At 48.2% G+C, this 72089-nt stretch overlaps 1 protein-coding gene across 1 annotated transcript; it reads right to left on the bottom strand.

Annotated features, from left to right (window-relative positions):
* Nucleotides 1–399: 399 nt before the first annotated feature.
* Nucleotides 400–35752, bottom strand: TNFRSF21 (TNF receptor superfamily member 21; the record flags this gene model as incomplete). The annotated part of the gene is made up of 7 exons (XM_080341656.1): nucleotides 400–629; nucleotides 2007–2226; nucleotides 5010–5063; nucleotides 11333–11598; nucleotides 27086–27583; nucleotides 29327–29981; nucleotides 35699–35752. The coding sequence occupies 7 exons, from the start codon at nucleotides 35750–35752 to the stop codon at nucleotides 400–402; spliced, it is 1977 nt and encodes a 658-aa protein (XP_080197782.1).
* Nucleotides 35753–72089: the final 36337 nt, after the last annotated feature.

The following is a 72089-nucleotide window of genomic DNA, read 5'->3' on the forward strand; positions in this document are numbered from 1 at the left end:
GCGGTGGGAGCCGGTCACTCCGAGCGATAGCTTTGACAGAAGAAGTGCGTTACAGAGCAATCCCCGATTTGATGTGTTAAATTACACCAGATTCGTGGTCTTTTAGTTCGTTAACTGCATTTTGTTTTTAAAGTGCATCGACTGATCTGATTGGAATGAGAACAAGGAGCAGAGAGGCTCGGGGAAGGGGGCAGAGGGTGCAAAGACTTGGACTTAGCGATAGTTAAGGTGGAGGGGTGCAGCGCTGGTAAACTGCACCCCCTCCAGAAACCAGGGACACCTCAACAAAAATACTGGCCATATATTCTACAACAAAACCTGCCTGCATATTGTCGGTCGTCTTAACGAGTGCCAAGCTAGCTCTAGCAGATATTTGGAGAGCGTGCGGTGACCCAGTGCCTACAGTAAGTCGGGAAGGTGGCTATAGACAGAGTCCAGGAGGGTCTGGCTGGCTTCCTGGCTCTTGACTCCGGCAATCTCAAATAGCCTGTCCAGCTTGTCTTCGGCCTGTGGGATCTCCTCTATCACGTGGAGCTCCTCGGGGTTGAGGATGTGCAGCATGTCATCAAAGATGGGCTGCAGGTCGCAAGGGTCCAAGCGCACCTGGCGCAGGACGGTGTCCTTCTTTTCTGTGGGAGGGAAGGAGAAGGTGGTCAAGAAACCCCTCCAGAAACCTCTGCTAACCAGGGCTTGTTCTCCTCGGTCCATACTCAGGTGTCACCTCTGAGGAGGGACACACCACCAGGAGAACTGAGGGAAAAAGGTGGAGGGTGATAGGGAAGGGATGAGACGGGGAAAGGATTAGACGGGCAAGCCATCAGTGCTGAGGCACCTAAATCCAGGATCCCGCTAGAGCAAACACAGCATTTATAAATGCCAAATGGTCAATACTGAAAAGTGAAGAGGAAGAGGAGCCAAAAAAGCTGAATTCTGCTCTTTTGTGTTGTTTTCATTGGATCTGCTTCATTTCTGCACTCAAGTATAAATTCGGTAGGTTGACCGAGCTCAGTGTTTCACCATCTTCAGAAGTTAAGTAGGATTAAATGCAGCAAATTAAAAGCAGTAAATTAAACCTCCTCAAAAAAGAGGGGGTGACTAATGGTGATTGACATGTCAAGCCACATGCTGCAGCAAGCAGGACCAAGGGTGGAAAAAATTCAGTCTTGAAATGACGTTTTTCTGGTTTCATCTCGTGCAATAACCCACAGGCCAACACAATAGCCAAAAATCATAAGAAAACCCTCTCCAACATCCAGGGATGCTACAACTTCACTGGCAGCACTTCAAAGACTTAAAAGCCTTTAAAGGTGTTTTCCCTTCTCAAATCCATATCACCTCTGCTAACAGGATGTTCTGGTGTGGAATCAGGATGTGGTATACATATGCCAGAGAGCCAATTTTCCCAGTTATTTACTTAAATGATATAGAATCATAGACTCATTAAGGTTGGAAAAGACCTTTAAGATCATCAAGTCCAACCGTTAATCTAACACTGCCAAATCCACCTCTAAACCATGGCCCTAAGAACCTCATCTACATGTCTTTTAAACCCCTTCAGCGATGGTGACTCCATCACTTCCCTGGGCAGCCTGTTCCAAGGCCTGGCAACCCTTTCTGTGAAGAAATGTTTCCTAATATCCAATCTGAACCTTCCCTGGTGCAACTTGAGGCCATTTCCTCTCATCCTATCACTTGCTACTTGGGAGAAGAGACCAACCCCCTTCCATGCTACAACCTCTTTTCAAGCAGTTGTAGACAGTGATCAGGTCTCCCCTCAGCCTCCTTTACTCCAGGCTGAACAGCCCCAGTTTCCTCAGCCGCTCCCCATCAGACTTGTGCTCCAGACCCCTCACCAGCTTCGTTGCCCTTCTCTGAATGGCTTTCACAGCCCTTCTCTGTTGGGCTGAGCCACATGTGAGCTCTGCCACACGTGCTGACCACATGGGACATGCCATGGCATCCCTTTGGTCCTCCTGCTTCCCACCCCCAAGAGCTGGTTTTGGTACCTTTGGTAATAAAAGAGCCCGTCCGGCTGAGCGCGGAGGAGCCGCTGGAGGTCGAGTCGCACCGCAGGAGCGGCTCCGCTTCGTCGACGAAGAAGCATTTCTTCTCCGAAGGAGAGGGCTCCACGGTGAGGACAGCCGCCTCGGGGGGCTTGGGGCTGGGGCTGGGCGCGGGGCTGAGCGGGCTGGGGCTCACGGGCAGCGCCAGTCTGTCAACCTCCACCTTTGGGGGAAAGAAAGAGAGGGAAAATTAACTTGGAGGGATGCTATGCAGTGGGCTCACACTCAAAACCATCTACATCATAGCTTTCAACACAGCCCAGCCTGTCCTTGGCAAGTGGTCCACGAATTCAGGTGGACCTCTCCTCCTCCTCCCTGGGGACATACTGACCCAGAATGAGCACTGGAGGTGACCTGGAGTGGACATCAGCACTGGGATTTGGCACCCTAGATCTCAACAGGCAGGAGGGGTAACTTGACCTGCACTCTTGGTACAAGCAACCACAGCAGAGCATTTTAACCTGGTTTTCCTTTTCACTCTATATTTGCTTTGTGTGGAAAGGTTGCGGTAACAGTGTGGCTACATGGGTGGCTTCTATGAGAAGGTGCCAGAAGCATCTCTCATGTCCAACAGAACAAATGCCAGATGGCACCGAGACAGACCCACTGCTGGCCAAAGCTGAGCCAGGGGTAGCACCTCCAGGATAACATAGTTAAGAAGAGGGGAAAATAAACAAAAACCTCTGGGACACAGCAATTGCAGCCAGAGTCAGGAGTGAGAATATGTGAAACAACTCTGCAGACACGAAGGCCAGTGAAGAAGGAGGGCAGGAGGTTGCTCCCGGCACCAGAGCACCTGCAGCCCATGGTGCAGCCCATGGTGAGACCGGCTGTCCCCCTGCAGCCCATGGAGGTCCATAGTGGACCAGAGATCCAACTGCAGCCTGTGGAGGACCCCACATCAGGGCAGGTGGGTGCCCAAAGGAGGCTGTGGCCCCATGGAGAGCCCACACTGGAGCAGGATCCTGGCAGGGCCTGTGGCCCCATGGAGAGAAGAGCTCGAGCTAAAACAGATTTGCTGGCAGGAGTTGTGACCCCATGGGGACCCACACTGGAGCAGTTCATGAAGAACTGCAGCCCATGGGAAGGACCCACACTACAGAAGCTCGTGAAGAACTGTCTCCCGCGGGAGGGAGCCCAAGGGGCAGACTGGAGCAGGGGAAGAGCATGAGAGGTTCTCCCCCTGAAGAAGGAGGAGCAGCAGAGACAATTGACCCCAACCCCCATTCCCCATCCCCCTGTGCCACTGAGGGGAAGGAGGTAGAGAAATCGGGAGTGAAGTTAACCTTGGGAAGAAGGGAGGGGCGGGGGGGAAGGTGATTTTAAGATTTGGTTTTATTTCTCATTATCCTACTGTGATTTGCTTGGGCAGCATCCCCACATCCCAGCCTGGCAGCTTGGGCAGGTCACCAAGTCCCCCCCAGGCAGGTTGCTCAGAGGACCTTTTAATACAGGGCTGTCAAACTCACGTTCACCAGGGGCCACATCAGCCTTGCAGATGCCTTCAAAAGCTGAATGTAATTTTAGGACTGTATAAATATAGGAGTAGTTACATTTATGCGGTCCTAAAATTACATTCAGCCCTTTGAAGGCAACCATGAGGCTGATGTGGCCCCTGGTGAACGTGAGTTTGACACTCCTGATCCAATATTTAACTTCTTCCCAAACCCTGCAACCCTACTTGACCTGTCAAAGCAGATTTGCAAGCCCTTGTCCACGTGGAACCCACTTTCCCAACCCTCTTCTCAACGCTGTTTTCTCCTCCCACAGAAGAAAGACCCGGCAATTCCTGCTCACACGCTTTTGTGCCCGCTACCCAGGGATTAAAATGCAAAACTCAGATTAAAACTCAGATTAAAGGCTGCAGGACAGGGAGCTGCTGAGCCACCTCTGCACTGGCATGGATGTGCCTGCACATTCCTCATCCATGTCGAGGAATTCACCACCCACAAATCACATGTCTGCTGAGAAGCCCATTAGTTCATATTAAATTAACATTTAAGCCTGTTTGTGGCAGAATGAAAGGGTTTCTTTCCCCCCACATTGAAAATAAACAGGGAAGGATTTGTTCTAGCTCAGCATGTTATGCAACAGGCATGTTAAAAATAAAAGTCAGCTTTAATTTTTAATTAAAAGAATCTGTCTTCTCTGAAAGTCCCTTTCCAATACAGCTCATCGACGAGAATGAGCCTATTGCCATTAACGGGGGAAAAGCAAGGGAAGAACCAGAACAGTGTCTGGCCACTTTCCAAATTGCAACTCGCCCTGATTTTCCCTTTAAAAATAACAAACAGGCTTTCGGGGTTTGTTTTCCCTCATGCAATTTGTCTATTACATATCCAGTCACAAACCTAACTCCCGATTTCCAAAAAGGGACCCAATAACTGAGGATCAATGACCGGGAGGGGCAGGGAACAGCCGGCTGCCCGGGTTCTGCCTTCCCAGCAGAGAGGAAAAACCCTTCCCAGAAGCGTGCAAGTCATTTGGAGTTTAATTAAACAGCTGCTAAAGCTGTTTAAGGGAAAAAAAAAAAAGACAATCACCCGAGGTTATTTGACTGTAGGCGTCCCGGGAGCCTTAAGCTTCCCAAATAGCTCAACGGTTGCAAGGCTTACGAGACAAAGTCAACAGGATGCTCGGATTTGTGTTAATATTTAAACCGCGGGAAGAAAGCGAGTGGGAATGAAGGTTTTAAAAGGCCGAGGAAAAGCAAAAGGTTGCTGCGAGGTGAAGCCTGTGGAATAGGTGTAAAAATACACTATTCATAGCCAATGACTCATTCGGTTGAAACCACCTTGGCCGTTCCTATTTTTGAGAATGGTGGCGCTCAGGCGAAACCAAGCTCTGGCTGGAAAAAAAAAATAAATATAATAATAAAAAACAACCCCAAGCAAAACAAACCACTCTGCAGCCCTTTTGCCTTTTCAGAGCCGCCGCATTTCTCACCTTTGTGTCGTCCTTGCAGGGGTCCTGCGCTTGCCACTGCGGCTGCATCTGCACCTGCACAGACAGACACACAGCAGACTGTTAGACACACGGTCCAGCATGAAAACCCAATGGCTTTGACACATCAACAACCTCCTGCAACTAGTTAGTCGTACCAGGGCGCCCCACCAATTTATTTTTGAGCGCTGCAGCAAGAGGTTTGCAATGCCAAAGAAAAATATTGCTAAAAGCTCCTGTGTACTCGGAGCCCTTTAGGATGTGGCTCAAGTGCCAACATCCTTTTGGATCCTAATGCATCTGGGAGGATGCTCTAGGTAGCTCAGGGGGTCTGAAGGTTCTTTCTAAAAGAAAGAAAAGGGATGGATGCAGAACCTGACACAGACTTGGGACTTTGTTTTCTTTTCACAGCTGCTCCAAACAGCTCTGTTTGAACTGGCTGGTCCAACTTTCTGCCTATGTTTTACTGTACGGCAATAAAAGCTCAACGTGGACAAACAGACAGGGCAGTTGTTGTGCTAATGTAAGGAAGGAGAAGCCGCAGGCATTAAAAACACCCCTCCCTTGGGTGACGCTTCCCTGAAATTCCTGCTGCAGCAACCAAGCGGTGAGAAAAGCCGGTGGCAGGTTTGCTGCTGCATCAGCTCAGCTTTGTGCAGCCATGTTTGGGTTGGGTTTGCTTGCCCCAACACAAACAAGACTCAAAACTATTGCTCGTTTAAAAATAAATATAAATACAAAACTAGGAAAATTTGTCAGGGAGTTGGGTTTAGAGAAGCAACCTCCGCAGAGGCTGGATCCACACCCTCTTGGGATTGGGGATAAATTTAGCACCAAGGCCACTGTTTCCCAGATTCCCTGCCAAAAAGATGACACCCAGCTGACAGCAGCCTGATTCTCAGGTTTGGTGCGTCTCCATAGGGGATGCAGTGGGAGAAACCCTGGAAAATGAGGCAGGGTGGGCTGGGTGATGCTGTGGATGCAGGTGGTGTTGGGGGGCGATGCTCTTGCTATGGTGCCCCACGTACAGGGAGGATCTACCTGGATGAGCAGCTTCATGGCACACATGACAGTTGGAGGTCCACCCTCAAGGCAGACCAGACCTCGGAAGACAAAACACCGTTGGCCAGGCCACAAGGTCTCACTGAGGTGGCAGATGCTGCAGAGCAGAAGGCAACCCCTTTGGCCAAGATGGGAAGAGCATGAGGGTGCTCAGCACCCTGCAGCAGGAAAGCGCAAATGTCCTTCCCATGTCCTTCACTTCACTGAATCATAGAATGTCCTGAGTTGGAAGGACCCACAAGGATCATGGAGTCCAACACCTGTCCCTGCACAGGACAACCTCACAGTTCACTCCATGTGTCTGAGGACGTTGTCCAGTCTCTTCTTGAACACTGTCAGGCTTGGGGCCGTGACACCTCCCTGGGGAGCATGTTCCAGTGTCCAGCACCCTCTGGGTGAAGAACCTTTTCCTCATGTCCAACCTGAACCTCCCTGGCACATCTTCCTGCCATTCCCTCAGGTTCTGTCACTGGTCACTAAAGAGCTCAGTGCCTGCCCCTCCTCCTCCCCTTGTGAGGAAGCTGTAGTTGCCATGAGCTCTCCCCTCAGTCTCCTCTTCTCCAGGCCAGGTTTCATAAGACTGCTTAATACCATCTCTGTGGTGGAGCTGGTGTTCCTCAAGACAAGGCAGCCCTGGAGAAGAGCTACTCAAGTCAAGCCTCACCCAGGACAGACAAAGTGAGGACTGGAGAGGGTTTAGACACCAAGACCAAACCACAGCAATCCACAGAGGAAGCAGCTCTTCCCCACCAGCCCCAGCCATTTGTGGGCCAAGTGCTTCTCTGAGCAGGAGAAGATATGTTCATGAGAGCTCCTTGTGACTTCTCCTGTTTATGGATTTGGACATCCACTTTTTTCAACTCAAACCATGATGAAGAATTGACAAAGCCATGATGAAGAGTTTTTAAACTTAACTCCAGGTTAGTCAGTACCAACTTCAGCATCCTCTCACCCCATCATCTTCTAGTTTCACCATGTGCTCTCAAGTCCAACATACATCAAACACACAGAGCAAAGGAGATGTGGCTACCACAACAAGGAAACCTCATTAATAACCACTTCTACTACAAAGTTTACATTTTTGTGTTCATGTTATTTATATTACTTTATAAATTAATAATTCTTTGTTTATTGCACATTGTCCAGGCTGGCTCAAACCCAGCCTCTGGTTTGCCAAAAATCATCCTGTGGTTTAGAATAAACCGAGTCAAAAACAGCAATGCTCACTCCAGCAAAACCCAACCAGCCATAGCCCTGCCCTGAGGCTTCGACCACTTGATCCTACAGCTTTGTGCCTCAAATAAAACCAGTTTCAAGTCCAGAAGGGAAAACTGAATATAATTTTGGTTTTGTACATGGCTCCCTGGGCATCTCCCAGACATTGGACCGCTGCCAATCCCCCAACTGGGAAATCCAGCCAACAGCTTCACCCTCACTCCACCACCGACACCTGATGTTAATGCAGTGCAAAACTAATTGCTAATAACTGGGGCCAGCCCAGTTCTGCTTTGCCAAAAGAGGAGACAAAGGGGATAGGCAGAAGCTGTTTGGGCCTGAATTTGAGGAATGCTGCTCGAGGTTCTTGCCCCTTCCCTCCCACTCCCCAGGGTTTTGACCTGCAAAAGAGGAAGAACAGGAGCCAAAGGCACTGCCATGGCCTGGACACGAGGCTGCTTTCACATCCTCTTCTTCTCCAGCACCCCCTAAAAACCCCGGGGCTTAACCTCACACCAGACCCAGCCCTGACATATCTGCTGATTCACAGGATTATCCGTGATGTGCAATTAGCCACGGACCTAAAACTCATCGGGCTCAGGCCTGCAGCTCCCCCACCTCCATTTTTCAACATCTCCCTTATTATTAGATTATTTTTTAAGCTTTGCTGAGGCTGTGCTGCTGAACACCCTGAGCAAGGCTCTTTGCTTCCCCTCCATCCATTCCCTGAAATATTACAGCCAAGCCCAGATGAGCCATAAATAAAAATATAACAGCTTCAAGCATTGCTCACAGTAGGACATTCATGGTAGCAAACATGGCCAGCTGTCCCAGCAACACCCCCGGCAAGCACAGACACCCCTGGCTATCTGCAAAATGCTGTTACGCACCCCCAAAAAAATCCAGTTACCCAGCACCTGCGTTGTACCGAACTTTTCCACTTTCAACCCCAAAATGGAAAATTACAATTTACTGCAATAGCAGTGGAAAACCTCTCCCTTTCCCCCTTCCACCCTTTAATTTTGCTGTTGTCAGCACCATTAATTTGGGGTGTGCCCGTGCTCACTAAACATTGCCCGGGCTTGCGTGCCTGTTCCTGGCAAGCCTGCAAGGGGCGAGATTTTGCAAACCTTGAGCCTGACAAGTGTATGTGGTTGGGGCAGCCTTTAGCAGGAGCCTACAAGTTAAGTGCACCCCAAAAAAACCTTCTCACAGCTGCTGCACTCACCATATTTTCTGGATCAGCTGAAAAAAACAAACACCAAAAAACCCACCAAAAGAAGCCTAGCAAAGTGATTCACAGGGCTAATCTCGTTTTAACCTAAATTCATTCAGCGCAACGCAAAACCAGTATAATCTTCCCCAGCTAAAAAAGGCAGTGAGACTTGAGCAGAGTCCCTCCCCACCCGATAGAAAATGTTCCTGCCATGTACAGAAACGCTCCAGGGACTCTCATTAATTCCCTTATTCCTATTGGGGGATGTAAATATTTGAATTTCAGAGCCCGAAAGGCTGCTGAGGGAATAGGGTATCACAGGAGGGAGCAGCTTTGCCTCTGTAGGTTTCAAAGGCTGAAGCCAGATGCCAGATAAAGGATTTGGGATGAGGATGTGATAGCAGTGGGATGGGATGGCAAAGGGAGGTGGGCTGGGTTTAGGGTACCAATTTGCTGTCCAAGAGATACGTCATCCAGTAACACAATTTTTACCTATGAGTTGGGGGTGTTGGTGCTTTCTCAGGATACAGGACCATGGGGAGAGATGGGGAAGCAACCATTTGCACACAGGGATGCCAAGTAGGGGCCAAAGGCATCACAGATGGCACGACCACCCACACATCCTTCCCAGGCTCATCTAAGACACATGGCACATATGGGATGCTTGCTGCTGGGCTGGGTCACCCCAAGAGCTTCACTCTGCTAGGTGCCAGGAGGATGTATCCATGTGCATTGCTTAGGAGAGTCCTCACTCCCTTCACAGAATCAGAGACTAGTTTCGGTTGGAAGGGACCTACAAAGCTCATTTAGTCCAACCCCTGCCATGAGCAGGGACATCTTCACCCAGATCAGGTTGCTCAGAGCCCCATCCAGCCTGGCCTGGGATGTCTCCAGGGATAGGGCATCTACCACCTCTCTGGGCAACCTGGGCCAGGCTCTCACCACCCTCATTGTACACATTTCTTCCACATGTCTAACCTGAATCTCCCATCTTCTAGTTTAAAACCATCACCCCTTGTCCTATCCCAACAGGCCTTGCTAAGAAGTCTGTCCCTGTCTTTCTTATTGGTCCCTTTTAAGTACTGAAAGGCCATCATAAGGTCTCCCCAGAGCCTTCTCCAGGCTGAACAACCCCAACTCTCTCAGCCTCTTCTCATAGAAGAGATGTTTCATTCACAAAACAAAAAAGCTCTATTTTTCATTGCTGTTTTATCTATTCTTTTTTTCCCAAGCCTGCTTCTGCAAGGCCACTTGCTGGACAGGTGCAGCCCAGCATCCCCATGTGCCACCAATGGGGCAACCCGCTCCTTCCACCAAACCAGTTTGGTGCAGAGAGAAAATGCCTCGATTTGTCTGCATTTTGGACAGAACAATTACCAAGAGTGAAACCTGAATTAGCTCTAATTAAAGGCTTTCCAACCAGCAGATTTGGCCCCTGTTGCCCAAACCACTTCTCACAGCTTTCTACATCCCTCCCATGGCCACTCCATCACTGCCTGCAGCCGCAGAGTGGGAGCCGATCCAGTGAGAGGAGGCAGACAGGTTACAGCAGGTAAAACCTGGCAGAAACGCAGTGTGCTGCTGTGCTGAATCTGCACCCTGGGGTGATTTTGAGTTTTGACATCCCACGTGTCGCTTCAGTGCAGCAACTGGTCCAGGACCTTCAGGGTAGAAGAACAGCCAACACCTAAGGCTGATCATGAGGGATACTCATGCAAAAAAGTCTGATCAGATGCATGGGGGAGGAGGATATGCCAGCTCAGGTAAATTTGTTAAGAAAAAACAACATATCCTTTGCTGAGATGAGCCCTGTTTCTCATACGGACCCACCTGAGTCAACTGCTCAAAAGACCAGCAACCCAATTTTACCAGTTTCTAGGCAAACAAGTGAAAGCTGTACAGGACCATCACCTTTACAAGCACTTGCAGAAGACCACCAAATTATCAGAGCCAAAAACCCAAAAGCACAGTGACAGCTAAGGCAGTGGTGGCCAAAGCAAACGTGACTGAGGAACCTTCCAATTATTTACAGTCAGCTGAGATCCTGCTGCAGGATATTCTGCAGTAATTTATTTATTCTCCCTAAATATGGGACAGCTTGTTTTAAGGCCAGAGCTGCCACGGAACGGCAAAAACCCTAGAGGACAGTATACAGAGACTCCCCCATGCCACCCATCACCCACTTGGAGGAAGCAATTCATTGCTCCACAACAGCAACATTTAGGGCTCAAAGATGCTTGGCCCTTCTCACAAAATTCTGGGCACTTAGTTTTAGCATTTAAGAGGAAGCTGAAAGGTGAAGGCTTTTTCCTTCATGTCCCCAACACGATGGCTCAAGTACCAGCTCTTAGTGACAACCTTCAAAGACACATGGAAACCACAACACGTGGGACTACCAACCTTGTCAAAACTTTGATGAAATTTTGAGCAAAATTTGGCAAAGCTTTGCTCAAAAGTAACATAACACTTAAATGTAAGCCCCTGAGAAGTTCTATGGGGTGGGGAGGGGGAGAAATTTTAAAATGAGGGTGGAGAAACACTGGCCTAGGTTGCTCAGAGAGGTGGTGGATGCCCCATCCCTGGAGACATCCCAGGCCAGGCTGGATGGGGCTCTGAGCAACCTGATCTGGGTGAAGATGTCCCTGCTTATTGCAGGGGGTTGGAGTGGATGAGCTTTGAAGGTCCCTTCCAAACCAATCTATTCTATGATTCTATGGAGTCCATCTACTTGGCTTTTAGCTAGGCTTGATCCCACACACCCCCATCCTCACCATGGCCAGACAAGATGTGCACCACATCATACAAGAGCACCCAAAGCCCAGCCCATTGTTACCGGCGTGGTGTCCTCCATCAGGCCTCGGATCTTCTCCACCACGTCGTTGCGGCGGTGCTGGCGGAGGGCGCTGATGAGCTGGGCCAGACTGGCCTCGGGCCCGCGGATGGTCCAGTGCTGCAAGGCGGCGTAGGCGCGCTCGTGGTCGGCCGCGTAGCCATTGGAGAAAGCCGCCACCTCCCGCTCGCTGGCGTTGCAGAGGAACTGGTAGATGTCCTTCCACTGGCTCCCCACCTGGGCTGCCACCAGCTTCAGGATGTCGATGCCTGTGGGGCAGAATTGCTACAGGTGAGGGATGGGGGTTTGCAGCCTCCCAGCATTGCAATTCTAAGTTTTAGCAAAGCTTTTCCCATCCCCAAATAGCCAAGCTTTTCTTCTCTTTAGGTGGTTTTTGTTTGGAGATTTTTGAGGCATCTCGTCAATGTTTATAAATATCTCAAGGGTCAAGAGAACAGATTCCTTTCAGTGGTGCCCAGAAACAGGATGAGCAGCACTGGCCACAGACTGAAGCACAGGAGGTTCCATCTGAATATGAGAGAAACTGCTTTTCTTTGAGGTGCCAGAGCCCTGGAACAGGCTGCCCAGAGAGGTTGTGGAGTCTCCTTCTCAGGAGACATGCAAATCCACCTGGACACATTCCTGTGTAATCTGCTCTGGTGAACCTGCTTTAGCAGGTGGGTTGGACTGGATGATATCCATAGGTCCCTTCTAACCCCAACCATTTGTGAAAGGCCTTTTATGGAGCTCTGCAGACAAGCTGCACACGTAACGTGCTCAATACCTCCTATGCAAGTAAGGGGTGACAGACCCATGGGTTGCTCCAATTGAGGCACACCCACCCTAAAATTAACCATGTTAATTTAACTGCAAAAATTCCTGTACTTTCCAGCACAGGAAAAACCCTGGTACTTGGCCACCACATGGCTGCAGGAGCAGGGAAGATAACAACACACTTGCCTGTACATCTGCATCGCAGCCATCACTTTGGATTAAGAGGTGAGTCACCAAGGCACCTCTATAAAGACGAACATTTCCATAGCAGAGCATCTACAGCAGTTATGATTGCATGTAGCGCCATTTCCAGCTTAGACTCGTGGGATGACTCAGTTACAGGACAGGAGACCCTTCCCCAAGCAAGTGTTGAGTGAATGGAAAATCTGCTATGGGATCTGAAAAGCAAAAATGCAGAGCCTCCCCCAGAAAAGCCCTCAAGACACGTTGGTTCAAGACAGAGAGGGTTTCCTCCCTTTAGCTTTGGCAGCCTTGCAAACAGCACCTCATCATTGCATCTCCTCACAGGTCAGGAGTTAAACCTCCCAATAAAGCCATAGTAGCTAATCAACCCTGTTTAATCAAGCCGAGCAACACCTTGTTTCAAAGTACCACATGAAGGGTTGGTGTAGGTGACCTGCAATGAGAAACTCACTTTTTCCAGAGGTAACCACACCTGGGGTTTCCTCATGGACCAACACACATCTATTGCTACAGAGACAGTCTCTCCATCCCTCCGCAGGCATGACAGCGGTGACAGCAAAACCAGCTGCTTACGGAGGATTATCATAGCCAGAGTCTTTCCTGCTGGCCTAAAATGTCACAATTTCTAACACAATTTAGATCAAACCTCCCAACTGCACCTTCATGTCACAGCCCTGATATAGCCAAATAGATAGATATAATAGGTATATATATAAAAATATATAAACTATACAGCCTGACAGAGGAATATTGATATATCTTTTTATAGATATATTTAAACTATACAGCCTGATATAGAAATTTTGATATGTGTGTATATATGTATATACATACATACTTTTATATCTCTCTCTGTATAATATAGATATTTTATAACTGCTTGTATATACGCTTATATACTCTTACACATATTAAAAAAAACTATGCAGACTGATACAGATTTTTTTTACTTGAACATTTCTGACTAATAAAACAAGCTTATCAAGACCTGCTATATATAGACTTTAGTTAACGCTTCTGAGCCAGATCATGTAGCCATGACCCCACAGTGCTCAGAGCATCTGCAGCCGGTGTTTGACCAGCTCTACAGCTGAAACACTGAAATATAACCCGCATTTTGCATATCCCTACCCTCCCCGCACCGTAACCACCAAACCTCCCTCTACCCAACTGATTTACAGCAACGTAAATCTCTAATTATGGATATAGGAGAGCCAGGGTTTCTCCTAGCATAAAAGCTCAGTCCAGCATGCTGAGCCACCCAAAAACCAAACCAAGTGCAAGATTTGGTTTTAGTTGCAGAGAGACTCAGAAGAGGAATTTGAAAAGAAAAAAGGCCTTTTTCATTATTCAAAATAAGCCCAAGACAAAGACGATGTTCCCCAGCATTTAGCAACAAGAAAAGGCTGCGAATATGCTATTGAGATTTATGATGGAGCTAATTATCTGAGGCACATAAATACATATTATCATCCATCATGCTTCAACATGCTAGCAGGAATTAAGCCTGGCCTTGTTAACTCCTCCCGTTTCTCAAAGACAAATTCCTCTCCCTTGATGTCCTTACACTGGGGCTGGCTGTCAGTCCTGCACAGGAAGGACAGACAGCCCAGGTAACGCTGGCACCTTTAGGTATCACACCCCTCTGTTGGTAAGAAGCCCAAAAGCCAACTCAGGTTTGAAGTCAAATCCTTTAAACCAGCAAATTAAACCAGTTTTGGCAGAAAAAATAGTAAACCACTGGGTTTACGCAGCCAGTGCTTAATTTTATAATTTTATCACTTGATCCAGGAAAAAAATATTAATCCCTGAGTTTGAGGGTACTAATAGCTCTGCAAGGTTTGTGCACCAAGGTAACAATGGCAGTGCAAAGCAGGTCTGCTGCTGCCTGTTATATATATATATATATATATATATCTCGATATATATAGATATAATGATATAGATATATCTCAGTGCATTAGTTGTCATCCCAGTGTGTAAGTCATTATGTCAGAACTTTTTCTACTCCCATATTCAGGGATTATTTTTTTCCTGGGTTGAGTGATATGTAGATAAGGTTGCCCATTTATATCTATACATGTATATAGATCACAGAACTGGAATATTGTGTCCAGTTCTGGGCCCCTCAGTTCCAGAAGGACAGGGAACTGCTGGAGAGAGTCCAGTGCAGGGCAACAAAGATGATGAAGAGAGTGGAGCATCTCCCTTATGAGGAAAGGCTGAGGGAGCTGGGGCTCTTTAGCTTGGAGAAGAGGAGACTGAGGGGTGACCTTATTAATGTTTACAAATATATGAAGGGTGAGTGTCAGGAGGATGGAGCCAGGCTCTTCTCGGTGACAACCAACAGTAGGACAAGGGGTAATGGGTACAAACTGGAACACAAAAGGTTCCACTTAAATTTGAGAAGAAACTTCTTCTCAGTGAGGGTGACAGACACTGAACAGGCTGCCCAGGGGGGTTGTGGAGTCTCCTACTCTGGAGACATTCAAAACCACCTGGACACCTTCCTGTGTAACCTCATCTGGGTGTTCCTGCTCCATGAGGGGATTGGACTGGATGAGTTTTTGAAGTCCCTTCCAATTCCGGACATTCTGTGATTCTGTGATTTAAATAAATAAAATGCTGCCCATTTTATACATGAAATGAGCAGAGCCAGGTCCCCCCAGCAGTGCTGTCCTGCAGTAGGACAAAGCATTACAGCCAGGTGGAAGCTTTGCCCACATCCACTCCCACACATATCAGCCATATAGTGGCATTAAAACAATCTGCTGGTTTATGACCTCTGCGTGGCACATCTAGTCCTCCCAGAAAAGGAAAAGCCCATGCACTACCTGCTCCCATCTACTTATTTAATGCTGATAAATCCCAGTATTTACAGCTGCTGTACTAGTGAGAAAAGTTTTCAGCTGGTCACAACTTGATTTGCACCAGTTTTATGCAGTGGCACAACATTTATGTCCTAATGTTCTCGCACAAGATTTATGACAAAACACTCATGCTCCTATTGACATTTTCAAGTTCAGTATATTTAATCTCACTGTTCAATAAAGTGGCCCCATAAACATGTTTATATCCCTTAGCAATAATATCGCACGGCATGAGAATGCACCAGGCAGCAGAGGACTTAATGGTGTGTAATAATCTTTGGAGAACAAATGTTCCATTAAAAACAAATTTGGAAATGTCTACCTTAATACTATAAGAACCTTAAACTCATTTTCTTGCAACTGTTAAATGAATTTAAGCCCCATATGTTTGCTTCATCCACCACAATATTGTGCAAACAAAACCCCAAAGAGATATGGAAGAGACACAGATGTGAGCGCAGATTTGGCTCCAGTCAGTTAGAAAACCATTGCTCCCTCTGTTCTTGAAAAATGAGATTATAACCATTACATGACAAGCTGCGGCTGCACACTGCCAACTATTACTGCTCAAGCCATTTACAGTAACTTAATTCACTTGTTCAAAAATAAAATAAAATGTTAATGCTTATAATAAGCTTAGAGTCCTATTATTTCTATATTTCCATAAGCCCTACAGGTTACTCTGTAGAGCGCTAATAGTGCCAGAGCATCCTGTTGGGATGGAAAGGTCCTCACCAGGGTGCATGGAGCAAAATAAACACTTCCACCTTGGGTACCAGGTCCTCCTCACCCACCAAACCAGGTGGACCTTCTCCCACCACGCTCATCCGCACACCAAGGCTGGAGACAACACTCAAAGCCCTCCAGGTCACAGTAATCCAAACTGAAACAGCTAAACTTGGCAGGGATGGTGCTTTAACCCACCTGTTTTCATGTTTCACACGTGAGGCTGGTCACAGCCACGTCAGTGCAATGCTAAAGCTGCTCTAAGCTTGCAAATACCAGAGAACAGCCTGAGTCCCCCTCCTTTTTTTGAGACAGGCCATGGGAACAGCCTGGGAGAGCTGCCACCACCCTGCTGCTAATGCAGGAGGCACCACCACCCCCTTCACCACCACCAGCAGGAACCATCACCATTTATCACCCAGCATCGCTTGCCTGAAAGGACACTGGAATTAAAGAGGAGCCCTTGCTGTGAAGCCTCCTGAGATGAGTCCAGCAGAGCTGTGTGTGCAGTGGCCATCCCAGAGAGGGCAACGGCAGCATCTGAAGGATGCAGGACGTCCATCTTGTCTTGGGTACCTAGACAAGAGGCATTTCAACTGGAATTGTCTAAACATTGCGATGAACCAACTCCATGTATTTCAAAGTCGCCTGGTTTGTTCAATCTGGAGAAGAGGAGACTGAGGGGAGTCCTCATGGCGGCTACAGCTTCCTCACAAGGGGAAGAGGAGGGACAGGGCTGAGCTCTTCTCTCTGGTGACCAGTGACAGAACCTGAGGGAATGGCAGGAAGATGTGCCAGGGGAGGTTCAGGTTGGACATGAGGAAAAGGTTCTTCACCCAGAGGGTGCTGGACACTGGAACAGGCTCCCCAGGGAGGTGTCCCAGCCCCAAGCCTGACAGTGTTCAAGAAGAGACTGGACAACGTCCTCAGACACACGGTGTGAACTGTGGGGTTGTCCTGTGCAAGGACAGGAGTTGGACTCCATGATCCTTGTGGGTCCTTCCAACTCAGGACATTCTATGATTCCAGGCAGGCCTACAGCCAACAGAGCTAATGTAGACAGTTCTGCTCACACAAGCAAGATGGACAGACGCCTCCAGGGCAGCGCAAGCGAGCAGCAATGCCGAATATGTGTTCAGCTCATCTACAAAGATGCTGAGATGAAAGAAGGACCTTCGTGGAGAGGCAGGGCAGGTCTATAAAGAGGTCTCTCACCTCCAACCATGCTGCTTGCCCCAGTCTTCCTCACAAATGTTATTTCAGTGCCTTCCAGTTGCTTATTTTGAATCTGATTCAAGGTTTTCCACACCTGTTTCCAACTCCTTTGGATGTCTCCTGCCTCACTGCATGCGCACAGTTCGACATAGACAGAGCAGTCACCCCTTCCACTCATGAACGTCGCTGAGATGGCCATCACACAAGTGCATGGGACTCAACCATGCTTTAATGGTTTGTTCAGGATAAGCCTCACTCCTCTCTGACATTACTTATTAACATCTTCAAGTGAACTTGAGAAGAGTGGAATAGCTACCCTACCAGAAAGCTACACCCAAGCACCTGACAGCAGATATGGTAAAGTTTAACCACAGGCCAGCCACAGAGGAGCTTTGGTTCCTTCCTCCCCCACCCTCTCACAAACAAAAACCACCACTATTCTCATTTTCAGAGCTCAAGCCAAAAGTAATTTGTTATTTTGCAGAAAACTGGTCACTGAGAAGCTGCCGCCTTCAAGGAGAAAGCTCATGCTCAAGTCTACAGAGCCCTTCCAAGCCACATGTCCTGTGGTCCCACTCATAACAAAGTTCAACATCAGTTCAAGTGCTAGGCTGTCTTATACAGCTGGGAAGGAAAGGTCAGGAGATACCCCACAACCTGTGTCACACGTGTGGTCTCATCTAGTGAGCAGCCCATATGCCCAGGCCTCCAGAGCCAGCTTCATGAATTTCCAGATAGGTTGGATTTCAGGAAATCCACACTCCATCCCTTCATTCACAGGGATGAGTCCCACCAGTCCACCCATGACACCTGCAGGAACTGACTTCCACCATCCCAGTACCAACCTGGAGCTTCCACCACCTGCCTAGTAACACAAGTATTCCAGAGGTGGGCAATATTAATTGCTACACCCACCCAACACAGACCAATGGCTTGTTCATCAACACAATCCAGACCTCCCATAAACTTCCACTTAAATTTGAGAAAAAACTTCTTCTCACTAAGGGTGACAGACACTGGAACAGGCTGCCCAGGGAGGTTGTGGAGTCTCCTTCTCTGGAGACATTCAAACCTGCCTGGGTTCCTATGCGACCTCACCTGGGCGCTCCTGCTCCAGCAGGGGGATTGGACTGGATGATCTTTTGAGGTCCCTTCCAATCCCAAACATACTGTGATACTGTGATAATATAGACATTGAAATTCAACTTTTCTCTGCAAAAAGACAGGATTTGCCATCACCGAGTCCTCACCCTACATGGGAAGAGCTGCCATTTCATCACTTTCTCCATCTGCCCATTTCAGAGCACATGGTACCATGCGAAATGACAAATCCTGACCGTAACAAACTGGCTGGATTTCGGCATTTGCACAGAGACAGAGAAGATGAAACATCATGGGTGGAGATCAAAGGGCACACACAAGTCAGACAGGAGAACCACAGTGATGCAGCCCAACCCTCGCTTTTTCAGATAAAGCTCCAAATCACTGCGAACCGAGCTGTGTGCCTGAGCTCATCCCACCCACCTCCTCCAAATATCACCCTGACTCATGCAAAACAGCCACAGCCTATTTTTACCTCCCAGCGCACACCAAGTGCCTGCATGAGCAACTGAGCCAGGATGCAGCACATCCCAGCTCCACTTGACAGGACACCACGGCTCAGCCAAACCAGCATGTAGAAACCCCAAATCCCCAACACAAATACCCTTCCAAAATGTGAAAGTTTCACCGTTCTCCCCACAAAAAAGGGGAGGTTGTTTAAAACTCAACACAAACCTCCAACCCTATGCCCACCCCTAAATATAGTTTACGCCCTAAATGAGGAGGTTTGGAAGATGCTCAAGGTCCTGCACTTGGGTTGGGGCAACCCCCAGTACCAATCCAGGCTGGGGATGAAGGGATTGAGAGCAGCCCTGTGAGAAGGACTTGGGGGTGCTGGGGGATGAAAGATTGGACATGAGCCGGCAATGGGCACCTGCAGCCCAGAAGGACAATTGTATCTTGGGCTGCATCACAAGCAGCATGTCCAGCAGGTGAAGGGAGGTGATTCTGCCCCTCTGCTCTGCTCTGGTGAGACCCCACCTGCCGTTCTGTGTCCACCTCTGGAGCCCTCAGCACAGGACACACATGGACCTGTTGGAGAGGGGTCGGAGGAGCCACAGAAATGATCTGAAGCTGGAACAGCTCTGCTGGGAGGACAGGCTGAGAGAGTTGGGGTGTTCAGCCTGGAGAAGAGAAGGCTCCAGGGAGACCTTACAGCAGCCTTTTGGTACCTAAAAAGATCTTTAAGAAAGATGGAGAGGGACTTTTAATAAGGACATGTAGTGATATGACAACAAGTAATGGATTTAAACTGAAAGAGGGTAGATTTCGATTAGATATAAGGAAGAAATTCTTCCCCATGAGGGTGGTGAGGCACTGAACAGGCTGCCCAGAGAAGCTGTGGATGCCTCATCCTTGGAAGCGTTCGAGGATGGGTAGGATGGGCCTTCGAGGAACCTGGTCCAGCAGAAGGCGTCCCTGCCCATGCTAGGGGTGGTGAAACTAGATGGTATTTAAGGTCTCCTTCAACCCAGACCATTCTATGATATAAATATCCAGACACCCACAGATGCCAACCTAAGGATTGAATTCGCGTCCTGTATTTTTTTTCCCCAGACGAAGCCTTGGCAAGCAAGGAAAAAAGAAAAATCTGCCTTGTTATTTGAGAAGTTATGTGTGAAAGCCTTACCAATGTGAGAAATCACAGCCCCCTCCCCAGTGCAGAAACCGGCACTGGGTTTTTTTTGGCAAAAGCACCTGGGCTCAGTGTGTTTTTCTGCAAGGACAACCCTCCTCTCCCCACCGAGCTGCCCTGCCTCCAACACTCACATCTACACCTTAACAGGCAAGGCATAAATTCTGATCCCTTATTCAATTAATTCAGGGGCCTCCTGGGAATTTTGACCATGAAATATTTTTTTTTTCCCTGTTTTTTTCCCATTTTTTTAAGCAGATTTGGGAGCAAACGCACCAGCTCCCCAGAGCAGCTCTGCAGAGCCATGCACACATTGTGGATAGACGGTAGCAACACAATCAAGCACTGGTCTTCAGGCCGGCTAACGCAGCAAGGCTGAGGAGCAAGATATGATAAACCTGCACATGATTAAGTTTCCTCCTCTCTCCACAGAACAGCAGCCTCCCTCATTTGTGTTTTCCAAGGCTCCCTTGTACCATTAAGCCTCGGTCAGCTCCTACATACACCCTTTGGAAACCATGCTGCTTCCCAAAAGGTCAAGGATGAGTTTGCGGCCAATCTGAGCAAGTTTTTAAGACAAGTGGCTTAAGGAACATGTTTTTTCAAATAGTCCTGAGACATCACCCCAAAGCTCCCACAGCAGAGCTCTGCGCTGCAGATGAAGGGTTGCTTCATCCCACCCTGAAGTAGAGCATCATGTTCATGTTGGAGCAAATATAGCTTAAAACACAGAGCTCCCATGCAGCCAAATAAGCTCCAGTGAGGGGGCATCCCTGTTTTAATGCTCAGCTGTGCCACAGCATCCATATTTCTCATGGTGCCCAGCACACCCCTTCCTCTTCCAATTTAAAAAGCTCCTTTTCTGCCTAGGTCTCACTTTGCAGAGGTGGACAGGCTGATGTTAGAGGACCAACAGTCATATGCCTGTAGATAATTAAGCTGCAGATACCAGAAAAGAAACTTCTGTGAAATAAAAAAAAAAACCACCAACCCGCAAACAAAACCCAACACATTCTGCCTCTCTGTTTTGGCAGGTAGACAAGACATTAATCCCTCATCTCACGCTCGGCCTGCCAGAGTCATATTAGGGTTTGCACACAAGCACAAGGCTGCTCCTCGCCAAGCATAACCGCAATTACCAAATTATGTGAGCAGCAATGGGCACACCTGCCCGCCTGAGACGCCCTCAGCCATCGCTGCCCTACCTGTGGTCTGGGCACAAAACCTTGAGGTCACAGGTTGAGACTGGTGATGCTTTTAACCCCACCACTCCTCCCCATGCTCTGCAGATTTGCAGAAGAGACAGAATCCGCAAGGGTGTGTTTCCACAGTAGCTCCCCCATCCTCACCCTGCCTCCTGGTGTGATGCTCCTGCCACCAAGCTGTGACCTGCTCAGGAGCTGATCAAAGGGAAAGAACACCTCTGCAAAACAAAACCACTACACTAGGTGCCTTTCATCTCATTTACCCATATGAGCACCAAGGAGGGGTCCTGAAGTAGCATCCAGCGCCAGGGAGCCACCCAGTAGACCTGCAAGTGCCATCCCTGTAGCTGGGTTTCCCTATTTATGATAGCAGCTGATTATGAAACAATTTAAGGCTTAAGAATATCCACTGCTGGGTTGTTTCCCTGCACTCGCTTCCCTTCATTAGGGGATGGATCTACAAGAGAGATTACAGTTATGCGTGGGCTTGTTTAGTCAACGCGCTGTCTCTTTAAAAGAAGAGAATCAAGTAATTTTACTCTGATAAGCATCTTCCAACACTAACCATAAATGAGTATCTGATTCCACATGAGGACAAGCCTTCAGTGACCCAAGATGTCCTGATGCGAACTGTCAATGCGCCCGCTGCTCGTATTCACAGGGGATACCCTGGAGCTGCAGCGCAGGGCCAGGCTCTCCAGGGCACAGGGCTTTCCAGCAAAGCTCTTGTCCCTCTTCCAACACCCTCACTGACCTCTTTTGGAGAAGACCAAGCTCAGGCTTAGCCCTGGTTCTACAGCAACTGAGCTACTCACACAAATCCCCAACAAAGATGGTCCCAGCTCCCAGTGTGATGACAACTGAGCATCCCAACAGCTGAGCAACCAAGACCCCAAATCCCAACACTCCCCCCACCTTTTCAGCTTCATCCCTCAACTCCCCACTCTGCTTTCGATCCTGAACCATTTTCAGTACATGCTCATCCACTTGCAGTCAAGCCTTGGCTCCATCTTGGCTGCAAAGAACAGTTTATTTCTCCAATTATTCAACCAGAGGCTTTCTGGCTTCGTTCTCACCACCCACTGCAGTAATGTGCAATTACCAGACTTGAGGAAAAATCAAAGGGAAGCAGCATCTCATGCCAGGCCAGTACTGCCAAGATCTGTTCTTCGGTCTTTTAACTCCAAAAAAATCACCAAACTCTCTTCTTGCCTCTTAGAACATCATTCAGGCAGCTTCTTCCATACACAAGAGGTTTTACCCCCAAACAAAACATTTAACAGCCTTTGCCTTTCATCTTCTACTACTCAATGGGTGAAAGTCAAAGGCAACACTACCACCAATGTCTGCAAGATTATTTCAAGTCCATCTTCACGTTTGGCATAGATTGATGTCCAATTTAGCATTCCCGAGACATTCGGAGAGAGGCTTCAATTCTCTATTTTTATTACAAGCTCAACTCCTTGCCTTTGGCAACAGATGAAGAAAGGAATTGGGTATTTGCTAAAATGAAGGGATTGTTTAGAAGAAAGTGCTTCCAGTGTGTAGGCTGCTCTTGATCTTCTAAAGAAAGCCGTCATACAAGGTTAAAACCACAGAGCTCTATCAGCCCAGTACCCACGTCGTTCAGGCACCACACTGATTATTTTTTCTCTGGAAATCTTTGGCAAACTGCTTTTCCCCTTTGGATTCCCATCTGCAGGGCTACCACGTAAGAGCCAGCTGAAGCAGCAAGAGGTCCATCTTCCCCAACCGTAACTGGTGTTTGCTCTACCCACGTAGGTGAGATCTTGGGGCTCTTTCTTGGGAGAGCCCCTGTCATTGGGACGGACACAAGGACAGACATGGAGGTAGGCTGGCTGCTAACTCAGACCATTAGTCATCAGAAGCTCTTCCCAGACCTCTGAACCATTTAATCCTGGGAGAATCATCGGCATTTGCCGCCTTGGCTGGAACACGTCCACGTTAAGGACATGGGTCTTGTTTTAACACCGGCCTCCCAAGCTACTGCTATTTTTAAGTTTGGGCTGTTATTTAAGGCATGCATTATAACCAGAGGGAGCACAAGGCAGAGACACCAGCTCATGGGAAGATGAGGACAAGCAAAACGCCCCAGGACAACAAATGCTGCCCAAGACTGCACACATATCTCAACTATTTAAGCAACTCAGTAAGTAAGTGCCACCAGGAACTGGCCAACAATTTGAGCAGCCGCTTCCACCCTAAAATCCTCCTCTTTTGGGACACAGCCCAATCACAGTGAGACGTCTTTGCTCCAGCGCTGAGCAGGGCTGATGTCACCCTGACCATGTGTCACCCAGAACTGCTGGCCTTGCAGCCATCACTAATAAAATCCTCCAAACAAGCAAAGCCTTGGGTGCCCATCCAGCACGACGGGAGGTGCAAAAGGTGCCAAAGCCATGGCAGCTGCCCAAGCACAGCTCCTCAGAGCAGAGGCTGCATCAGCTACGTCAGACCTGGACTTCCCTTTCAAAGGTTAAAGCTGTTTACTGAAAGGATTAGGAGGGAGGAGATGGTAAACTAGGAGGAAACGGGGGGAGATTGTGCGCAACAGCCACGTACACAGGCTTCACCCAGCAATAAACACACCTCAATCCTTTGTTGGCGTGACCGCCAACGTATAGGTGGGAAGGTTATATGGATGTTGGCACATGGTCAGCACCAGACCCCAGGACTTCAGTCCCAGATGATTTCTTGCCCTCCACACCCCTAATGCAATCACAAACCAGGCTGGCACCTGAAGACTTGGGGAGAAGCTGTGGTCCTCACATCTATGGAGGCTTTGCTCTGGCTGCTTACCATAAAGGGATCTGCATGGGAGGGGCAAGATTTCCTCTCTGTGACAGCCTGAAGTTTGCCCCTGGCTATTTTCACCCTTATCTGACAGGCTGCCTCAGGATGAAGCCTGATTTGGGTACAAGCGCTGCTGGAGCAGCAGAAGGCTGAGCCACGACACTGCAGCTCTGCAAGCCCATCTTAGCACAGGGGTGTCAAACTCACATTCACCGAGGGCTGCATCAGCTTCACGGTTGCCTTCAAAGAGCCAAACGTAATTTTAGGACTGTATCAATGTAACTACTATGTTGATACAGTCCTAAAATTACGTTTGGCTCTTCGAAGGCAACTGTGAAGCTGATGCGGCCCCCGGTGAAAATAAGTCTGACACCCGTCTTAGCATAACACACAGCTATTAAAAAAGTCACTACATTTTCTCTCATTTCAAGTAAACAGAGTCTTAAGAGTCAGTTTCTTCAATAGGAAAACCAAAGAGGGATTTACACACCACCACAGAGGAGAACAATTTCCATATCTGACACAGCAGAGTACCATCACCAGGAAAGAACTAATGAGCCATGCCCTTCCAGCTAAACCCAACGAGACTTACGCAACACCAGTGCTGCAGTAAAAAGCAAGACAAAGCATTAATTGGTTTGCGCTTGTCTGTCTGCCTTCATTGCACAAAGTTCAGCTGAGGATATTCAGAGGCGGGAGGAAGTCATGGAGCCACCCAGGCCAACACCGAACCAGCGTGACCACTGCAAGAATGATTGGGAGGGATGTGCCAAACCACCCAGCCAGGAGTACCAAGGAACAGGGCTGAGAGAGCTCGGGTTGGGAGAAGAGAAGGCTCTGGGGAGACCTTACTGTGACACTTCAGTACTTAAAAGGGGCTGATAAGAAAAGATAGGGACAGATGTTTTAGAAGGGCCAGTTACAATAGGACAAGGGGTGATGGTTTTAAACTAAAGGAGGGGAGATTCAGGCCACACATGAAGAAATTTTTTACGTTGGGGTGGTGAAACCCTGGCCCAGTTTGCCCAGAGAGGTGGTGGATGCCCCATCCCTGGAGACATCCCAGGCCAGGCTGGATGGGACTCTGAGCAACCTGATCCGGGTGAAATGCCCCTGCTCATGGCATGGGTTGGACTAGATGACTTTTGAAGGTCCCTTCCAGCCCAAACTCTTCTGATTCTATGATTCTAATTTGTCTCCAGACCTAAGGGGCTTGATCAGATACTGGGCCAGTTTATCAGCCAAATGTGGTTTTGCTATTAGGTCCAGCTTACTTCCCAAGACAAAGGGAAAACTTGGCCAATATCTTGTGAATCTGATGCACTAGTTCAATCCATCTATTAAAGGACAAAGACTTGTACAACTCATCTTGGGAAGCACAACATGACCCATGAACGATGCTGACCCCAGAGAATGAAAATACCTGGGAGGTGGGGTTGTACATAAGTGGGTCAGCATAGCCTCATTGCTCACCATGTATCACCTGCAGTTTCTTTAGCCTGAATCATTCTTGGTGACCAAACACACAGCGCTGCTCACAAAGGCAGCTCTCATGTGGCCTCCAGAAGAAGGGTCAGATGGGCCCTTCAGCAGAGGGTCTGAAATACCAGGTTAGAAACCAAAGCAGCTTGGTCTGGTCCCTGCACTTGAGTACTCCCCAACCTGTTCGAATTCAGCCTCTGCTCTGAGATAAACATTTGCTGCTACAAAAAATAGTTAAGTGAGAAATTCAATCAACTGGTAATTAAGGTCACGTGGAAAAAAGTTACTACAAGTTAGTAACAAACAGCTGGTTTTGGCCAATGAGCCATGGCCAAAGCCATGCAGTATTTCTGGCAGCACCCACAAATAAGGATGTTTAATAAGGTTCTACAACCTGGTTGTAGATCACTCACCATTGCCCCAAGGACCATACTTTGGGTACCACTGATTTTAGGGACAATGGAGTGCAGTGGTTACTGGAAAAAAGTTATTGCAAAGGGCAAAAAAAGCACAAGAAACCACACCCCAAGAATTCAAAAGAGTTAAAAGGAAACCAGTAAGTAGAACAAACATAAGAGAAGGCACAAAACTAATTCCAACAAGATCTTACTGGTTCTATAAATGCACTAAACGAAGGCAAACAAAGTGTAGGTTTATTAATCAGCAGGAAGGAGAAGAGAGTACATGACAGAAGACGCCCTACTCAAAGCTGCCTTTCCTTTGTACTTAAGCGCTCAAGGATGACTTGCATCAAGCACTGATCTCTCTTAAACCTTCCAATCTTTTTTCAATCCATTCTTTGTATGTCCCTGCCTTGTTAAATGTGCTTTTCTAAAGGTTAAGTGTGAAGGGAAGTTTAACCCAAAATAAGGCCTTGTCAGGGCTGTCTGCATAAGAGAAGAGGGGTCAGAACTGTAACTGCAGCTTTGCAGAGGAAGAACCACACATCCTACTAGGGAGATCATGGCAGCCTGGTGTTTCAATGCCACCATTAATTTATCATTGACTTTTACAAATTTCAATATAATAACCAAAATGGGTCATCTTTACAGTCTCATCAAAAAGCTGGCAGCGAGACATCCACCAAAAGAAGAGAAAACAATACAAACTGGAGCCTCCAGAAAGACCTCACGACACTGATGGAGTGGTATGCCTCTATGACATGGTCTTTAAGGACAACCTTCCAGGCTCCACCATGGACAATGGTCTTGGAAACAGAAACCAGTGGTTGGGATTTAGGACTAAGAACCTGAAATTGAGGTGCTGCCCAGAGGTGGGGGATGACTCAACCTTCCAGGAACAGATGAGGTGAGGGAAAAAGGACAACATGAAAGACAAACAGACCCACATCTGAGTCACCAAGAAAACAGACAGAGAGTTAAATAGAAGAAAAGTGGAAAAGGGAGGAAAAAACAAAAGAAGCCTTTGCTCAAGAGCCTTCCACCAAGGAGGGGTGGGAAAGAAATGGAGAGGAACTGGGGCAAGCAGGTGACCAGCCCTCCATTAACCCCTCCTTTGGGAACAGCGACACACCACGGGAACAGGGATGGCGAAAAGCCAAGCATGAATACACATCTGAGGAACCAGTGTGTGGCTTTTGTCATTGCTACAAGACTCAGAAAGTCAGAAGAGCAACCAGTCACTGGACGTTGGAGCAGCCTTTCCAAAGCATTGTGTGGGATGTTGGAGAAGATGCTAACACCCACAACCCCCAGTCTGTACCACTCACCGTGCCCGTTGCAATAATAGATCCACTTCTCTCTGTTCTGTGTGGGGGTGGTGGACTTTTTCATAATAGCTTTCTCCACAATGGCACTGGGATCTTGCCTGGGTCCCTTCTTCAGAGTCCGTGAGCTCTTCCTGACGCTGCAGACGACGATAACCACCAGGACCAGCAGCAGGAAGAGGACGATCATCCACGGCAAGTGTTCGTTGATGTCAAAGTGCTGGTGGACGTTCTGCTGACCTCGCCGGGGGGGCCTGTATGGCATGCTGGACTTCTCACCCCCCGACATCTCCAGCGCTGACTGCTTCTCCAGCGCTCGGCTGGTTTGCTTGTGCCGGTAGCTCTGTGCCTGGCTGGTGATGCCAGAACCAGCGAGGGTCCTGCCGGCACCGTCCGTCTCGTTGGCAGAGGTTTCGTTGTCGTAGCCCGTTGGCTCCGTCGTGCCACTGGATGTGCGTGGCACAGGAGAGGGGACAAAGTCGGGAACTGAAGAGTTCAGACCTGCAAGAGGAGAGGAGAGTTCAGTGTCACAGCACCGGAGACGCGATACGGCATCATGTCACGGTCTGAGACTTGTCTGAGCATCTGCTTGGCCAGCAGACAGAAACCCAATGCCAGCCAGCGAGAAAGGGAAGAGGTGAAGTTGGGGTTTGGCTCTGGGAACAGATGGGTACAGTTACAGAGGTAGGTTCAAAGTAAAACTGACCCTTGTTGGTTAAGGCTAGTGGCAGCTCTTTAAAAAAAAAATGAGTTATTAAAGGCATGTTGTCAATCTGTGTTTGTCCCACATTCAGTATCTCTTGGAAAACCTACAACTTTGAGGGAGTTGATTCTTCTTTCTTCAGTTTATGAATGATAGTTTTACTCCAGTTGTGGAATCCAGTATTTGGGCTAGAAATAAGTAACAATTTGAAGGCTTAGTATCTCTCTAGTGGGTTTTGTCAAGGGAGCACAAACATTTTTATCAGCACCACGAGCAGCTGCAGATGCATCAACTACAAAACCGGCTTCTAAAGCAACAGGAAAAAAACAACAACTTCCTCCTAAGATCTACTTTCCATATTTATTGAGTTTTCTTATCAACCAACAGCTCTCCGGTCCCAGCCAGTTGCATGACCAAAGCCTGGTGAGAAAAGGAAGGGGCTATTGTGACAAGAACTAGAGCTTACTTTGGAAACTTGGCTTTTGAAGAGCATATCTCATACCAGTTGAGCCAGAAAGTGAGTGTAAACATCTGTAACCTGATTTTGCTTCTGCCTTGTTTATCCAAAACACTCTGACTGGAATACAAACAGATAAAATGCTTTAACTTTTACCTAATTGTCTACAGTTGATTTCAAAGGTCAGGGAACACCCTCCCGTCCTCTCCCAATGACACATAAATGTCATATCAAGCTTTGAGACCTAACAAAGGAGAAGCACTGGGTGTCTACCACTGTCAGCACTTCCCTGCTATTGTATTTACCAACTCAGGTGTAAAGGCCAACAAAAGTTGCATTTTTTTATTAAAACGCCCCATTTGAGACACTGTAAGGAGGCAGCTTCTCAGAAAGTGCTGAGCACCACCTCAAATGGGGTCCCACAGCACCACTGCCACCAGCTGTGGCTATAGCATCTCCATAAAGACTGTGACGATCATTTCCAATTAAACAAGAGAATGAGAAGCTCAGCCTGGTACTCCCCACGGGTCACAACTAATGGAAATCTCACAGGTTAAAGAAAATAATTTACAGCACAGCCCAGGCTCCTGGAAGAGCTGTTTTGGCAACAGTTCCCATTCAAACCAATATGCTGGCACACCACAGGGTGAAACTGAGCAGGGAAAGCACGGGCAGGAGAGCAGAGAATCCCTCAGAGAAACAGCCTGATGAAGCGAAGCTCCTCTCCTGTTGGGGTTTTCTGGCTGCGCGCTGCTCAGGTTTGCCCCAAACACACAAAGACTTGTGCCAGCACAACATACAGATAGGAAAAGTGGCTGAGGAACGTGATGTCCTTTCAGTTCAAACAGCAGGACAGGCAGGAGTCAAATCACAATCGCAGTCTCAGTGAAAATGGTATTAAGCATGGTTTAACACCACTGAGGGCAACCTGATGCACTCTGGAGCTGCCTTCTGGCCACAAAGCAAAAGCATCATCCATGCTTTAGACCAGACTGCCCTTTAACAGACTAAACCCAACCTTGACTGAGGCAGGAACACAACCTCATGACCAAAAACATGCCTGTGTTTTAGTGGTGGACATTACCTTTGGGAAGCTGAGAGGTTGGTGGAACTTCATAGGGCTCTTCATCTGCTTCGGTGCTTGACGAAGTCAAAGACGTGTTGGGAAGAGACGCTGGAGAACCACAGACATTGTCACTCTCCTTTGTCCCCGGCTTGATGACCACCATGTTTTTCGCAAAGCAGTCCGTGTATGTTTTGCACTTCATCACACTAGAAGGCACATCAGAAAAGGTACCACGAGGGCACGGCTTGCACCTCACGTCTTCCGTCTCAGTTCCTTTCTTGCGGACGCCCCAGCCAACCGGGCACACCGTGTAAGGGACACAGGTATCGTTCGTCTGAAACGTACCCGACAGGCAAGTGCACTCACGGTCGGTCAAGGCAGTACAACGAGTTTTCTCGATCATTGGCAGTTCGCAGGGTTTTCTACAAGGGTGGCACCGCTCTATGCCGTTCTCATGCTTAGTAAAAGTCCCATCTGGACAAGGGCTGCACTCTCTTAAGGTACTCTTCGTACAGTGTTTAGACACGTAGGTTCCTGCGGGACATTTGTCGCAGATCAGCTCTTTGTTGGTGGCACGGTCGAGGTGGCGGTACTTGCCGGGGGGGAGGCTGATGGCGTTCTGCTCAGATGTCAGCTTCGACTGACCGTCAGCAGTGCCCAGGAGCACAAACAGCTGGAAGACAGACAGGAGGTTGTTAATCAACAACAGCACACGACCAGAGCCCTTTCCGCCAGCGATCCCTTGTGGGATCACGAAACACATCCCAGAGCTGTGGGACCACGAAGATGTTTCCGCAGCCAAGGGGAGGGACCTCAGCGAGGTCGGGTGGAAAAGAACTTGTGCAGATGGCAGCACGCTCTCCCTGACACACTGCCACCTACGACTATAATTCCTTAAATTTGACACCACGCTTCTCAGTGAGACTAAGCATCATTTACACTGCAATCCTGCCAGGGCGGTAAATACTGCTAATTGTGTTTCAGCAGTACGTGCTACCTGGCCACCCCTGGACAATTCAGAGCAGCTTTGCGTTTCAAGGCTGAGAGGTTCCAGCACAAGCCAAGAAGACAAAAAAAACCACATGCAGGTGGCAGCTCTGACCTGCAAAGCTTTCATCTTCTGTTATTTGTTAATCTACACTTGTTCAAATAGTTACCTTTCCAAATAACGCACAACTGGATGAAATTCAGGCTATCGGGTGTTACCGGATTATTTCTCAGCCCCTCTGCCCTTCCGGAATTTATACAGCCCCATGTAAGCCTAGGGTTTGGCGAGACCGCAGGGGATGTTCTTCTTCGAGCGTCCAACCGCATCTGAACCATCTTCAAACCAGATGTTAGCAACAGGAAAGAAAACCCGACGCTATTTTTAAGCTGTTTGAGGAGCTCTGCTGTAACTTAGTTCCTCATTGCATCAGACACAGGTAAAAGGTTTTGAGACACCGAACTGCACCCAGCTGGGCTTGGCTGCATGATGGGTACAAATCTATTTACCTGTCTCAAATCCCAGGGATTTATTCCCTTAATTCCTTTGCATTGAGGCTGCTCCACCTCCAAGAGATGCCTCATCTACCAAACAGGACTTCTGCTTCCTCTAGAAGACCACGGATTCAACATCAGTTATGCCAGCAAAGATAAGACACCAAGAACAAAAGGCATCTCAAAAGAAAGGCTGACGCAACCTCATACAACATACAAAGCAATAGAAAAAACATCTTCAAACAGCCACAGGCTGGGTTAAGAGGAAGAGAGAGGAACGAGCCAATGTTACTTTGAATTTCCAAAGACGCTTTTCTACACTGAAGGTAAAAAGACCAGAGACCTTAACGCTTTTTAACAGCACAGCCAGGCACATAAATCACTTGTCTATGTTATACAAACCCTTATTTTTGCTCTGCTACCTATTCTGGGCTGTCAGCCAGCAAGAACACATTCATAAGGGGGGAAAAAAAAAGCCTCCCAACAAGATGACTCTGCAGAAGGCACATCGCAGCAGAGCCGCAAGCCGCGCCGCATCATTTTTGGTGCAGTCTCTTGCTTCCTGGAAACACACAGCACATTTCTGTCTCACCTGCTAAATAATTTACAGCTTGGGATTTGTACAAAACACTTCATTTTTTTTTAATTATTTTTTTTTTCCCCTCCTGAAGCAGCAATTACAGAGCAGGCAGAAGCAGGCGAGCCCGCAGGAGCTGACGAGGATCCTGCAGCGGCCGGGCTAATTACAGCACGTCAAATTAAAAACAAAAAGCGGGGCTGCCTTGGCAGGTGGCAAAGGCTTACAGGATGCACTCTATTTTTCCCCTCCTTAAGACATGATTTAACGAAGCGCTTAGCTGGCTGTAAGGAAGCCTGCTGCCCATAATCCTCATGACGCAACCCCGAATTAGCAAACCAGATACAGCAGGATCCCAGGGGGGTCACCTGTGTTATTCATCCTCCTCCCCGCCCCACCACCAAATGGGACGGAGTGTCGGGAGAGGCTGGAAAAGCCCTGCTTCTCCTGCCATGGATGAGCTGCGTTGCCAGCGGCTCAGATCCTGATTTCTCTCTCTGCATTGAGCCATACCCTGCGAAACTCATCGACAACCCTGTTACAAGTATGTGCCACAGGTCCCATCCTGTTCTCCCTTTTCTGCTCATCTCCAGCATTTTTCCATCACTCATCTGCGTAACCAAAGCCCGTGGGATCTGTGCTACTGTAACAGGACCAGGTTTGGTTTTCGGTTGGGTTTGAGGTTTCTTTTCAAACCTATCTCAAGCAAAGAGGTACTGGTGCTTTTGAACATCTCCAGATCTTCAGCTGCATAAGTGCTTCCAAGCTTAGGGACAACAGCAAGTCCCAGTGGGGGAAGGCTAAGCAGAGTTGAGCATCTGCTACTTATCATAGAATAATTTTGGTTGAAAGAGATATTCAAGGTCATCAAGTTCAACCATAACCTAACTCTGGCACTAAACCATGTCCCTAAGAACCACATCTCTGTGCCTTTTAAACCCCTCCAGAGATGGTGACTCCACTGGGCAGCCTGTCCCAATGCCTGACAAACCTTTTCACGAAAAACTTTTTCCTGATATCCAATCTAAACCTTCCTTGGTGCAACTTGATGCCATTTCCTATCATCCTATCACTTGCCACTTGGAAGAAGAGACAAACACCGAACCACCACAGAAAAAAGCAGTTGGTGCAATACAACACTAAAGAGCAGATTTGGTTTCAAGACGTTTCGGTGCTGTTCTCCATGCCCAACACAGGAGCAAGTCTCAACAATGAAGCCAAAAGAATCAGGAAGACGGGATGACCACGATCCCAAAGAGCATCCCCAGTTGAGCACTGATGCCCTGCACCGCTCAGGCAAAGGTGCTTCCCAGCCACTTCCACCTGTTCCAACATGTGGAGGTTTCATGGTACAAGGAAAGCAGATCAGGTTGGGGAACACTCATTTTCACCTCCCACATCAGGGAAATGGCTCAGACAAGGGGACCTTCATGCTCGGCTGCAAACAAACCCTCCAGCCACAGCTGACATGGGCATGACCCACCTTACCACCTCCCAGCTTGATGTCTCCATCCCAATGATTGTATGTAAGTCATGCCTCCATCACCCTCTTAATTAATTGCATGCTGAAAATGGGTAATTTGCACGGTTAATAGCTTTTAGGGGTCACAAGCTTCCTGGGCACACGCATGGGGGACGTGGCTGGCAATACAACAGCTCATTTGGGAACCAAACCCACTTGGTGGCCCAGTGAGGCACAACACCGGGAGAAAGTTGATAGAACTACAGGCATTTGTGTCCTGAAACAGCGTGAACACCCCCAGGCTGTCACAATCTCAGGTTGTGTACAGTGCCACCCTGCTGCCAGCCCTGCAGGGAGGCACCGATAAACCTAAAAAATGTATTAAAAAAGACAGGTCATCGCAGGACACTTGACCATGGTAGAGAGCTGTAAGACAGTAGAGACCGACGGTGCTAAATTAATACTCTGGGGAACTGTTTCTGAGCAAAATCAGCAGAATGTAGTAGAAATGGCAGCTGGTTCCATGGCAATGCCTTGGCACAGGTCAGGGATGGACTGCACAGCCCTTCCCAAAGGTCAGCTGCACCATCCGCCAACCAGCACCGGGAAATCTCTTGCGACATTTAAGGAGGAAAAAACAAATACTAAAACAAAACCAGAAAGACAAATAAACTGGTCTGGAAGTTTTACGGTAACTTTGCAGCCAGGAGGAGCCCACCTCCTGCCCCGCTCACTGTAAAAAGGATCAAGTTACTCTCTCTGAAAAAAGTTGCCTGTGAGGAGAGCACCAAGAAACAAAGCAATTTTCTGCTTCTTGCAAAGCATCCAGCTATTTCAGCTGGTTTGGGGTTTGTGAAACCAAGAGTCCAGGGCTTACCCTGCTCAGCAGTCCCTTTATTACATCTCGAGAGCAAAACGCAGGCAGTCAAGTGTGTCAAAACGGCAGCACCGGCACATGTGGTCCCCATGAAGGAAAACCCAGCGGCTGTTCCTGCAGCCAGAGCCAACCAGAGCTCACAAGCATCCCCGGCAGCCACGGTTTTGCTCCAAGCAGATGAAATGCCCAGGGTCCCCAAACCTCCAAATCAAAGTATCAGGGGAGATATTGGAAACTATCTTGGTGGACACCCAAAGCCCATGCCAAGCAAGGGAAACCACAACCAACACCAACCTTACGCAACCGCTGCTGAGCAGCTATCGCTCAAAAAACAGCCAGGCAGATTTGGGTTTGCTGCACCACTAAGAGACCCACCAAATATTGATTTGAAGTTACTTCCCTCGGGCTGGAAAAACATTAACTCTTTGTGGTGCTAAATGGAGTTGCCCAAAATTTTGAAGATGAAGATGTCAAATGAAGAAACCCTGGCCGGTGGCCAAGGGACCATCCTGCCAGCATACGAGCCAAGGGGAATTTTGTCTTACAGCTCGTTTGCTCGTACAATCAGCACATGCAAAGTGTGAGTAACATGCATGCACAAGCAATGTACATTTGCTCAGTCTTGGCTTCATTTTGCAAAATTGCTGTTGCATTTCCCTATACCTATCAGGGGTGTCAAACTCATTTTCACCGGGGGCCGCATCAGCCTTGTGGTTGCCTTCCAAGGGCCGAATGTAATTTTAGGGCTGTAAAAATGTAGGAGTAGTTACGTTTATACAGTCCTAAAATTACATTTGACCCTTGGAAGGCAACCACAAGGCTGATGCGGCCCCCGGTGAAAATGAGTTTGACACCCCTGCTTTATATCACTCTGTTTTCCCCCCTCCCCCCTCTTCTATACCCGCCATTCCCAGCTGACCTCCAGGATCCCGGCTGGAGCTCCATATCTCAAGCTTCCCATCAGCACCTCATCTTCCAGATGTGCAGCAGCGCTCACCTCTCCCAGTGGGAAACCAGTGCTCGAGAGCACCCGGCCAGCACCGCGCTGCTTCGCTACTGCGTGAAGTCACCCTTCGCCTTCAAAGCAACGAGGCTGTTTCCCAGCTAATGCTCTCTCAGCTTTAGATTATTTTTTGTTTACTCGGATTCCTGCCGAGCCAGCACCAGCTTGCTAAGATCCACCTTGAGTTCAAGAGCAAGTGCACTCCTCGGTTACACAACCCAGCCGCAGCAGCTGCGGCGTGTGCCTGACACACCAAATTACCGTCTCTCGCCAAAAAGACAGGATGTAGCTCTGAAATGCTGACTGGGAAGGGCTCTATTTGGAAAGGTAAACCTGAGGGTGAACCCAGAGGAAAAACATTTCTGTGTTAAGCCAGGGCGGCTGCCTGCAATTAGTGTTGGTGGTGAGTTCTGCTGCCTGTCTAAGGGGTGGCAAGAAAAGCAGCTGGGAGGGAGAGATGGATGGATGGACAGACTCCAGAACAGCGCTGAGCTTAGGGAACAGGGCAGGGGGGTGAACCAAGGATCCGCTCAGACCTCGAGGTGCGGCACAGCCCTGGATGAAGCCTCTGCGGAGAATGCCGCCCTTTGCTGCCTGCAGTAAAGCAGGGATGGAGGGGAAGGAGCCGGTGGACAGAGGATGGAGCTGGGGATGTCCGACCCAGGCAGTGCCCGCTGGCAGGGTTGGGGTCGCGGGGGCTGGGGCAGGCAGCACCGCCGGGGTGGGCACTGGGGAGCACCGCACACCCCACGGCACGGCGGATGGCGGAGGGGGGGCCAACAGGATACCCAAATACACACATATCCTCCCAAAACACACCCCTGCCCACCCGCCCCAAACGAGCCGAGCAGCATGCACCCCACGCGCGGGCGGGCAGCGCTGCACTGCAGCACATCCCCACCCCCCACACCGCGGATCTTGCGCGGGCGGCGCCGCAGGGACGGACCGACACCCCCCACCCCGCTCTGCGCGCACACACACTCAACACTCACCGTGAGGAAGCCGGCGAGCCCGGCGGCGCTCCGGCACGCCGCGGCGGCCCCCATGGTGGCGGCCGGAGCCGGGGCCGCCGCGCAGCGCGGAGGGGCTGCGGGCGAGGCGCTGCCCGTCCAGCCGCGCTGCCTCAGGCGGCGGGGCGCGGGGCCGGCGGCGGCCGGCGGGGGCAGGCGCCCATGGCGGCGGGCCGGGGCCGGGCGGGGGGGGCCCTGCCGCCCGCCGCGCTCCCACCTGCCTGCGGGGCCGCGGGCTGCGCTCTGCCGCGGCGGGGTGGCGCGCACGTGGGGCGGCGCGGCGGGGCGGGGCGGCCTTTGTGGCGTCACCGGCCGCGCAACTGCGCCCCCCGGCGCAGCGCCGCGCAGCGCACACGGACCCCCCAGTACTGACACCGCTTGGATGTGGGCAGGAGCAAACCCTGTAAAAGCTGGGGAATGACTTGTTAGACAGCGATGTAGGGGAAAGGGACCTGGGGGTCCTGGTGGACAGCAGGATGACCATGAGCCAGCACTGGGCCCTTGTGGCCAGGAAGGCCAATGGCATCCTGGGGTGCATCAGAATGGGGGTGGTCAGTAGGTCAGAGAGGTTCTCCTTCCCCACTACTCTGCCCTGGTGAGACCACATCTGGAATATTGTGTCCAGTTCCAGGCCCCTCAGTTCCAGCAGGACAGGGAACTGCTGGAGAGAGTCCAGCACAGGGCAACAAAGATGATGGAGTGGAGCATCTCCCTTATGAGGAAAGGCTGAGGGAGCTGGGGCTCTTCAGCTTGGAGAAGAGGAGACTGAGGGGTGACCTCTAATGTTTACAGATATCTAAAGGGTGAGTGTCACGAGGATGGAGCCAGGCTCTTCTCGGTGACAACCAATAATAGGACAAGGGGCAATGGGTTCAAACTGGAACACAAGAGGTTCCACTTAAATTTGAGAAGAAACTTCCTCACATTGAGGGTATCAGAACACTGGAACAGGCTGCCCAGGGGGGTTGTGGAGTCTCCTGCTCTGGAGACATTCAAAACCCGCCTGGACACCTTCCTGTGTAACCTCATCTGGGTGTTCCTGCTCTGGCAGGGGGATTGGACTGGGTGATCTTTCGAAGTCCCTTCCAAACCCTGACATTCTGTGATTCTGTGTGATACCCCCCCACACTCCCTCACCTCATAGTCCATGCGCGGCCACGTAGGAACTGCACACAGCTTGGAAACTCCACAGCGCGCTGCAGCACCGCGTCCCTCGCTTTCCCCAAGCGGTCTACATGGCTTTCCTCACCGGCATAGCATCCCCCCTGCCTGGCTGTCCTTGGGGTGTGCGAAGCCATGGGGCTGGGGGTGATGCTCACAGGGGCTCTGCCGGAGTGAGCGACTGGCCCTGCTGCCCCTAAACCCATCCTTGTGCTGGGAATCTGCACATTGAGCGTGCGGAAAACGGGGGCCCCATTGGTGCACCTACTGTCCGTCCCTCTGTGCTGGGGTTTGGTTTTGGGCCTCTCACTACAGGAAAGACATTGAGGTGCTGGAGTGAGTTCAGAGAAGAGAAATTAAGCTGGTGAGGGGTCTGGAGGACAAGTGGGATGAGGACCGGCTGAGGGAACTGGGGCTGTTCAGCCTGGAGAAAAGGAGACTGAGGGGAGACCTTGTCACTATCTACAACTAGGAGGTCGTAGCACGGAGGGGGTTGTCTCTTCTCTTTTTGGGGTGGGATTTTTCTGTTCCTTTTTATTCTTGTTCTGCAACTCAGACTAGATATAAGGAAGACATTTTTTATTATGAAGGTGATGAAACGCTGTCCCAAGTTGCCCAGAGAGGTGGTGGATGCCCCATGCCTGGAGACATCCCAGGCCAGGCTGGATGGGGCTCTGAGCAACCTGATTTGGGTGAAGATGTCCCTGCTCATGGCAGGGGTTGGACTGGATGAGCTTTGAAGGTTCTTTCCCACTGGAAGCTGAGGGTGGCGACAGCACAAGCAGCATCTGAACAGGCTGTGCAGAGCATGGTGCTGGTCACAGTGTCCATCAATGGCCATGTCAAGTGATGGAAACAGGTCCAGGTCTATCCAGGGAGTCAAGAGGAACAGTAGATGGGGTCAGAGACAGAACTAGAAAGGCTGCAACATAATTCCAAGGTCCTTTCAGGAGACAGGAACAGAGATGATGCTTCAGGATGGGTCCGAGGTCTAACCAGGAAACAGGGGCAGGGGTAGGGGAGGCCCCAGGTAAGGCTGATCAGGGCCTTCAAGGCTTATGAGTGCACTGAATCAAGGCATTATAAGCCTGTCTACATAACTGGTTGTCTACTGAGGAAAACATTCAAATAATTGATTTCCAGAGCCTACAGAAATCCTATTGACCAACAGTCACATTCTGGAGGCATCCTGAAGGCAGGTGGAACAAGGGAGGCTTTCAGTGCCATGTCAAATTGAACAGCACAAAATCCCCATGAATGACAGAAAATCTGTGGTATGAGTTTCATCCAAGCCCTTCTGAAGCCCATGAGAAGCCTCCTCTTGATTTTAGGGAGATTTGAATTCAGCTGGAAGGCTCCCCTCCTAGCCAAAGTGGACTTTTTCTCCCCGTACTCTCTCCATATCTAATCTTGGAAGGGAGCTGGAAGACAGCAACGACCCTTGGGAGCCTGGGAATGAGCCTGGAGAAGAGCTTCCCTCCCAGAGCTGGGGTAGCAGTGGCAGGACGGCTGTTCCCAGGGGGGAACGAGCCAGACTTGTGTCACATGTGCAGGACAAGGACCTTCCTCCACATCTGGCCCTGCTGCTGTGCAAGTGCTGCAGAGCCCCACGTTGGGTTTTGCCTTCCCCTGGGGCCACCAAACTCAGGAACAACGTGCTCTTCCCAGGAGGTCAAGGATGGGAAACCTCATCACGTGCAAAGCAAGACGCAGTGAGGCTGCCCAGAAGGAAACCGGGGATGCCTGTTGCTGCTTTTAATCCAAAATAAATTGGGCAAATTGAAGGTGATAACACAGCGAAGTCAACACCAGACTTGGGGATGGTGGAGGGGATTTTAAGTTTAAAAATGTACAGCGTTGATGCAATACAAGGACAAGTCTGGTCCTGCTGGTGTGGAGATAACTAGGTTGGTTGTGCCTGGGCTAGAATATGGTTTGAAATGAATGCCCTGGCAGCACCAACCCACGATGGATCCATCAGCAGCGTGAATTGTTCAGATTTTATTAGGGAAAATCAGAAAAATAATCATCTGGAGGACGGGGTGACTCAGGGGATTGGCAATAAGATGGATCATGTTACTGCCGTGGAATGGATTCCAATTAGTTACATCCGCTTCTAATTATTATTATTTACACAGAACCTAAAGGCAGTCCACAGATTAGCCAAAAAAGCGTGGGCTGATCTGTAAATCCCCCATCCCACCCCCCTTGCAGCCCTTGTAATGACAAACACCAGTCACGCTGCCGAGACTGGTTCATACTGGCTGTGGCATAAATTGCTTATTAATGTCCAATTTGCTGCATCTCCATGATTTTTTTCTTTGAAAGGAAACTAAGGAAGCGGGTGGCTGAGACTGAAGTTTCATATTAAGTGTTTTTGGTGGCAGCAGAAGCTTGAGAAGTTCCTCCTCACCTCCCCGTATTCGATTCCTTTTTTCCCCTTGTGCCACCGCATTGTCATGCAAATACAGGCCCATGGTATCAAGCAGGTCAGTGAACTGCTATGATTTATAAAAAAAGCACCAAGAAATAAGGTGTTTTTAATCATAGTTAGTGAACCTCACTGCTTATGTTGACCAGAGACCCCTGTTTTTTTGCTAAGATGGTGGTGGGAGGCCAAGCAAGCCATGGAAGAACATCCACTGACCTCATTTGACACCAGAAACCATCTTCTCTTCAACAGCGAACTCTCTTCTCTTGTGAGAAAAAGCCAGTGGTCCTGCTTAGTCATCTGAGGCTGTTTAAAGCATTTTAATGAAATAGGAGGAATTGTTCCGCTGAAAGAAGTTTTCTTGGGAAATGCTAAAGAACGTGCTACAGAACCGTCACTTGCTTCATCCTATGGAAAGCAGAGGTGTTCTGGGAAGCAATTTCTCATCACTTATTTGCAATAAAAGAAGCCAGGCTAACAGGGCAGATGTAATTTACTTTCAGACTTTCTGTACATGGATCGTTGCTTCCACATCTCTTGTAGAAACACAACACTTCTGCGTTCTGTTGCTGTAGTGGGAAAGTAGCTCCAATTCATATAGAAACCACAGTTCTCATTTGCATTAACCTAAATTGGGAAGTTGAACCAACATAGCCTGTAGACTTCCCTGGGTGAGGGAGAGTTCGGGTGGGCATTCTCACCCTTCTGGCCCTCCTTATGATCTCCAGGAAATTGGGAAACATCTACCAAGAGCAGATGTTCCCAGCAGGAACATATATATATACACACACGGATATATATAAACACAGTGGTTTCTAGCAGGATCCATGGCAATTGCAGGAAGGTCTTTTGGATTGTTGAGGTGAGATGAGAAAACGTTGGTCTGCCAGTGTGAGATGGTAACCGAAAAAGAGCATGAGAATGTCCTGCTGATCAGCAGACAGAGCAGCTCCCCCGTGGCCATTTGCCTGAACTGGGACAGAGTGCACTTCTGCCGTCTCCTTATTAAATGAACTTTACTCACCTTATGCTGTGGGAAAACAAAATCATGTTTTCTGTTGTAGAGCTAAGATGAGTCTGGGTCTCCCTGTGGGGAATCCAGTTCCTGCCTTAAACTTTTTGCCAGCAGCAAGTTGCTTTCATATATTATTTTGATTCCACGGACTGAGAAGCATCTTGAAGGAGAGAGATTTTCTTAATGCAGGTGTGTTATCACTGATGGATCTCCTGCCTAGATACCTGAGGGGTGGCAACTGGGAAATGAAATGCAGCCCTGGTCAATGCAGGTTTGGTGGCCATCACTCATGAGCTCTTCTGTCTTCTGGAACCATAGAATCATTTTGGTTGGAAGTCATAGAGTCCAACCGTTAACCTGACACTGGCACTTAACTATGTCCCTAAGAACATCATCTAGACATCTTTTAAACCCCTTCAGGGACGGTGACTCCACCACTTCCCTGGCAGCCTGTTCCAATGCTTGACAACCCTTTCCATGAAGAAATGTTTCCCAATATCCAGTCTAAACCTCCCCTGACGCAACTTGAGGCCATTTCCCCTTGTTCTATCACTTGCTATTTGGGAGAAGAGACCAACGCCCTCCACGCTACAACCTCCTTTCAGGCAGTTGTAGACAGTGATAAGGTCTCCCCTCAGCCTTCTTTTCTCCAGGCTGAACCACTCAGGTCCCTCAGCCGCTCCCCGTCACACTTGTGCTCCAGACCCTTCACAGGAAAAGGCTGATGCACATCTGAAAAGCATGTTTTCCCAATGGACTTTAAGAAAGGAGAAGCTCAGCAGCTGATGACAGGGTTAAATACATAAACATGACTTTAACCCTGCTCCCAGAGTAACACCTGTGGGATAACCAGCAGGTAGGATGGGGAGATGAGGCTGCACATGATGCACAGCTGGTGCTGCATCTTCACCTATGGCAAGAAAGGGGACTGGGGCACATAGCATGGTAAATCCCTTCCAGGCCAGTAGCCTGCTGTAAAGAAGTTTCCCTTCTGCCCAGAGCAGTACATCATGCCAGTGCTGCAAAGCAGAACAGTTTATCTCCCTCTCAAAGCCACAGCTGCCTGTACACCAGGTTCTGTGCAGGTGGAACAAGCCCAGCAGTCATGTCTATACATTTCAAGGGAAAAATAATGAGCATGTGTAAATTTAAGGCTTCTTTTTTGGGGTTTTATCCTTTTGGTTATACAGAGTCTTATTTTCCAGGAGGTGCTTTGGCTCAGATGGGGAGTGAGGCCCAGATGAAGCCTGAAGGCTCGTCTCAACCTCACCAAAAATCACAATGACCCTGGGCACATCATGTAGTACCCTTGTTCACCTTCTTTCTTGTCTTTGGGTGCAAGTGCTCCAGGGCTGAGGCTTGAACGGTGCCTAACAAAGTGGAGCCTTGCTCTCAGCTGGGGCATCCTGATGGTCATGAAGCTGGAAATGAAAAATGATAATCATTTTTATGCATATATCTGAAAGCCTTGCAGTGTCCCTAAGCTTACACTGGAGAAATCAAAGCAGCGAATCAAGCAGTATATCCACGATCAGAGAGTTGGCAGCAAAGCTGAGAGCTTCACATGAAGCAGAAGACCACGTGTTGTCTTGCTCCTTTGAGCCCAGCACAGCCCAGGTGGGATGTGGAGGTGGCAAGAGTGATGGGTGATTTGCAGAGCTTTTGGAGAGCACTGCAAAACTCAGCGTGAGTTTCCCAAAGCCAAGTGCATTCTTGGGAGGGTTGTGCGCTTTTGTAGGTTCAACATCATGAAAATACAGTATCAACCTCCCACCCGCAAATCTGTGGCTCATGTCAGCTGTGGACACAAGATCCCTTTCGTGTCAGATTACCCGGTGCACGTGATGCTGCCGGCTTTATGCTTCACATCGCCCACAGAAGGACCGTCAGAGTGGCACAGGCAGCCACTGCCTAATCCAGCTTAAATCCTCCTGGTACAGAGATGAACCAGCAAATAACACCCACCGCCTCTAACCCAGCAGGCTCCATTTCACTTGTCTCAGCACAACGCTTATTTTCGCTCGAGCTAAAGCTCAACGCCAGCTGTACAGCCTTGTTGCTTTTTTTTCTGGAGCCCCAGGAGAATGTCATTTCCCGAGTGACCTTGCTCGGCCACCCCAGCTGCACGCAGCGGGGCGGACTTCACTGCTGAGTGATCATGGATAATCTTAGTCACAGCTTAAGGTCTCCTCCCACCCACTGGTTTCAGGGGGACCTCATGGCTCTGTCGCCACAGGGCTGAGGGCACATGGGGCTGTGCCAAGGGCATATGGCCACCAGATAAGGGTGCTCATGGTGGGAGGATGGTCGGCGTGAGAGTAATTCATAGGGGCTCTGCTGACCCTACACTGTGCATGTTATTTTACCTTTTTGTGCAGGATACAGAGTTATCCAGCATGGTCACTAAGGGTGACTGAGAAGAGCTTAAAATAACGCTCAACCAGGCAATACAAGCACATGTAAAATGCAGTGTCCTTCAAGAGGGACAAGGATTCCCTCCACACTGGTTACTGCCACCCAGGAATGAGATCCCAGAGCCTTTTGGAGACTCCCCCGAATATCAGGTCTCAGCACAGTGTCAGGTGAGGAAGGCAAACAGCCTCCCCTGCATCCGTGAGGATGGTGATGGGTATGGAGGAGCCCTGGATGAGGAGGGCTCAGCAGATATGGTAGCACGGGGAACATGACGCTGAAGTCATAGATGATACAGAGAAAGCCAATGGGGGAATTAGTAACGTATCACTCACAGCATATGTAGGTGATGGAAACTGGAAATGTGCCAGGTCTCTGAATCACCAGGATTTGTGCAACCACAGTCCCAGGTGTTCCCCGCCACATCGTCTGAGTGCTGCTTTTCCCTGAAGCAGTTGATGATGGAAAACACGTCCCAGGCAGCCTGCTGTGACTGTAGGCAGCTACCTGGGGTCCAAGCTGGATGTCCTCGGCACCGTGGGCAGTGTGGCAAAGTGGTTTGGAGGTAGTGAGATGTTTGCATCTTTCTTTCATGGGCTTCCATGGGCCAGCACAACTGTTTAAAAGCCTTGCCCAAGTTTGCCTGATTTAAATCAGTTCAGGTTATTTAATCATCACATAAGCAAACATAGCTTAAACACTAACTTAAATACTTAATGTTTGTTAGAGTGTCTTGGTGGTTTGTATAAGGAGGCGGTTGTGCCATGGAAACTTTTAATGGGAAGACCTGGAGAGCAAGACCTCCAGCACAAGGGAGCACAAACCTTGCTTTAAGCACCAGTTTAAGAGGCAAGAAGAGCAAGTAGGAAACTCCCTGCAGTCTGGCACTCTCCTGCCTTCACACATTTTAACTGTGTGCAAATACTCCTCCGAGAAATTTAGTATTATCCTTGGTGCTAAATAACTGTGGAAGAGAGTATGGTTAGCGCAGGTTATTGCTGGAGAGAATAAGTCTTGGTGTGTAAAGCAGCGCAGAGGTCACAGGGAAGCTCACATGAAGGACACATCCCTCCCATCTCACCAGTCACCATGTCCTTTCTAGGGACTGGGCAGTTTTTGTCTGTTCCCTTCTCAGCTTTTCAGACCATCTCCTGGGAAGGTTTCTGGTCCTGCTTGCCACTGCAGTTATGCTCAGGCTGGATGAGGAGGAGACAGGAAGATAAGTCCCACGCCCTGAGCAAAAATTGCCTTCAGCGATGGCTTAAACATGTCAGCTTGAACTGACCTTGAAAGGGGCCTCTAAGAAAGATGGGGTCAGACTTTTAGCAGGGCCTGTCTGATAGGACAAAGGATGATGGTTTTAAACTAAAGGAGGAGAGATTCAGGCCAGACGTGAGGAAGGCATTTTTTTACACTGAGGGTGGTGAGAGCCTGGCCCAGGTTGCCCAGAGAGGTGGTAGATGCCCCATCCCTGGAGACACCCCAGGCCGGGCTGGACGGGGCTCTGAGCAACCTGATCTGGGTGAAGATGTCCCTGCTCATGGCAGGGGTTGGACTAGCTGACATTTGAAGGTCCCTTCCAATGCAAACTATTCTATGATTCTGACTCTACAACCTAGTAGCTTGCCACTGCCAAACACAGAGGTCTCATTCCTGTCCCTTCTCCTGCAGCTCCAGGCCACCAGCCCGTCCTCCCCTCTGTCTTAGCCTTCACGCTGGCTGATTCAGCGCTGACTTAGCAGAAACCTGTTCTCTTTTCTTGCTCAGTTATTTTGTGCCAAATTACTAGTTTGGGTGTGTGAGGAGGCTGTGCAACACCAAAGCTGATGCAAGGGAGAGTGAATGGGGGGTGGGGTGGTGGAGGAAGGTCTGAGGCGGTATGTTTGTGGGGGTTACTCTTTATGGAGGTAAATGCTATCAGAGTCTGTTCCCAGGTGATATAGGATCAGAGGAGAAGCAGAGATGGGGCTATAATGCAACCTTTCTGGCAGCAGGAGAGCAATTAAGGAGCCCTTGATTTCTAAGGATCCTTAAAAACACATCACTAATCTCCAGCCAGAAATCTGGGAAGATTTAATCAAACCAGCCTGGGTAATCAAGAGGCTGCCCTGCCCTGCCTACCCCCACCGCCATGCCCAGCCATCCTTCCCCTGCTTCCCTTCCCAGCTATCCTTCCCCAGTTGTGAACTAAGAAACTTAAGAAAACAGCACTTGTCCAAAAGGAAGAGAGGCTAGGGAAACAGGAAAGCAGATAATATAACAATAAACAACCACCCCGTCCAAAGTACACAGAGAACTGCTCAACTCTCTCTTTCTCTTTGCTTTTCCAGGGCCTCCCAGGAAATCTGGCTACTGCCTCCGTCCCACAGCCTCCCGCTGTGCTCAGTTCACAGGTCTGAAGCCTCAGGCTGTGCATTTCTCCCAGACAGCAGATATCCAGCCATCCATCTATCCATCCAGCCATCCATCTATCCATCCAGCCATCCATCCATCCAGCCAGCCAGCCAGCCAGCCAGCCAGCCAGCCAGCCAACCCCATTAGCCACAACTCATCCTTAGCTATTCAGTGGTGCCCTTAGCAGGAATCCCATATTATCCTCTCTCAGAAGGCTTCCTATATAAAGTCAAAACTCAAGGGCAGCCCTTTTTCTGTGCAGTATTTCTGATGGTGGTTCTCTTGAGCTAAAGTTCTGAAGTCCTGGACTGAAAGGAATTTACTCTCTACAACTATCTGAAAGGAGGTTGTAGCATGGAGGGGCTTGGTCTCTTCTCTCAAGTAGCAAATAATGAGACAAGAGGAAACATTTCTTCACGGAAAGGGTTGTCAGGCATTGGAACAGGCTGCCCAGGGAAGTGGTGGAGTCACCATCCCTGGAGGGGTTTAAATGATGTGTAGACAAGGGTTGTAGGGATGTGGTTTGGTGCTGGATTTACGTTATGTTTGGACCTGATGATCTTAAGGGTCTCTTCCAACCAAAATGATTCTATGAATTTGACCCAGGAGCAGGAGTGCTTGTGGACCTCCAGTTCCCACCTCTGGGTTCACCTTGTGCTCAAGCAGGAGTGGACGAGGAGACACTAAGAACAGGAGCATGGGGAGATGCATATCTGTCCGCGATGCTTGATGAATGACGTGGTGCCAGGCCAGCGAGGAGCTGTTCCCTGTTATTGTTGCCAGATGAATGGGAGACTTTTACGATGGCTCATTTTGGAAAATCAAATGGTGATTGTGACAGGGGAAGGAGGACTGCAGTCCTCATCCCTCCTGCGCCCCGCGTTAGGCAGAGAGGGGGAGCGGGCACAGCCCCCTGTCCTCTCCCCCCAGGCTTTGTTCCTAGGGGTGACGTGCAACATCCCAGACGTGACTGCGGATCCCACCCCCCTGCGATGTCCTGCTCCGTCTGGGGTTATTGTGTGATGCCCAGAACAATATGTTGTGGTTAGGGATTCCTGGGAGAGTGCTGGGAGGCCCCCCGTGCCCCCTCTCTCTGCTAGCGCTGGCGGGAGAGGCAGCTTTTGGCCATCTGGTAGCTGTGGGTTTGGTGGAGGTCCCACAGCAAGGGAGAAGAAGCAGTCACCAGTGCTGTTCCTAGACAGGGAGGCCAGCATTTGGCACTGACTCAGCCACAGATGTGACTTGGGCACAGGATGCTCTCAGGCACTGTAGGATCACAGGACAGCTCATGTGGGAAGGGACCGCAGGAGGTCTCCAGTCCAACCAGCTAGCTCTGGGGTCAAGCCAGGTTGCCCAGAGTTTTACCCAGCCGAGTCTTGGAAACCTCCAAGGTTGGAGGGCAGCACAGCTTCTCTGGGCATGATGTATTAGTGCTGAACTGTCCTCATTGTGGGACCATTTTTCCTCCTATCCAGTCTGAACCTCTCTTGTTTCAGCTTATGCCTGAAGTCTGTTGTCCTCCCACCACGCACCACTGTGTAGAGCCTGCCTTCATCATCTTCATATCCACCTTGCTATCAGTTCCCTACCAAAGCTGTCTTTTCTCTGACCCTGTACCCTCAGCCTCTGCTCCCAGGCCATGTGTTGCAGTGCTCTGAGCATCTTGGTGGCCCTTTGCTTGTGTGAGGTGTGTTTGGCTCAGGATCTGTTAGTCATCTCAGAATTATAGAATCATAGAATAGTTTGAATTGGAAGAGACCCTCAAAGCTCATCCAGTCCAACCCCTGCCATGAGCAGGGACATCTTCACCCAGCTCAGGTTGCTCAGAGCCCCGTCCAGCCTGGCCTGGGATGTCTCCAGGGATGGGACATCCACCACATCTCTGGGCAACCTGGGACAGTGTTTCACCACCCTCTGTGTAAAAATTTCTTCCTTAAATCTAGCCTGAATCTCTCCTCTTTTAGTTTAAAACCATCACTCCTATTTAGCCCTGCTAAAAAGTCTGTCCTCATATTTCTTATAGGCCAATTTTAAGCATGGAATGGCCTCAATAAGGTCTCCCCACAGTCTTCTCTCTTTCTTTCTCTCCTTCCTTCCTTCCTTCCTTCCTTCCTTCCTTCCTTCCTTCCTTCCTTCCTTCCTTCCTTCTTTTTCTGTTTCTCCCTTTACTATGTGCAAGTCCTTTGGCCAACAAGTCTGTTGGGACACGGTCACCCCATTTGGTAGAGAGAAGGCAAAATAAAGTTCTTCTTCACTAGTTAGCCAAGGAGTGACAGTACTTGAAGGGCCATACGAAGCGAGACATGTAGGAAAATATCCTTTCTTTTCTGTGGATGAAGACAAAGACCCCCCTGGCTGCTTTCACAAGGAGGTCCAATTCTTCCCCAGCTTACCACAGCAGCAGTGCCACTTCTCACCCTCACCATAGAAAGGTCCTTTGCCCAGACCAGAGTATTTATTCCCAGGACTTCCCTGCCCCAGGGCGGCTCAGCCTGTCACAAGACCAGATGCAGAGCAGGCAGAGCTCCCCGTGAGATCCTTCACCACCAGAGATGATAAACAGATGGGGAAATCTGCTGGGAAAGGCATTGACGTAAGAAGTAGGTGAGAGGCTGGAGCATTGTCCCCAGGGAGGTGGAAACATGCTGAGAAAGCTGGACACAGAGACCAACACACAATGGCTCTTTGATTCCCCCAGACCAGAGCTGCTAATGGACCATTTCCTCTCCCAGCCCTCCCAGGAGGTCGGAGATGTCTTGTCCTTGGGTTATCTCTTGCCCTGAATTCTCCTCTCTGGGATTTCCTCTGACCTCCTTCAGCAAGCTGCTGGGCTTTAGTCATCCCATGCTAGCGTCCCTCATAGCATCCCTGTCACCAGAGCTGCTGTGGCAGGAGGCATCGCTCTTCAGAGGATGACTTACCACTACAACATGTGTATGGAGCATGGCTCTGTGGAAAGGCCTCAGCCCTCCCATCCGGAGGGAGAGATGGGGTCAGGCGCTTCTCCAGGACCTCAGTCTGGCCTGACAGATCTCCTCGAAGAGGTTTTCACACCAGTGCGGCATCCTGCTTCATCAGTCCTTCTTGGAAGAACGGAGCCATCCGTGAAGTTGCCATCCATGCAATTATTTGTGTATTTTGGATGATATACCTCTCCTTTTCCTCCTGAAAATTAAATGGGGAGTAGGGACCCCACTGCAACCCACCTTCTCCTGGCTGCCAAGAGAGCGGTGCCTCAGGCCACCACACCAGGCGCACATGGGACAGAAGTATGACCAAGGAACTCATCCCTGCAATGACTGGGTGCTGAGCTGGTTCTTACCATTAATATTAAATTTTAATTACTAGAGCTGAATTTTAATAGAGAAATTGCATAATTCCACTTTATATCCTGGCCCCAAGGCCAGGTCTCTAGCATCAAAGGGTCTCTAATGATGAGGCTAGGGCTTTTTTTTGGCTAATGCAACAAAAGTTCTTATTGGATTTAGGAATACAGGAAACAATTTGCCCTGTGGAGGCAGGGAGGGAGTTACCAGGGAAGCCTGAGATGCAAAACTGCCAGGAGGCTCTGACAGCCAGACATATATTGCTGTTTATAATACTTAATAGCCGGCAACACTACAAAGTCCTTTCTTTATTCATTTCTCTCCCTAGCCCTTCACAGCATGCAATAACTTGGAGTTATAAATTAAACATGCTCCTTGTTTTAATATATCATCTACTTCTTATTCCACGATCCTATAATAGGCTTTTAAATTGCCTGTCATAAAATCGTGCATCTTCTTCGCAGGCTGGGAGTGCGAGCGTAACCATGAGTTCATTGGCCCATGTCAGAATTAAATGGTGCTTTTAAATCTTCACATTAACAAAAGCAAGGAACACGAGCGGGTACATGGAACAGTCATCATTAAGGAGAATTGTTTTCTGTGGCAAAAAATGAGGAAAACCAGGCCAAAAATACAATTTATTTCTTTTTTTTTTTCTCTTTGCCCCCACTAAACAGAAAGGCATTACACAGTGTTTTAATTATTGCTGAGTTTATTTCCAATGGCTTAAACCCAATTAGAGTCCAAAGGGCTGAGGCTGAGGACTAGAAGACCCACTCCAAGGGTGGCCACACACCCATGAGTTGATGCTTAACTTGGACCATCTAGTGCCAGTCCTGCTTCATTCGCTGCAGGAGATGTGGCTGTTTTTCCCTGCTTCTGTGCTCAGCAATGCTAAAACCTGTGCTGCTCATTCATAGAATCATAGAACAGTTTGGGTTGGAAGGGACCTTCAAAGCTCATCCAGTGCCACCCCTGCCATGAGCAGGGACATCTTCACCCAGATCAGGTTGCTCAGAGCCCCGTCCAGCCTGGCCTGGGATGTCTCCAGGGATGGTTCATCCACCACCTCTCTGGGCAACTTGGGACAGTGTTTTACCACCATCATTGTAAAAATTTCTTCCTCATGTCTCTTCTGGTTGGGTCAATCCAGCTGAGATGTCCCTTCCAGAGCCAGGAATCCTAGGCAGAAGAGGGGACTGAGGAGGAGATGGAGAAGGGGACAGCAGGTACCACTCTGCTGCTGTCTCTAACCTTGGTGCACCCACATGGTCAGCACCATGTGCTGCTCTGGTCTCTGCACCCCAAAGCTGGTGTGCTGGGGGAAGAAAGGCCAGAAAAAGGCAATTAGATAGTTAATGGGGATGGAGCAGCTGCCGTGTTGGCATTCAATGCGATTTTCTCTTGCAACACCGAAATATCTGCTCTTCATAACAGCTGGCTGTATCCTGGAGCTTTTATCACAGCTTCTCCTTCCTGGCAAAACAAAGTTAAATCCTTCAACCTTTCTACTTTCTCATATCTTAATCTTTTTTAGTTAATTAACATCTTTTTCAAAGTGTACCCTAAACAGGAGACTTGGTCCAACTGCAACCTCGTCAGCACAGAAGAAAGCTGAATAATTACCTTCTCTGGCTTACACACAACAGTCTTGTTTTTGCATCCTAGAAAGAGATTTACTTCCTCTGCTGGTGTTTTCCCAACAGCAGATTTCTCATCTCCATCCTTTGTGACCTGCTGTACCTCCTCTGTTTCTGCCACACCATCACCTGGTAAGAGCTCCCTGGTGGGCACCAAGCATTTGATATCGCAGCAGTTTGTTCTGGTTTTTATTTGGTTTCATCTTGTTCCTTTCAGGCTTTTCCCCCAATTTTTAAAGATCAGTTTGAATTCTGATCTGGTCCTCCTGGTGCTTGTGATTCAACATGACCTGCATATTTTAGAGGTCTGTTCCCTGGGCCAGCATTCAAGGTAGTAAATTAAAATACTGAATAGAAGCACCTTTATGCCCGATCCACACTCAAAGTCTCCTCCTTGTTTGGCTGAAAACTGTCATTGGTGACTCCAAGTGTCTTTTATTCAATTGTTCCTAAATTCTCTTTCCCATATTTCCTCAATTTGTGAGAATTTTTGAAATGTCAGACAGGACTATTTCAAAAGCTTTACCTAAATCGAGGCGCGTTTTGACTAACCAAGAGGGAGCAGAAGCTGAACATTAGTCTGGCTTAGACAATTTATTCTTGACAAAATTCACCTTCTCTTATTAACCCCATATTCTCCTCTGGCTTTGTATCAACTGTTCATTTAATAACTTGCTGTGAGAGCTTTCCAAGGCTCAAAATTAGCCTCTTTATGTGTAATTCCCTTCTTTTTAAAGACAAATATTGTGCCTGCTGGTTTCTGCCCCGTGGGACCTTTCATAGCCTGGGGTGGCTGAGAAGATCATCGTGATTGCTTCCTCCACCTGTGCTGATTCTGCCTTCTCCATCCCACCTAAACTGTCTCCAGCTGGTTTCTTTCTGCTCCACTCCTTGGTTTTTGATTAACCTGTAATTAAAGTGAATCAGTTAGCAACAAGGAACCTTTTTTGTGAATGCAGCACTGGTCTTTTCTGAGTCATCCTCTGGTTTCTCTCTTTTCCTCTTTCTTTTCCTTCTGACGTATTTGTAGATCCTCTCATTGCCTTCCCACCCTTGTTAGCTGAAACTCTTTCATCCCTTCCCATGTGGTTTCGCAATGGGGTGGTTTTTGCTGCAAATGAGTAATGAGCTCCCACGGTTCCCACCTCCCTCCGCCCTGTGTTGCTGACCCTGGGTTTGCAGCAGGACCACAAGGGTCAAGGTTGATTGTCGTGTTTTCTGCCTTTCTCCCGGCAGGATAAAGCACCCAGTGCCTTTACAACTTTTCCCCGCACTGTGTTGGTTGTCTTGCTTCCCCAGGAGCTTCCTCATGGCTTCCCCATCTGTCTTGAAATCAGCTGATTTGGGCCCAGCATCTCCCTGCCCTCTTGTCTCCCTGTTTGTGCAAAAAATGAATTCTGCCACTTTGTGATTGCTCTCCCCAAAATCACTCTTCCCACTGATTCCCGGATGTGTCCTCATAGTCACAGTCCAACCTACGTAGCTGTTTGTCCATGTGAGCTGGAACTTGATTGCCAACATCCTGAGGACCTGGTGGACTCTGTCCCTGCTTGTCTCATTTCCAGTTGTGGGTAATTAAAACAACATCCTTCACTTTGGCTGTTCTTGATAATTGGAAAAATCTCTTTAACCCCCTCCTCTCATCTCCTGCCATGGACACATCCCAGGCACAGCCGCCTCCCTCCCAGCACTGCCTTCCTTTCCTCTGCTCTTCCCAGATTTCCTCCCTAAGGACATCAGTAGGTTCCTGTGCTGTGCATTGGTCATGTATAATGTCATCATTGTGGCTGTGCCTTAAGAATTCATGTCGTACTTGTTTATTCCACAGAATCACAGAATCAGCTGGGTTGGAAAAGACCTCGGAGATCATCAAGTCCAACCCTTGCTCCAACTTCAGTCCATTGACTAGATTATGACACTAAGTGCCATGTCCAATCTCAGTTTAAAAACCTCCAGGGATGGTGAGTCCAGCACCTCCCTGGGCAGCCATTCCAATGCCTGACCACTCTCTCTGCAAACAATTGCTTTCTAGTGTCCAGCCTAAATTTCTGCTGGCAGAGTTGAAGCCCATGTCCCCTTGTCCTATTGCTGACTGCCTGGGAGAAGAGACCAATCCCCACCTGGGTAGAGCTTCCCTTCAGGTAGTTCTAGAGAGTGATGAGCTCATCTCTAAGCCTCCTCTAGATTCTCTTTCCTAGATTCTCAGAGGATGTTGCATAAACATAGTAGATAATCACTGTGTTGCCCTTTTCCCTTCATCAGGTCGCTCTTATTCCAGCACTGGAATTTCTCCAGGAAAACCAGATCATCCCATCTCCCATATTTATGTACCCCTGCCCATGGCAGAGGGTTCTCAGCTGTGAAAACTCAGCTGCCAAAATCTTCATCCAACGTCAGAGCTCGCTGACACGTCTCACACTGCTCATCCCAATGACATCTCAGGCTGAAGGTTGAGTTTACTTTGGTTGGAGTGAGGACCACGCACCTCCCAGCTTTGATGTCCTACTTGCATCCAAACCTGAGCACCGAGCCCTCTTTGGTTTTGTGGCCACCTGGGAAGCCTTGAGCCCCTCCAAACCCCATAGGCACCAGGGGCTGGTGCTCACAGATTTCATCTTCCACTCAAACCAGCAGGTCAAGCCAACCTGCATCGCAAACAAGACACCCAGGATGTAGAAGAGGACTATTTAGAATGAAAATTGGGTTCTGAGATTGGCCCTGAACAGTTGAAGAAAATGTTATAATTAGGTGTGAGATGCTGCTGCTAATATTGCTGGCTGGAGCAAGAGATTCGAGCACCCTTCCTCTGATTTTATTCTGCAGTTCAAGAGTTTATTTACTGTACATTGCAAAATAGAGCCCTTCATCCCTCCCCATTTTGTGTTGAACAAACAATGCTATGTCTATCCTACCACTGCAGTATTAGAAAAAACTGGGTCATGCGTATAATTCTGCAGAGGGAAACAAAAGGCCATTCTGCCCCTGTTGGATCTCATATTTATGGATGCTATGGCACATTATGGTAATTCTCACTTGAATCCGGCATATAATTAATAGCTAATAATTTGGCAGTGGCATTTTTAAATGCAGATTTAGGGAGAGATTCATGTCACAGTGGACAAGACAGTTAAATATGACTCATGTAAAACTGCTTGCAGACTTTCCAAGGCACCAGATTCCCATCTTGGCTTTGTCTTCTGGTTTTTCATGCATTCTCCCATTTTGAAGGGTGTTGTTGATAACTAATTCTTTCATCTTTTTGAATTCTGCCCCATTTTTAAAAAATTACGAGCACGTCTGAATGCAAAACAAGATGGCCAATGAATTTATTAGAAGTATAATGTCGACATCTGTTCTGTACTCACAGAGGGACAATTTCAGGAAGGCGGTAAATTGTGGAGACCCAGGAATATTCTCTTCCTTGTAGGTTGTACATATTGATTTTATAGATGCTCATATACAAAGCGGAGAAACTCGACTTTGGCTTGGTGAACAGGCTGAAATCACCACAAGTAAAAACCAGTGTAAATTCACTGATTTCTGGCACATTTTAATGTTTCTTTGTGCATTTAGCCAATTATCATCTCTTGTATGTGCACTCAGTGACTCGTTGCAGTAATGGCAACCTCAGGCCAGAGAGATGAAAATAAAATTTAAAAAATAAAACAGGACAAATGTTTCCGTGGCTGTGGCTGACAATAGAAGTGTTCCTGCTTTGCTGGGGTTGGGATGGGACACAACCACTCCCCTCCGGGCAAGGCTGGAGCGAAGGAAATGATGAAGCAAAAATCACTCCCATTACCACCCTGGGATTATCAGTCGTAATCCTGCGGGGTGAGACAAGGTCTTCGGGTATAAATGTTGTCTTCCAATCATGTCCATTCTTGCATGCTGCTGCGTTTCTCTGGCAAATCTGGGGTAACTTATGTTCTAGAAAAGCGATGCTACAGACCCCCCTCTAACTTCCCCAGGTGCACATACAAATCCGCATCATTACGCATCACCTAAACACTAAATTATCTGATGCACCTTTTTGTCCGTGCATTTGCTTTTCAAATAACAGCCAGCTAAGGCTGTGGGTTTGCACTTCTCCATTACAGCATCTCTCTGTGCCTATACACAGATATTATTTAATCCCCAAAATAGCCTCATCAAATAAGGCCCTATGTGTATTATTTCTTCTCATTGATGCTCCAAATAAATTGTGTGACTCAAGGCACTTGCAAGTGCCCCTGGACACCCTGCCCCAGAGGGCAGAAAACAGTTTGGGTCTGCTGATGATAATTAAAAATAAGCGTTTTGCCACTCTAACTCATGGGCTTTTGGGGCTTAGGCAAATGACATGTCCTGTTCCCAGCCTGCTCTCTGCCTAGTTCCTTCCTTGCTGTTTTTCTTCCTCTTACTGTAGCTGTTTTGCTTCAGATGCAAAGAAGGAAAAATATGAGTAGAAAGAGAAAGCGTGATGCATACACACATTTCATTTTTATGGACCTTTCACCAGATTTCAGCCTGTCTTTCATTTAATACACCGGTGGCATTTCTATATTGCACAAAATGCCACCTTGGAAAGAAAACGCATTAAGAAACAGCTCAACCTAAAGAGTGAGGGGCTGGCTGTGAATGTGCAAAGCAGCCTGCAGGCACAGGCGTCCCTCTGTGCCCAGCCGTCCCCAGGAACCTCTGGGCTGCGGTGGTGAGATGCAGCAGCTCTGCACTGCAGATCGCAGAGGCTCCCGCCCTTCAGCTTGATCCGGCTGCCACTTGCAAGCAAAGCTGAGCTCTGGAAAGCAGGAAATATTTTTGCATGGATGTGCTCCCCCACCCCCTCTGGCTTTGCTTGCTCTGCGTGCTGCTCCTCTAACGCATTAGTGGCTTGCCATTTCTAGGAAACTGCAGGCAGACATAGAGGAGGCCATAATAATAATAATAATAACAATAATAATAATAATAATAATAATATTCCTGAAGGCAGTTAGTGCTGGGATGCAGACATCTCCTGGTTCTGGGAAGCTCCCAGGGCCAGGCACACCAGGGCAACAAGAACTTGGACAGGCTGATTAATGAGTTTACTCTTCAGACACAGAGGCTTTGGGGCTACTATGACACTTTCTTCACTGTGGAACTGCTGTTTGTAGGCTTAAACTGGGTGACTGGTGGTCTCTCCTGGGAACCAAACATCTCTGCAATTGTAGCTGACAAGCCTGGTACAGACAGACAGAATATCTGTTCTTACTCACTAATCTGCATATGGCTCTAGACCTGTGATGGCAGTTCAGGTGTGAAGTTCAGCCCATAGGGGACATCAGCCCAAAAGCGTACGTGGCATTTTGTACCCTAAGCCTGGCTGGAGGCCTCACCCACCGCTTGTGTTTGCCCTTCCCAGGGGAAGGGGTGGGATGCTCCAGAACCACACGTTTGGCCCAAACACAGCCACAGGGCTCTCTGGCTTCAGGCTCAAGTCCAGCTCTGGAGATGACCTGTTTCATGCTCTTGGGCAAATCCTTGCCACGGGGATAATCATGCCCGATGCTAGTCTCTGAGGGGAGTGCAGAGGCTTCATTAGAGGGTGTTTAGGAAAAGACTTTGAGCAGGAAAAGTGTATTCAGTGTTAAAAATGAATGAGCATCAGTAATGCTAAAAATGTGTGTAATAGAGAGGCAGAGAAAGATGATATTGGAGGACAAAATGCTCAGGGACCAAAGAGCCTGCCCAGACAGAGCAAAAGCTTTGCTAGTGCCCAGCCGCAGGGCATGGCTGTAGCCCTGGCTCTGGCACAGTGTCCTTTGGGGACCGGTGGCCCAACTGGCTTGTCCCACCTTTCCTTGGCACAGAGAGCAGTGGAAATCTCTCATCATCCTTCTGGTGACTGGCAAGCAGGAGGTGTGCCAGTACCACTGTCTTCTCATCATGCCCTCGTCCAAGTCCTGGGACTTGTTGGGCTGAAGATACCTCCCTTCTCGCTTCCCCTGAGAAATGGGTGGTCCAGGAAACATCTCATGCTTCCCTCCCCACTTCTGCCCGGTCTTACACCTCCAGGCTCCCCCAGCCTGCAGGGCTCCTGTCCTGAGGCTGAGCCTCTGCCGTGCCCAGGAGGACATGGTCAGATGGGAGCAATGGGGCAGATTCACAACAGGCTTAAATGGAGATGGTAGAGGAGAAGGTCAGGTGACCTTTGTGTCACCATCATTGTAGATCTGAGCTTGGCCTTGGGTCTGTAACAGCCCCAAGGGACTGAGTGTGAAGGAGGCCTTTGTCAGGTTACCTGGAGCACTGGTCCTTCAGCTGGTCCCAGAGGACTCACCCACAGTCCATGGCACTGGATTTCCCTCAGGAAGAGATGATCAGCACCTGGTCAACTGTTTCGTGATGACTGTGTCTTTGTGCCTAGGAACTTCCAATGGAAACTAGCAGAGTATGGGATATGCCTTATCATCCTGGCTACTCCCCACCTGCTGCCCCTCAAATGCTGCCCATTGTAGCTTCCCCTGACATCTGATTCTGCTTCACACTCACAGCTTTACAGTCTCTCCCACCTTGAAATGGGGGAACACAAGCCTCTACCTATCAGGTTCAACAAGCAGATTTCCTTATACAGGGTCTGTAACAAAATTACTGAGCAGTCAGCAGGTGCCATACAAGGAACAGCCCCATGAAGCCCAACTCATTCCTCCTCTGACTTCTCCTAAGACCAAATATCATCCTTGGTACAAACCAGGAGGATGCACCTTCCTTGTCTACCAGAGCAGGTCAGTGTGGAGATCTCACCACAGGGAGCCACAGCCCTCTGGGTTTTCACTGTGTTTGTGGTGGCGTTAGCTCAGGCTTTGCCATGAAGAGCTGGGTGTGAAAAGACATAGAAAGGAGGATGTTTCCTACAGCTGAGAGCCTGAATGCAGCCATGACTGCAAATCTACTGACTCACATGGTTTCCTTGCTGCTCTTCACACTGTTGATTGACAGACAGCTGAATGTGAGCCAGCAGTGTGCCCAGGTGGCCAAAAAGGCCAAGAGCATCCTGGCTTGTATCGGGAATAGTGTGGCCAGCAGCACCAGGGCAGTAACTGTGCCACTGTACTCAGCACTGGTGAGGCCCCACTTTGAATACTGTGTTCAGTTTTGGGCCCCTCATCATAAGGAAGACATTGAGGTACTAGAGAGAGTGCAGAGGAGGTGATAAAGCTGGTGAAGGGCCTGGAGCACAAGTCTGATGAGAAGCAATTGAGGGAACTGGGGCTGTTCAGCCTGGAGAAAAGGAGGCTGAGGGGAGACCTTATCACCGTCTACAACTACCTGAAAGGAGGTTGTAGCATGGAGGGGATGGGTTGGTCTCTTCTCCCAAGTAACAAGTGATAGGATGAGAGGAAATGGCCTCAAGTTTCAGCAGGGAAGGTTTAGCTTGGATATTAGGAAAAATTTCTTCACAGAAAGGGTTGTCAGGCCTTGGAACAGGCTGCCTGGGGAAGTGGTGGAGTCACCAGCCCTGGAGGTATTTTAAAGGTGTTTAGATGAGGTTCTTAGGGACACAGTTTAATGCTAAAGTTAGGTTAGGTTAGGTTATGATTGAACTTGATGATCCTGACTGTCTCTTCCAACTGAAATGATTCTATGATCTCACACCACAGGAAACCTGATAACAACCCTGTCCAGAGCACTTCTCCATGGAGCTCCTCCTGTCTCCTCCAGGCAGCTCAGCTCTTGACCAGCTGGAACGCAGAGGCTCTCTCTGCAATTCCAGCAGATTTCTCAAAGGCTTGGGTGGGAAAGGACCTTATAACCCTTCTCTTCCCAGCTTTCTTGCAAAAACCATCTTTGATCTCTTGTGTATTACCACTACAGCTCCCTTGCGACGTGGTTCTGTGAGAGGGAAGGAAATGTCCTTTGGTCCCAGTGCCCAGGTGAAGGTATGGTTCTCATGCACACATGCTAAAAGTACACTGTGCCTCGTGCTCCCAGGGAAATGAGGACACTTCCCACTCTCTCCCTGAGGAGCACAGCTGAGCTGTTTGCAGTGAAAGTGCTGCCAAGCCTCCCAGATGAACGACATGTCACTTCCCACGTCTCCGGAGTAGCAGCTCTGACATCAAGTTAACAAGCACTGCCAGCATGCCAGGAGCATTCACCCTTTTGAATGTTTTTCTAAACCAAATCCTGTGTCTGAGCCTCTTTGAGCTGGTGGCCCACCGTTACTGTAGAGCAGTGAGGTAGAGCAAACTGTGTGAGACCCATGACAGTTATAGTAGAGACCAGGAGACAATTGGAGCAAGTTCTTGGACTCATGTTTCACATCTGCGCGCCTACAGCAGTGGAGTCTGCAGAGATTGGTGCTGTGAGATCCAGGTTGGCTTGAGCATGAGGTGCAGCAGGACAAAAAGGTTGTGCTGTAATCAGAATTTCTGCTCAAAAGCAGCTTTCCCAGTAACAGCACCGGGTGCAGCCTTAAACAACCACAGCTTTCCCAGCCAGCATGCTCCTTATCAGAAGGCAGAGCAAGGAGGGGAAAGGGAATTAAAACCATTTGATATTTCTCATATAATGGAGAGAGATCCAGAGGATGGACATTGGCCATGGGGCTTCAAAGACATGTCTTCAGTTTTCTTCTTTATGATAAACATCTTGTGTGACCCTTGGCAAATCATAAACTTACATTCTGTTGGAACATCTAGTTTGATTTCTTGTATGACACTGAATTATAACATGTAACCAGCTCCTCCTGTTGAGTTCGACAGCTTGTGTTTGACTAACACACAGATTTCCCATCTGTTCTTCAGCCTCAGTCCTTTTTGCTGCAACGTCGCACTGAGAGCTGGTACAGATGAACCCCTTAAATCCGTCAAATCCTTTTCTAGATACACTGAGTCCCCATACTATAGGCACTGCCTGTGTCCCATGTTCCCCAGTATATCCCACTGTACTGAACAATATTCATTCTCTGCTGTTGGAAGGGACGAAGACCACGTTCCAACTGCTCTGTCACTGCAGTTACTGGTCATCTCACCAATCTTTCTGCAATCCCCAGCTTTTACCAGTAATGATATTTATTTTGCTCTCAAACTAGTGGCAAAGTTGAATAGTGCTGGAATTAGCAGCTCTCCCTCTAGAGCCCTCCTGGGGACCTTCTGAAGTGGTGACCATCATCCATTCACCTGGGTGTGTGTCCACTGCTACAATACAGTGAGCGTTTCTCTGGAGCCATGGGAAGATCTCGACAAGAGCCTGGCTTCTATTTTACAAAAGAAGGGAAGGAAGCTGTGGGGAGCAAAGCCATAGAAGTATATGGAAGGTCTTGTGCTTTGGCTTAGTGTGAGACCTGGCTGTCCTCTACTCCAACTCTGCTTCTTGCACTTCTGGAAAACGTGCACAGTGTTTCCTAAAACTGTCATGGTGGCCCCTCCATGTCTCAGCAACCAGAGACATGACAGAGGTGAGAGGGGTGACAGTGCCAGAACAGACCACGAGGCCCAATTTCCTTGATATTTCACTGGGATTTGCAAAGTTATTTTCATGCTGCATTGGAAGGAAATCTCAAACAACATTAACAGAACCAAAATCCTGCAGAGCTTTGTTGTGAAAACACAGAAATTTTTGAGGATGAATGTGGCTTCCAAGATACCTGGCAGCACTTGGATTCCTGGTGATTTCAGGGCTGCTCAGGGGAGGGGGAGCTGCCAGGACAGACCATGGCAGATGCCTCCATTCCATACAGTAGGTACATGGGGAATTGTTAATGACCACTGTGTTTTGTTGTTTTATTATAGAAAGCCTCCGAATATGACATCAGGTTTTGAAGAAGGTCAATGATGAAGGTCATTGAGAAGGGAAGGAGGACTAGCAGGAAAGGAAATAACCAATTTCATACCCTTCAGGGGGACTTAGCCAGGCCCACCTCAAGTTATCCTGTAGCTGGCAAAGCACATAGGTGCAGACAAGGCTGAGAATGAGACTTAAAAGCATGAACAAACATTTCTTTCTTATGTGGCTTTTCTATTTCATTCCTGCACTCATGGGCAGCCGGCTTGCATGGCCATGCAGCCAGAAATCCACCCCCTACATTGCTCCTCTCATTCCTGAGGGTCCCTCCAAGATGTGTCTTGTTCCAACCACCCAACACATGTGAGCACAGACCCCGAATCCAGCTCCATGTCACACACAGACACCCCAACTCTACCTCTCCACCCGTGGGCCCTCATTGGGCATGAGCTCAGGGTATCCTGATGCTAATTTGAGGCTGGGGGCTACCACCACCAATAAATACCACTGGGTAAATAGGGACAGGGGACATAGGGACAGGGGAAATATGGACAGGTGTTTTACTGCTAGAGGAGCAGCTTCACAGACTCATAGAATAGTTTGGGTTGAAACGGACCTTAACAGCTCATCCAGTCCAACCTCTGCCATGAGCATGGACATCTTCACCCGGATCAGGTTGCTCAGAGCCCCGTCCAGCCTGGCCTGGGATGTCTCCAGTGATGGGGCATCCACCACCTCTCTGGCCAACCTGGGCCAGTGTCTCACCACCCGCATTGTAAAAAATTTCTTCCTCATGTCCAGCCTGAATCTCTCATCTTTTTGTTTAAAACCATCGCTGCTTGTCCTATTGCAACAGGCCCTGCTAAAAAGTCTGTCCTCATCTTTCTTATAGGGCCCTTTCAAAGGCCTTTTTCTTCTGCATATCAGAACTTAAAATCACAGCCATGTGTAGCTACACCAGGACTGCTCAGAGATGAAGGAGCTGCCGTACTCCCTGCTGCCATGAACCAGTAGGCTGATGTGAAGATGATGCTCAGGGAGGGACATGTTTTAAGGAAAGTGGAAGCTCAGCTGAGCTTTTGATTACAGAGGATTTCAGCCCTTGAGCGATAACACAGTCAGGGTCCTGAGACAAATCACCATGGTTTTAGATACAGGCTGTCATCCTTTTGGGCTGCTTTGAAATACCTCTTGGGGGCTAATAAAGGTCATAATTCTAAAATGCTGGAATCCATTGCACAGCAGAGTAAAGCAGGCAGTAATACATTAAAGCCTAGTCATCAAACACACCTTCCATTCAAAGATGCCTGAGAAGCTTTGTCTTTTACAAGTCAGCCCAGCCTAGGATACTTCTGAGATGCCTTTGTATGCCACCCTCAGGCCTCAATACTGAGAACAAGACTCTTTGTTGTTGCCAAGAGCCGTGAAGGCATCCTTAGGCAATAAATCCTCCCAGGATTTTAGTCTCATCCCAGGCTAGCCCTTTACATGGCATCAAGCATCTTCTTGTGCAACCGCCACCCTGTGCCATCCTGCCCAAGCTGGATGAGTAATGATAAAACCCAGTAAGGAGGCCAGTTCACGCTTGCTTTTATTTTAGATTAACAAAACTAAGCCTGGGGAGAAGGACTCCAGCACAAGTTTTGTCCAGTTTGGAGCCTGCAAAGGCAAGGGCAGAGCAGCAGCTTGCAGCTCCGCTCAGGGAGAAGGAGACAAGGACCAGAGAAAGAGGAAAGGAGTGACTGGAGGACATGTGGAGGGACCGCTGAGATGGACAGGATAGAAGAACTGCTGTTCTTCTCTAAGGTCCATGCAAGCACTGCCCCAGCCCTATGCTGTCCCGGTTTGAAATACAGGGTTGCCGAGCCCTGCCTTATTCCTCCCAAGTAGCAAGTGATAGGACAACAGGAAATGGCCTCAAGTTGTGCCGCGGAAGTTTTAGATTGGATATTAGGAAAAATTTCTTCACAGAAAGGGTTGTCAGGCATAGGAACAGGCTGTCCAGGGAAGTGATGGAGTCACCATCCCTGGAGGGGTTTAAAAGGTGCATAGACAAGGTTCTTAGGGACATGGTTTAGTACCAGAATTAGGTTAGGGTTGGACTTTATGATCTTGAGAGTCTCTTCCAACCAAAATGATTCTATGATTGATTCCTCTTACATAGCCATATCGAATTGTGCAAGGATGTCTCCTTCCCTGTGCTTATGGGTGAAGAAGTGAGGCATGAAAAGGTGGAGGACTGCAGGATGCCGACAGCCCCAGGCAGCTCCTGCAGCAGCAGGTTGCACGTGGCTTGGGCAGCCCTTTCAGATCTACAGGGCTCCTCAAGAAGTTAAAGATGTTGGGGCCTTTTGAAAACTGTGTGGTAAAACCTAGAGATCTGAGCAGCCGTGAAGTTCCCTGGTGGTTGCTGATAGAGGTGACTTGCTCAAATGACGGACTGCAGCGAGGGGTTGGACATCCCGGGATGTCTCCTGCAATCTGCTCTTTTGTGACACACAAGCTATGCCCAATCCAGCAGTGGTGCCTGATGCTGCTCTTGTGCCACTCCGCTGTGACCATGTCTCCTGCAAAAGCAGAGCAGGTGGGACAGAAGGGAAGGCACCTGGTGCTTTTCCTGCTCTAGGTCACAGCTTCACATTTCCATCAACCTGATCCGTGAAGGTGGGTTGGCACTAAGACGCCTGTACTGCAGTCCAGCCAAGCCAAGGTTTCAGGCCAGACATGAGGAATGAATTTTCTGCAATGGGGCGATGAAACACTGGCCCAGGTTGCCCAGAGAGGTGGTGGATGCCCCATCCCTGGAGACATCCCAGGGCTCTGAGCAACCTGATCTGGGTGAAGATGTCCCTGCTCATGGCAGGAACTGGACTGAATGAGCTTTGAAGGTCCCTTCCAACCCAAACTGTTATATGATTCTAAAAGGTGTGGATGTGGATTCTGCATGGCCAGATCTGTTTCAGAAGCTGTAGCCTCCAGTGAGGACACAGGACTGAGATAAAAAGCAGGGCAAAGACTCTGTAGATTGATGCAGCTATTTTTTTAAATGTGTGTGAGCTGAAGCTCTTTCCATTTCCTTTCCAAATTATGCTATGCCATGCCTGTGAGATCCCCCCTTTGAGAAGGTGACCCTGACAAATGCTGGGCTGTGTTGGGCAGGTGGGAACAAGCAGATCGTGGTTTATTGTGTGCGCTTGCAGGCTGTGCCAACTCCCCTGAAGGAATGGCTTTCAGCCGGGAAAGCACTGTCTGTCCAAATGAGCACACTCTTGCCTTGATTCACCTGGAATTTGTCAAGGGAGCCAAAACTCAGCTTTGCTGCAAGAGAACATTTTGATTTCCATTTCAAAACATGACTTTCATTTTTTCTCTTATAAAACTCTTGACTTTTCTCTGACCTTGGGATTGCCTGGTGGTGATAAGGCCACATCCATATTATTAAGTTTTTACCCTTTCAAGAAGTGCGTGCATCCAGTTTGTGGCTGGGGATGGTCCCTGTGTCGGTTTAAGTCCTGAAACCACCTCAGGAGTTGCTTGGGCAGAGCTGGGGCCAAACGTGTGCCTGGACTGTCCCACCAAGATGAGCCTGCAGACAGCTGAGCACCGGTGTCCAGACACTGCACTCGTACAGAGGTGGACTTTGTGTCCCTCTTTGGTACCAGGCACAAGCAAAATATTGATGACAGTCATGTAGTTTAAGGTGAGGTCCCAGCTGTGAAAATGCCCTGCAGAGATAGAACAACATGTGCCTCTTGGGGAGGGAAGGAGCTCAGTGTGGGACATGTGGTCCTTTCAGCCCAAATCTGATGACATGACCATGTTGCCCATTCAGAGGTAACCTCCTTTGGGTCAGTTCTACATGTTTCAAGCCCCTGAGAAAAAAAACAAACCCTCAGTGCCTCTTCAGTACATGACAGTGTAAAGTGGTGCCATCCACTGCCTGAGCAGGTTCAGAGACCTTTTTTAATCATACCCTGTGTGGTAAGGGAGGGGACACAAAACACTATTACAGATACAATACAAGAATTTTAGAGAACAAGCCCATCTTTTTAGATATCAGGTAAAGCTGCAGCCCCTTTTGCCCAGCCTGGATGTTACTGCCTATGTAATGATCTGTTTACATGATTTAAACTCCCCAGGCTCCTCAGGCTTGCCACCCATGACAAATCTTCTTGGTATCTCCATAGCAATCTGCTGCAAAGGGCTCTAGCTGGAAAGGATGCACTTTTCCCCTGGCTGTTTCAAGCGTGTGCTGTTCAAATTTCCATAAGAGTGCATTTTAAATTGGCTTGCATCCCCAACCTGAACATATTACCTATAAAATGCAATTTGTGACTGTGCACAGTCCCAGGAGAGAAATGCCAGTAAAATCGAGCTGCCATACAGGAAAAAAAAAAGTCAAGCAGATTGGAGCTCTAGAGGCTTCCAGCACCAGGCGTGGAAAAGAGATGATAAAACACTCTGTTCTGAGTTGTATTTTCTGCAGTATATTAGATGGCAGCTGCTGACTTAACCTGTTCAGTGCCTGACAGTACAGCACAGCCAACAGCTGCATCTCCACGGCAGGCAGAGATGTGATGCCACATGTGTTGATGAATGTGAGGTGGTTTGGATGCTGCAGACAGGAGGACAGGGCTGCAACTCTGGGGCTGCAGGAGATGCTGTCCTGATGTCCTCACCCTGATAATGTCATCGACGTTCAGCTACAGACATGAGAGCACAGCTGAAATGGGGTGTGATCAGGCAACTGTGTGCTCATTGTGAGCTAGATCATAGAATCATGGAAAGGTTTGGGTTGGAAGGGACCCTCAAAGCTCATCCAGTCCAACCCCTGCCATGAGCAGGGACATCTTCACCCAGATCAGGTTGCTCAGAGCCCCGTCCAGCCTGGCCTGAGATGTATCCATGGATGGGGCATCCACCACCTCTCTTGGCAATGTGGGTCAGGGTTTCACTACCATCACTGAAAAAAACTTCTTCATATCTGGCCAGAATCTCCCTTTCTTTACTGTAAAACCATTTCCTTTTGTCCTATTTTAACAGACCCTGGTAAAAGTCTGTCCCCATCTTTCTTATCATCCCCTTTTAAGTATGGAAAGGCCACAATAAGTTCTCCCTGGAGCCTTCTCTTCTCCAGGCTGAACACCCCAACTCTCCCAGCCTGTCCTCCCAGCAGAGCTGTTCCAGCCTTGGGTCATTTCTGTGGCTCCTCTGGCCCCTCTCCAACAGGTCCATGTGTGTCCTGTGCTGAGGGCTCCAGAGCTGGACACAGAACTGCAGGTGGGGTCTCCAGAGAGGACAGGATGGGCTGGATGTCCATCAGAAAAGAACCATGTCAGGGTGTCAAAGATGTCAGAAAGAACTAGAGTTCGACAAAACCCAGCGTTTTGCCCCCAGGTTTTGGGGCACCTCAAATTTCCCCAGGCAGAAAGGAAGAACTGCAGAAGAGCACACAGCCAGGCTCTCATCCATCTTCAGCCCCAGCTGTTTCCACAGCACAATGGTTAACCGGGCAACACTAAGGCTTGCAGAGCCATCTACTGACAGAGGGATGCAGGACATGGAATTATTTATTTTCTGCTAATGTGTATTTTTTTTTCAACATTGTCCATGCAGTTGACAGGTTTCTGGAAGTACACCCCTTGGACACTACAGCCACTATAGTCTGGCTGCTGCACACAACTAAACACAGGAATTATTTTACTCTGCCAGTCTGATATGTGCTCTTCCCAGTAAGAAATGTCCTTTGTCCCTGCCCCTTTGTCTTAGGATTTGGACTAGGTGACCTTTTAAGGTCCCTTCCAACCCAGCTATTCTATGATTCTAACAAATGTTGAACTGTTGCTTCATCTTCAGGTATGGATCATAGAATCATAGAATCACAGAATGTCAAGGATTGGAAGGGACCTCGAAAGCTCATCCAGTCCAGTCCCCCTGCCAGAGCAGGAACACCCAGATGAGGTCACACAGGAAGGTGTCCAGGTGGGTCTTGAATGTCTCCAGAGTAGGAGACTCCACAACCCCCCTGGGCAGCCTGTTCCAGTGTCTGTCACCCTCACTGAGAAGAAGTTTCTTCTCAAATTTAAGTGGAACCTCTTATGTTCCAGCTTAAACCCATTACCCCTTGTCCTACCATTGTTTGTCTCTGGTGCGTGACAAAGAAGGGAGAAACGAAAGTTATTGTGACATATCCTTGGAAATTAGGAGACAGACTTTTCCCTGCCCAGAAAGGAGCTCTACTTGAAAGTCACGATACTGTAAAATAATACATAATGTGGACGCAAGTCTGTAAATTGTTCAAGGACTTGATTCTCCTTTCTGTGATCTTTGTCTCACTCAGTACTGTGCAACTGACTTGTGGTAGCTGTCTTCTGCCGTGAGCTAGTGCTTCTGACACCTTTTATTTAACCTTGTGTATTTATTCTGTGTTTGTGTCCTATTTTAATTGAGGTTCTTGTTTGCACCTTAGATATTTTTCTTGTTTTCTCTGTGAAGTTTCTAAATGTAATGGTGAGTATGCACCTATTTATTAGTTACTTACAATGAAGTGTGACAAGCAGCTAGGTGTGCTGTTCCACGTGTACCTCCTGAAATTCAGAGCCTGCTGAGCTGCAGGTATTTTGTCATGTGAACTGTGCAGGTGTTACGGAGATATTATGCTTTGCCTCTTTATAATTTCACAGAATCACAGAATCGAGTGGGCTGGAAAATAGCTCAGAGATCATCGAGTCCAACCCTTGGTCCAACTCTAGTCTGTTTACTAGATCCAATCTCAGTTTAAAAACCTCCAGGGATGGCGAATCCAGCACCTCCCTGGGCAGCCATTCCAATGCCTGACCACTCTCTCTGTAAAGAATTTCTTTTTAATATCCAGCCTAAATTTCCCCTGGCAGAGTTGAAGCTCATGCCCCCTTGTCCTATTGCTGACTACCTGGGAGAAGAGATCAATCCCCACCTGGCTACAACTTCCCTTCAGGTAGTTCTAGAGAGTGCTGACCTCCCCTCTAAGCCTCCTCTTCTGCAGACTAAACAAGCCCAGCTCCCTCAGCCTCTCCCCATAGGTCTTGTCTTCAAGTCCTTCACCAGTCTTGTTGCTCTTCTCTGGACCCGCTCCAGCACTTCAATGTCTTTCCTGAACTGAGGGGCCCAGAACTGAACACAATACTCCAGGTGTGGCCTCCCCAATGCAGAGTACAGGGGAAGGATCACTGCCCTTGTCCTGCTGACCACACTATTTTTGATACAGGACAGGATTCCATTGGCCTTCTTGTCCACCTGGGCACACTGTTTGCTCATGTTGAGCTTCCTGTCAATTAATACCCCCGGGTCCCCTTCTGCCTGACTGCTCTCCAGCCACTCTGTGCCCAGCCTGGAGCGCTTGTGCCCAGCCCGTAGTCCTTTTGAGATCTTAAGTTCAGACTGGTTCTCAATGTGTTTTTTGAAATAATGTTACACCATCTTGGACAGTGACCAGACTAAGCTTTGTGGGCCAACCCTCCTACTCGGTGTGATGGATGTGCAAAAATGGGTAAGCGTCTTGGTAATAAGGGTTGTGATCACATGGAAAGAAATTTTGGCATAAGAGTAACTCAATGCATCCAGTTTTGCTTGGAGAGTTTTCCCAATATTTACACAGAGGAAAGGATGCACAGAGAGAAACATGTCTCTCTAGAGAGCCATGCTGGCAAGTGAATTATTCATGCATTTCCTTAATACAGGATCCTTTATCTATGAGAGTAACATCAATATTCCTACTAGAAATTTCCCATGGAAAAAACATCAGGTTCTGTAAAAATGCTATGGTTAATTCAGGGTTGTGCACATCAGCATTAGCTATTTTGCGTTAGACAATAGCTAAAAAGGCTTCATTTCATGAGTGATGTTCTTTGTGTACTTTAGTCTTTGGTACCACTTTATTAAATCGTTCTGAAAAGGAAAAATATTTTGATCATTAAAATGTAAAACAAACAAACAAACACACCCCAGCCTTACTGTTTCTCATGCTTTTTTGAGATTCAGTCTTCCAGCTTTCTTGACTGACTTATACCAGAACATATATATAAGAAAGAAGATTTCAAAGGGACATGAACTTGTAAAATTGAATTTCTAGAAGTGCCCGTGTACGTGCAAGCATTTACACTAAAAATGTATATCATGCAAACTTCACCATTAGCTGTCAGCACCACTGGCATAGGTAGATGGTGTGAATGCCAGAAGTTTATTTTTCATATCATTTAATCACTAAACCAGAGATTCGACTAGTCTATTAACCCTTGTGGTAGGAATATTGAGTATATGGCCGTAGAACAATCTAGGCAGACTTCTTCCAAAATATGACACAGACATTTTGTTAAAAATTTCAAATGAATAATGAAACTCATGAAATTTCCCTTTGGCATTTAGTGGGGAAAAAACAAGGCCAAGGTTTGACGGAATGTATTTTTTTTTAAATTACTTTCTCTCCTTTTGCAATTATGCAATGAACTCGTGATTTCAACCATGCTGCTGTTATGAATCACAATACACACCTGCCAGCATCTCCTGCCAAAACACGGGGGGCTGAAGTGAGCATGGCTTAAAACTGATTTAATCTGAACACTAACTAGTTTTTTCCCTGTGCACACACAGAGTCAATTCATCCTTTATTAGTTCTGCCCTCTGCAGCACATCATTTGTTCATTAATTGTACAATTCTCCATGAATTTTGCTCCAATACAGAGAGCGGCTTTCCAGGAATGTAGACTCTAGTATGGCTGTTCACCCCTCTAAATTGTAACTTTCTGTATCAGCTACAATTAGATAAGCTTTGTTCTTCTCTAGCATTCTTCCCATATAGGCTATTCCTTTTGTTTGTTGACAAGTCACTTTACTGCGAAAGAAACATGTTCATTCATGGACTTTGCCTGAAGTAATGAAGAACGTGTAAGAATACTGATGTAATTATTTCAGAGTAAGCTTGTATCCAGGCAAACCCCAAGATTTGCTGAAATGTATGCCCTGTGCTTCATGAACATATTATACAGACATGGGGCATTAGGAAAAGAAAGCACATCTACCTTGTATAATTTAGGAAATGCCTACTTTAGAGAAATGGTGACTGAGTAGTTAAGAATTTAAAGACTATCCAGGTTAGAGGTGTTTCCAAGGGACTCAGCATTAGTCAGCTGAAGCTCAACAACCCTGTGAACTCCAACTGTTGCACATCCTGTATGAGCACCATGGAGGAATACAACTGAGGATCATAGAATTATTTTGGTTGGAAGAGACCCTCAGGATCATCAAGTCCAACCTAACCTAACTCTGGCACTAAACCATGTCCCTAAGAACCTCATCTCTGCATCTTTTAAGCCCCTCCAGGGATGGTGACTCCACCACTTCCCTGGGCAGCCTGTTCCAATGCCTGATAACACCTTCTGTGAAGAAATTTTTCCTGATATCCAAACTAAACCTCCCCTGGTGCAACTTGGGGCCATTTCCTCTCATCCTGTCACTTGTTACCTTGGAGAAGACACCAAGCCCCTCCATTCTACAACCTCCTTTCAGGTAGTTGTAGACAGTGATAAGGTCTCCCCTCAGCCTCCTTTTCTCCAGGATAAACACCTCCAGTTCCCTCAACTGCTCCTCATCAGATATATGTTCCAGACCCTTCACCAGCTTTGTTGCCCTTCTCTGAACTCTCCCCAGTTCCTACCAGCTTCTAGCAGAAAGGAAGAACAGTTCCATATAACACCCTTACTCTCTGTGTGCTTAAATACCTGGACATGTAAGACCAATTGCTAGTGTGACTGAACAGTCCTTTTCCCTCCATGAATACAACTGTTAACACCATCAACTAACCATAAGACAGAAAAATAGCCACATCACTGAGCATCCCACCTCTCTACTCTGAGACCGGACTGCACCTGGCTGGAGACATTGGCTTTGTCATCCTGATCCCCACTGAGCAGCTGTAGTTAGAAAATAAAGCTCATCTACTCTCACATGCCATGCTGGGCAAAGATGATCTAGAGAACAAAGCAGGGAATGAAGCTCAATATTTTCCTGCTCCTTCTGCACCAGTTCTCTGTCTCAGGAGGTTTTCAGTGTCAGCCAAGGATGGCTTGGTCAGGATGAGGTAGCAGCTATTCTTCTATGTGGTGAATGTGAGGATGGGCTGGGTAGTGGCAATGGATGGGGACTCATGAGGTAAATAAGCTTTGTCTGTGATTAATAGCACTCAAGGCTTGGAAAGGGCTAAAATGTGAACGTTCTGGGTTGTATTTTGATTCCAAAAGGCACGGGGATTTTATTTGCATCAAATTATGGAAATCTGGTAGTTAAAGAGTGGACACCTCGAAAATGTTTCATGCTGGAGCTGCCAAGCAGGTGGGAAATGATTCCTGGGTAGCTGTGAATCCTGTGATAAGAGAGGAGGAACCACTTGTCTTGGCTCAGCCCACGCGGAGGTGCTACAGACTTGGGATCAGACCAGCTCACCCAGAGCCCGTATATTCATATGCACAGACCCAGCACCACAACTTATTTCTAGTTATTTTTAACAGAAGTATTTTTCCTCTTTATTTTTTTTAAAAATGAAACATTAGAACACTTACACTTTATCTTTTCCCATATTCATCTTGTAATGATGCATCCAAAAAGAAAAGGAAGTATCAGCTGGTGCTCTTTAGCTCAAACAGTAAACTTCTTGTAAAACTCCACAAGCAGTTCGTATCTGATTAAAGTTGGGCAAAACATCATTTTCCCTAACTCCAGACCTGCCTTTCTATTATGCTTCTCATAAAGGAAAATGTTTTTGTTGTGAACAATAAAAGGAAAGCCCCACTTTCCTGTGAATAGCTGTAACATCAACCCTCAGCCTTTAATATAATGGGTTCCTATTCTCTCCCTGGACTAAAGGGCAGCCTAAAGTGAAACATTCCCAAGAAGAGATGGGGAAAAAAATACCCTAGAAACAATAAAAAAATTCCCAAACAGCCAAACACTCAACCTCTGTCTTGTGCCAAAGCTCTCTGCTTTGCTTTCTACCTGACTGTCTGCCAAGAAATGGGAAGATTATCCAAAATCAAGACACAGGATCTTTTCTCCTGGGCCAGAGCTTTCACGGGGAAAGAAGAGACCAAGCAGATGGAAAAAAGGAATAACCTCTTTTGTAAAAAAAAGCAAGGGAGACGGATGCGTAATATAGATGAGAAAATGTCAAAGAGATGGATGAGACGTTGAGTGAAAAGGAAGGTGCAGCCATTTTTACCATCATGTAACGATTAATTAAATCATGTTCTCAATGGGGGCGCTGACAGTGACTCCCTCTGTGGTTCTTCAACTCACTGTATCACTTTGTCTCAGTTTATTGTCTGCGAGACAGGAAGAAAGAAATATACCTGCTTTGCTGAACTGCAAGAAAGCAGTTAATGATTGAAGATTATTTTGAAGATGGGAAGTGTGCAGCACGAAAATTGGTGCTGAGTAAATACTAGGTGGCTCAGACTTTGCCCTTGGTTCACGTTAGGAGCCAAGCATCTCGGTTTTTTACACTTTTGCTCATTAGTAAGAACATTTTAGAGCAGGCTCACTTTGTGTTCTGAATCGTGCTTAGGGAAATATTACAAAAACTGCTGTCAAAACTCTGAGTTCTATTTAAATAAAAACATTTTAAACTATATGAATGCAAAATAACAGAGAAAAACAGTATTAAGGAAATAATTTAGAACCGTCAAAGTGCTGTTTCCTGGTTAGTGTGGGAAACAGGCCAAAATGCAGAAAATATTTGGGTTTGGGTTTATTCAGCCTTAACCAGAACAGCTGTTTAGGTTTCAGGTTTTCAGACAGAGTAAAATTATGCTTTAAATGGTCAAAATCACAGAATCATAGAATGTCAGGGATTGGAAGGGACCTTGAAAGATCATCCAGTCCAATCCCCCTGCCGGAGCAGGAACACCCAGGTGAGGTTACACAGGAAGGTGTCCAGGCGGGTTTGAATGTCTCCAGAGTAGGAGACTCCACAACCCCCTTGGGCAGCCTGTTCAGTGTCTGTCACCCTCACTGAGAAGAAGTTTCTTCTCAAATTTAAGTGGAACATCTTGTGTTCCAATTTGAACCCATTACCCCTTGTCCTATCATTGGCTGTCACCAAGAAGAGCCTGTCTCCATCCTTCTGACACTCACCCTTCACATATTTGTAAACACTAATAAGGTCACCCTTCAGTCTCCTCCAAGCTCCAGAGCCCCAGCTCCCTCAGCCTTTCCTCAC

The sequence above is a fragment of the Nesoenas mayeri genome (assembly GCF_963082525.1).
Source record: "Nesoenas mayeri genome assembly, chromosome: 3".
NCBI classification, from domain to species: domain Eukaryota; kingdom Metazoa; phylum Chordata; class Aves; order Columbiformes; family Columbidae; genus Nesoenas; species Nesoenas mayeri.